The sequence below is a fragment of the Magnolia sinica genome, chromosome 2, assembly GCF_029962835.1.
Source record: "Magnolia sinica isolate HGM2019 chromosome 2, MsV1, whole genome shotgun sequence".
Lineage (NCBI taxonomy): Eukaryota > Viridiplantae > Streptophyta > Magnoliopsida > Magnoliales > Magnoliaceae > Magnolia > Magnolia sinica.
In genome coordinates this window covers 2,589,632-2,661,720 of record NC_080574.1, presented here as the reverse complement: position 1 = coordinate 2,661,720, position 72,089 = coordinate 2,589,632, and the positions used below count along the sequence as shown (strand labels likewise).

Below are 72,089 nucleotides of genomic sequence, written 5' to 3'. Positions count from 1 at the left end.
TGACTTCCAATGATATGACATTTTTCCCGTTACAAGATAGTTCACTATATCCACATACCAAGACAATTTGGAGATCGCAAATAATTGTTCATCAGGGAAAGTGTCCTGGATATGCATCTCCTCAGTGGAATCATCTAACACCAATCTAAGGTGATCGACCATTACATTTTCTACTCATTTTTTATTTTTTATCTCTAATTTAAATTCTTGGAGTAGGAGAATCTATCTCAAAAGTCTCAGCTTTGCATCCCTCTTAGATAATAAATATTTCAAAGTCGAGTGGTCCATGAAAATGACAACTTTGGATCTCAGCAAGGAGGACCTAAACTTATCCAAAGCAAAAACTACTGCAAGTAACTCTTTTTCAGTTGTTGAGTAGTTCACGTGAGCCGAGTTTAGAGTTCTACTCACATAGTGAATAGCGTGGGGCTGTTTATCTTTCCTTTAGCCCAAAACAGCCCTTATGACATAATCGCTTATATCACACATTAGTTCAAAAGGAAGTGTCCAATTTGGTGGACGCATGATAGGTGCAGTGGTAAGGGATGATTTAATTTTTATTAAAGACACTTGCACACTCATCTATCCACTTAAATGGAACATCCTTTTGAAGAAATTAGTCAAAGGTCTAGTAATGACACTAAAGCCCTTGATGAATCTTTTATAAAAACTAGCATGCCCTAGAAGTGATCTAATCTCTAATAGATCGGGGGATAGGTAGATTAGCAATAATGTCGAGTTTTGAGCGGTCTACTTCGATTCCATTTTTGGAGATAACATGACCCAAAACAATTCTCTTTTGAATCATGAAATGACATTTCTCTCAATTTAAGACAAGGTGTTTCTCTTCACACCCAGACAAGACAAGAGATAAATTGTTGAGGCATTCCTCAAAACTACTCCCAAATACAAAGAAATCGTCCATGAAAATCTTAAGAAACTTCCCAACCATATTTAAAAAATACTTAACATACACCGTTAAAAAGTTGCTGGGGCATTACACAATCCAAATGACATCCATTTGAAAGCAAACGTGCTAAATGGACAAGTGAACGTGGTTTTCTCTTAATCTTCCAGGGGTATCTCTATTTGGTTATATCCAGAATAGCCATCAAGAAAACTATACAAGGAGTGACCTGTTACCCTCTCTAAAACTTGATCAATGAATGGTAGAGGGAAATGGTCATTCTTTGTAACCTGGTTCAATTTTCTATAGTCAATGCAAACACACCAACCAGTGGTGACACGTGTTGGTATGAGTTCATTATTAAAATTTTACACGATAGTTATTCCAGATTTCTTTGAGACTACTTGAGTTGGACTCACCCAAACACTATCGGATATTAGGTAAATGATTCCCACATTCAACAATTTGATTACCTCATTTTTTACAACTTCCATCATGTTTAGATTGAAACGCCTTTGAGGTTGTCTAATTGGTTTGGCGTCCTCATCGAGGTGGATCCGATGGGTGCATATGGAAGGGCTTATACCCTTAATGTCAGAAATGATCCAGCCCAAGGCTCCTTTGTAGTCTCTTAAAATATTTAATAATTTAATCTCTTGATCATTGTCTAAAAATGAAGAGATTACCACCGGATAAGTTTTATTTTCACCTAAGTATACATATTTAAGCTCATTTGGTAGTGATTTTAAATCAAGCTTTGGAATATTAGTTGGTGATGGCAGAGTTTGCGAGTTCTTGATAGATAGAATTTGAGCGCGCGGTTTCCATTGGTACATACCAATGTTGTCACTCTCCAAATCTGAAAATCGAATTCACAGGAATCCCGATCGCCGAATCCGGTGCCGACAGCTTCCGTAGCACCCCATTCTTGGCTCCTAGCATCCATACGCCAGATTCCGATCTTAGGATCCTACAAGGAGGATTTTTTTTGTACATTTAACTCGTAATAAGCATAACCACAAGATTATCCAATTCACAAAGGCAATATCATCATCATATATCCATTAATATAATCATTTGAGTACAATGCTGAAAGGGAAATACATAAAATGAAAATTAAGCTCTAGAAGACCGCTGTACACTCCAAACTCAACACTACTGCAACTTAATATCTCTTGCACGCATCTATCGTGTATAAGCTTATAGAAAGCTTAGAGGGTGGTGTAAGTGTGTGCATAAGGTAAGTGTCAAGTATTTAATACAATGCCGTCATCATACAATACTGAAAATACTGGTAATCCATAAATTGTACAATATCAGAATAAGTAGAAATACTGACAAGATCATGAATTAACAGAGTAAACAGAAATACTGAGAAGATCATAAATCATACGATAACAAAGTAAGCGGAAATACGGACAATTATATTAGTCAATCAATATCAGAATACGCAATATAGAACAGCTATGCAAATAAGGAGTCATAAAGAGCCAGATATCATATGCCGAGGATGTGATGCAACATGCAATTCCTGATGAGTCTACAAATAGCATCAGCCGTATCTAGACCATATAAATACAAAAACACAGTAACTTAAAGTGTCATATGCCGCTGATGTAATGCAATATGCGGTGTGAATGGAATGACCATCCTGGAGTGTGAAGTCGGGATGATACTATGTAGTATCGCAGGCTATGGGGTCCATTACAAGGGACTTCTATCCAAACCAGTCTCATACCTAAATTTGGATAGTCAAACTCGATGTGGTAAACTCCTGATCTCAGGTTAGTCGCGCGCCCCAACCAAAATCCTTGCCATTGTGAAGGTACATGTATCAAATAGTTGCGCACCACCAGCCCGAGTGGATAGTGAATGAATGAATGAATGAGTATGCAAATCCTGCTTAATAAGTCCACATATCAGTACAGTTCATCTTTGGGATCATCACGGGGTTTAGTACACTCCAAATGACACTACCCCTCTCCCAGCAGCACAGTCCAAGTGAGCGTAAGAAACCTCACTATCCACTTGGCTAATAGTCTGCCAATATTTATCCAGCACGTCGATAGCAGACCCATTTATGAGCTAGTCAAACTCAGCCTAGCTATGCCTCCTACTCTCGGGCGGGTAAGGCCACACCCCCTCCCAATCGACCATGACATAGTGGGAGACGCGGCCTCCTGGTATTCGGCACTCGGGGGCTCATGTATCCACTCGATCTCAACATTAGGGCATCCTCTGGTACCAAGAGGGTTTAAAAATTTTCATCCAGGGCCATCTATGGTAGCCCAATGCTAGAACAGATTTCCAGTGTACCATCTGGCCATCCACAATAAGCCCGTGGAGGCTAAGGCCCTGATATCGCTAGGGCGTACAGTGATCACAACATACAATGCAAGATGCATGAGTCATACAATCTAGTAATGCATCAATCCTACGCATACCGTGTGCTCATGTGAGACAATCTCCGCCTATCAGGGAGTCTCATAACAACTTGCCCGATGACATATATAATGGTCAATCACATCTCATAACAAACATGCAGATGATGCGTATGGGCATGTATCATAATGTTATGCTGTCACACACTCCTAATCAGTATCAATTACCGGTATCAACAATCGACCTCGATAATGTGGACATTTAACCAACATTGCCTCTAAGGAATGGCCCACATAGAGCCTAACATATAATGGACCTATGGCCTCATACAAGGGCCAAATATACAACACCATGGGCCTTACTCAAGAGCTCAACACGCATCACGATGTGCCTCTCACATGGGCCTAAGATACATCACAGTGAGCTTCATTGCCTGGCCCTCAAATGCACCACAATGGGCCTCATCACATAGGCCTAATATACATCACATTAGGCCTCAAATACGGGCTAAATACACATCACAACGAGCTTCAAATACGGGCCGCATATACATCACATTGAGCCTCAAACATGGGCCGAATGCACATCACAATGGGCCTTAAATACAGGATGCATATGCATCTCATTAGGCCTCGACAATCGGAATCAGTCTTGATAATCAGGATCGACAATCGAAATCGGCCTCGACAATTTGCCTCGATTAACAAAATTGGCCTCGTCAATCGAAATCAGCCTCGACAATTAGAATCGGTATCGAAATCGCCCTCAATAATCGGCCTCGATGATTGAAATCGAAATCGACATCGATAATCAGAATCGGCAAATCGATCACGTCAATCGGATTCAGTCGATAATCTGAATCGACAAATCAGTCACGTCAATCAGGATCGATCGATAATCAGAATCGGTAAATCGGTCACGTAAATTGAAATCGATCGATAATCAGAATCGATAAATCGGTCACGTCAATCGGGATCGATCAATAATCAGAATTGACAAATCGGTCACGTCAATCGGAATCGGCAATCGGTCATAACAATCGGCCCCGACAATCGGAATCGGTATCAGAATCGCCCTCAATAATCGGCCTCGACAATCAGCATCGACAATCGTAATGGGCCTTACATAAGGGTCTCGTATATCACAATAGGCTGCGTCACATGGGCCTAGTACACATCACATGGGTCGCATTACATGGGCCTCCTATACAACACGTTGGGCCTCATGGACGAGCTACAAATTCATCGAGCTAGGCCTCATGGATGGGCCATAAATACATCAAGGCGGGCCTCATGGGCAGCCACAAATATATCAAGGTGGGCCTCTTGGATGAGCCTTAAATACATCTCATTGAAAGGGCCATGAAGGTGCATGCAATGCACTCATATGTACGGCAAAGCTCCTGTGCAGGCATGCATTCAAATAATATTACCAGGGAGTGCTTACTCGACCTCAAGCCTCGCACGTGCCTTCCTACCATAGTTTAGGTCATGCGCGAATTAGGTGTCCATCCCATATACGTCACATATATATTCAACGTAACCCATCACTCATGCATGTATTACTTGCATCCATGCATGTATAACACATAACATGGTGTCATGCACCTTATCACACACTCATCATACATGTATGCACGCATACAACTATTATAGGTACTAACTAGTCATGCATCTCACGTGTACATACACACATGCCATGCATTCAAGTCATTCAACGTGACATGCATACATGCAATCTGTCACCCACAAAAAGGCATGGGCCCACATCACTACTAAATGGTGCTCTATGGACCCACGATGTTGCATGTACCTGATGCAGGGGAGGACGTGAGGTCGAGCACCGTCTTCCTCAAGAGGATAACTATTTCGAATCCACGGAACTTTTCTGGACTCCTCACAGAGACTTCTCGAATCCATAAGGAAAGAAAGCAGAAAATAGAAATAAATTCTAATAAATTCAAAATTGATTGATGAATAATTAAAAATGAGTTCACAACCCTTTAAATAAGGGTACTAAGTAATAGGAAAGAAATTAGAATCAAACTACAACTCAAACTCCTAGAATCCGCGACTTACTATAAATAGTAAACTTACTATTTATAGACGGTCGTGATGTCTACTAGTGCGCAAGGTTTTCGGCCAAAAATAGTAAGTGTCCCATATGGCTTCACCAAACCGTTCTCCTAATTATTCTAAGCTCTTTTCACGTTGGGCGCAACTCCTAAAGCCCGACGGATGAAGAGTTATAATCAAACTAAAACTTATTATTTATAGTAAAAACGAAATTAAAACAGGGAAACGACCATCGATCAAGGGGTTTTTCACAATTTCGGGCTGCGTAACCCAACATAGCAGGGTTGGTTGGCTAAAGTAGCTCGTTCTACCCCAAAATCATATATTTTACGTCAGATAACTCATTTCGGATTGCAAGATATGCTCAATCTAAGGTCCGATGGTCCAGATCACTTCTGTCGTCGACCGGGCCTTTTCTAATCCATCTTGGCCATGAAACTGTCCACGACCCGCTCTACATCAGTCCCCTCCACTTCAAAAGAACTCGTCCTCGAGTTGATGCTTAGGAATGCCCTAGGAAGCTCTATTTATAAGTAGGGAACTCCAATTTTTGTATAAAGTTGGAAAACTTTAGAAACCACCTCAAATATACATAATTTTCCAAAATAAACTTCTCACTACACAGTTTGTTTAAAATAGATTTCCTGCTATGTAGTTTTCCAAAATAGACTTTAGAGTTTCAGAATCATTTTTTCAGGACAATTTCAGGATTCTTCACTTCAAATCTTTGATTCTCTTCCTTCCTCACTTAGTTTTCTTAGATCATTAGCATGTGAATTCTTCAATCTTGGTCTCCTAAGATCCATCCCTTACCTTTGTGATTCTTGAGTATCGAATCCATGCTTTTAACACTCTTTTTCAATCCAAGGACTTAAATTCACCTTGCAACACATACATGAGTAAAATAGAATATTAAGTTGATTCATGTTCATAAAACCAAGATATAAACGGGAGAATTTATACAATATTCGAGTCTTAACACTAGACTGCGGACTCAGAGAAATCGGTCCGGAAGTATCATTAAATTCAGCGACGAGACCTAATGTTCCCCTAGCCTCTTTTCTTTTAGAGGACGTTAGGGCAAAAATGAGATCTGACAGATGGACCCTGTTCGTGGATGGGTCATATACTTTAAAGCGAGGAGGAGTAAGGGTCGTCCTGGTTGTGCTCGACACGACCACCATTCAGTATGCGATCAGGCTCGGCTTTAAAGCATCAAGCAATGAGCCAAAATATGAAGCCATGTTGGCCAGGCTTAGGTTGGCTATTAGCCTGAGAGTCTAACTCATTGACATCCAATGTGATTCCCAACTCGTTGTGAACCAAGTGTCAGCAAAGCATGAGGCAAAGGAAGTAAGGATGATAGCCTATTTGGGCGAAACCCTAAAAATAATGTGAAAATTCAAGAATTGCATCATGAGCCAGATACCGAGGGTAGAGAACTCTTGGGCCGATGCCCTCACAAAATTAGCCTCGGCGAGTAAAGGGAATATCTTGAGGATTATTCCTATAGAGTTCCTAGATAAGCCGAGCATCGATCTAGTCGACCAAGAAACTATTAACCCGGTGCAAGTGACTACAAGTTGGATGGATCCCATCTTTAGATACCTCACGAGTGAAGAGGTCTCACAAGATCGGCTAGAAGCTTGGCGTTTAAGGGTCAGGGTAGTACAATACACGATCATGGGTGACGCATTATACAAAAAAGGGTACTCCCAGTCGTACCTCAGATGTCTTTGACCAGATGAAGTGGAGTACGTGATCCAAGAGATCCATGAAGGAGTTTGTAACGAGCCCCTAGGGACGACGGGTATTCTTTGCTGGAGGTCGGAGGGGTATTACCTCAAAGGGACCTTTCGAACCCCGGTGCTCGGAGTCCATACTCTCCAGCTCAGACTCATCTCTAATTCCAAGTATTCGAACTTTGTCTGAACCATTCGACATTGCGAGATTAAATGAAATTGAAAGAGGGCTCAGGAAGGAGAGAACTCACAAGAAATTTTCCTTCGGGGAGACGTCTCGCAGCGCAAGCTCTTTGAGAAAACGAAGCGCAAGAGGGGAACGTGAATGAAATGTAGGAGCGTTCAAATGAAGGAGAGTGAAGGGACTTATATAGTCATTGCCAATCGGGTGTAATCATGACAAACAGTTGTCTCCGAAGTTGAAACGGCTCTGTTCCGAACCTGGTTGTGTATGTGGTAGCAAGTTATTCGCCTGAATTAATGTCCTCCGAGTCATGTGCTGTAAGCGCTGAACAACATTCAATGCGCGGATGGTTCTTCACCTCTCAACGTCCATGCGGCAGCATCCTACTCATCCGGTCGATTCGAATCCTTAATTGTCACCACGCGTTTACCATCTAACGGCCGATACTTTAAATTCTGCAGCCGTCATGCAACGTGTAGATCTCGAAGCACCATCATCACAATGATTTGTTTCAACTTTGCCAACTTGTCATCATGAGAGAGGCAGCGGTTCATTTTTTCAGATATTTACTCCTTGAGTCCGATCTCGGGCTCAGAGAGTAGGGGGCTTCTATTATGGAAAAATATGAGCCGAACCTGACAGAGGCCGACTTAAGAAACTTGATGAGTAGAGCCTTGGACTGATAGCAGTACATTCGAACTGACCCAATTCCAAGTTCTTTTGTAGAGCTTTGACACCGGCCTGGAACCCGAAAGAAGCCATTACACATCCGACCCGCCGGCCCGGACCAGTAGCTCGTTCATGAGCTCGGAGGGTCGTAAGCGAAGCCCGCCTTGAATGAGAACGTGGCCAAAGGAGTCTCCAATAACGCATGTGTAGAGAGTCATCGGTGCATGATCTCAGGATAACAGCCGACATCAGCGTGCGCGTAGTTCCCGCTTGATGGCAGAGATCGTGCCGAGAATGACGGACATGTCCACTCCAACCTAAAGGTATAAATAGAGGGCATAACGACTGAAACAGGTATACAAGATCTCACATCCTAAGCTCCAACTACACTACTTAGACCTAGATTTCTAGCCTGACTTTGGCATCGGAGGGTCCCCTGCTCTAGCCAGAGTCTCCTTTGTCCTCCTCTTGTGAAGGTTTATACGGCTTGTTGCGAGTGTTTGGAGCGCACCAAGGGTGAACCAGATTTTTGCATCAACACTATAATATTATTTTAAATGACAACTCTATGCTTTTTTTTTAATGACAACCCTACCTTTTTCTTACTTCAAGTGCAAGCTTACGAGACTAATTTCGTCGAGGGAGTAACTATGTAGAGGCTTTGTAGACGTGGTAAAGTTATTTGCACCTTTGAGGATGTATGTGTTATATCCACCCCGTCCATCTATTCCGCCACATCATTGTAGAGCATGAGAAAAAATAGAGGCTAACCCAAAGTTCAAGTGGATCACACCATAAAAAGCTGAGGGGACAATGACACCGATCGTTGAAACCTTCCTAGGGCCCACTATGATATTTATTTGCCATTTGATCTATTTATAAAGTCGTAAAGATATGTATGAAGGGAAAACACAAATATCATCTTGATCTAATACTTATATGGCTTGCAATAAGTTTTCAATTATAGGTGTTCATTCTCCACTGGTTTATGCAGTCGGCTCGAGCTTTGGATCTGCCTCATTCAACACTATAAGCAAGGTGGTGCCTTTGTTATCAGTTTCCTAGATGTGGATTGACTACCGACGCTACCAGTAGCGACATGGCTATTGCATAGTGCTCTGTGGGCTCCACTATGATATATATGTTTTTTCTACATGGTCTATGTAATGATTATTTTTTTTTTGTTTTTTGTTTTTAATAATTCAAAGTTTAAATTTTGATTTTTAAATTAGAATTGTGAAAGAGAACTGTGGATTCTCTATTATCTCCCTCTTATCTCTTACATATCTCTAATCTCTCCGGTATCTCTCTCTTTTATGACAATTTCTCCTTTTTAAAGGAAGAAATGTGAGAGAAAGAGTCATACTTGATTCAAAAGAAACAAAAGAAAAATAAACATGTACGCTAAAAGTGAGAGAGAGAGAGAGAGAGAGAGAGAGAGAGAGAGAGAGGAGGAGGAGGAGGAGGAAACCCTAAGCCAAGCTAATTATGTAGGTGATGGCAATCCATTTTTTTCTCATTTTTCTTGTAATTCAAGTATATACACATAGATCTGTATGATGAACAACTTAGATTAGCAATTTGTCCATCGTGTGCACATATATAATTTATGTAAAAAGATCCAAATTTATGTGCATGGCTTTTGGCTTTTACGCAGGGAATTGGTTCTTGTCATATGGACAATGGTCGATTCGATCCATGGGCCTTTTGAGGTCAAAATATGCAAAGACCTCAGGACCAGGCCTATCTGATCATCCAATAGACTGTACTGATCGACGGTGAATCGATCGTCTACTTTTATTTTTTGTTATGTAAGTTATTTTTATCTGATCTATACAATGGATAATTCAGATTAATTATACGTTCATTGTATTGATGTGTTTAGGATATCCAGAGAAAAGATACAATTCTTTACACAAGTGCTCTTACGACTTGGTGTAGAGAATCATGTTTGACTATCTTAATTGTGTAATTAAATCCACATCGATCATCTGAATTTTAAGGTCTAAACATGTTAGAACTTTAAATTTTATATCAACTTGATCATCTAATGGGCCACAATGGTTAAAGGAAATCCAAGATAATGAATCATTGTATATCATGTCAGCCCATTGGATTTGTAAGATCCGATATAGACAGTTTATCTAATTTCTGGGATCAAACTACACTAATATCCAGAATATCGTATCGATTTGACCATCTAGTCGGCTGCACTTATCAGATATCCACTATTATCAAATCATATAGTTTTGATTGATATGAACCACATGTGGTTTAGATTAGCTTATTAATAGACTCTCACTCTCTTAATTGATCAAGGGAGGGCCAATGATTAGTTTGAATCTATCCAACATGCATAATTGGACTATAAATTTAAATTAATGAAAATCTCCAAATTTAATTTGATTCATCAGAATTAGATCGCATCTAAAGACTTTCGATTGGTGTCAATTCGATCAACATAGTTGAAATTTGTCCAGACACTGACTATTCAAATTCTTATTCGTGTCAATTCGATCGATATATTGTCGATTTAATTAACATACCACCGATTGGAGTTGATTCAATTGACAGTGCATTGATTCGAATGACGGTTTTTCAATTTGATCAACAAACAACTGAAACATATTTGTCTAATTTTGGAATTTGGAATATGGTTTAATGAACCCTTAAAACAATAAAGCAAACTAAATTGTGTGTGTCCATACCATTTTATATACCACTAGTTGGTAGTTGGCCACTTTGATGTAATTAGTGGGTCCCACATTAGTATCTGATGCTTACAAACCATGTGTTAGAGTTGGGTCCGAAGGAGTCCGATTGGACGGCGTGTGATCCCTCATGTGGACCTTACTGTGGAAATTGATCAAAAAAAAGATAGCCCCCACCATGTGAATTAATATAATCAGTAAGTAATTTCATTTATATGATTGTATTGTGGATTTATAATTTCATCTAATCCACATATTATACATAATTATTATTACTGAATATAGATGAGCGATCCTAACATGTTTCCTCTACACTAAAATTAAAGTAGCTTGATTGGTTTTGATATATCTATTATGTTTAATATGATGTTTGTTGTAATGTTCCCTTATTTCGATTAAGTAGAAACTCCTTGATTTAATGATTGTTGAACTCGTGATTTGATTTGATTAATTGAGAATTATTTGTTGTTGATGTTATCAGTTCACATGTAACTTGTATTGACTCTAAGTTGAATATCAATGTGATTTAAGTAATTCATTGTTTACAACTCTATGACTATAATTGTGCATTCATCTCTCGCATGCACACTACGTCCTTGAATTCTCGGAGGATCCCATTAGATGGTGTATCTGATAGATTGTTACTAGATACGGGTCTTGCCAATGCCTATCATATTAGTGGAAACCTACCCAAGGGGTAGATACGGACATTGCCCATGCTTACTAAATTGGTGGAAGCCATGTTGACGATTATCCAACTCAAGTAAGTGGACAATCATCCCACTTGATGTATTCATGTTTTTACGCATTTGCATGACATTATGCACACATTCATTCCCTGCATTTATATCGTTAGATAACTATTTGTATACTTTTATATGTTGTTCTATTTTAAATTTTGATGCGATGAATCATATTAGGAATTCTCATTAAGCCTAGTTAGCTTATCCATTATTGATGAAAAACCACACAGATGTGACTGGCGCTAAACCATTGGTTCAAAAATAAGAAGAAGTAGCAATGACAAAGAAGAGTTCGCGAGACACATGGCTTTACCCGAAATGAGAAGAATTGGTCGCTTTGGACTAAACTTGACTATTCATTTTAGTTCTCACTTAATATTCATGCAATTAATTCTGATTTGTTATATGCTGTTTGAGATGGTGGTATTGATTTGTAATTCTGTGCTTTGGACATAATATTATCATTATTTAATTTAAGTATTAATTTAAAACATATGAATAAGATTCAAATGGATGGATCTTTAGCTGAATTTAAGATAGATGAGCTTAAATGTATGGTGGCTTTTTTGTTATATATATATATATATATATATATATATATATATATATATATATATATATATATAGAACGTGACTGTGCTTGGATGGAATCTAGAATTCATATTAAAAAAGCATATAAATACATACGAGAAAACATACTATATTGATTTAGTACCTTAGTATACAAGTTGCAATATGGATCTTAGGTCTCGGTTGCGCGCTGGGCATAAAAAATTCGGGACATGACGATCCATCTATTTTTTCGGATCATTTCAGAGTTATAATCCAAAAAATAGATAAATCCAAGTATGTGTGATTGAACGCTCACTGTGGAAACTTCCTGAGGCCCTCCGATATTCCCTTCATTCATTCAGGTCTGTGTGGCCTTATCCAAGGGGTTGGATGGCATATAAACATTACGGAAGACCCTGGGAACTTTTTATTGTGTGCGTCCATTGACCACTGTTTTGGGTGGTGTGGTCCACCTGAGATTTCTATCTACTTCATTTTTATGACTATGGTATGAAATAAGCATGCGAAGTGTATGGACGGCGTGGATATACAATGAATACATTGAGGTGGGCCCACGGGAAAGGTTACCCCTAAATCGCTGTTCCTGGGGTCACAACTAAGTAACGTCTATCTCATTCACGGACCACGGGACAGATTTAGTTGAGCTTGCTTGGCGAATGGTTTTGATATTGGACGCGTATACTATGTTGGCACGAGTCTCCGCCATAGAAGCGGCCTTGGAGAAATCCATCTCGTCCATAGATCATGCTAGGGCGGGGCCCAAAAGTGAGACATGTCCAAAACTCAAGTGAGCTGCATGACAGTTAACTGTGAGGATTGAATCTCCATCGTTGAAACATTCATGGGGCAATAGAAATTTGGGAGCCAGCTAATATTTTCAATTCATGCCAATGACTTCATAAGGATGGCATATAAACATTAAGATAGACCCAGGGAGGTTTCAACGGTTGTCATTTTCCTACCCACTTTTTCCCATTGTGGGGACCATTTGAGTTTTGGATATGCCTCTTTTGAATGCCCATGTTACGTGTCAAAACGGATGGAGGAGGTTGATTTCTCACAAACATCACGGTAATCCTCACTTGGCTGGACATGCTTTAGCAGACAATCGCGTCCGGCAGCTTAGCGTTTCCCTGAAGCGAACATGCCAGAATTGCCCTGGTCCCGTATCATGGGATGTGAAAACCATCTACAACGTCAGTTGGTGGGCCTGGGAATGTAACGGTTGGAGAGTTTCGGTCATTCAGGAGCTGTTTGATGTGCGGAATGGGCATGGCCACACGTGAGTTATAAACAAAATACAGGGGGATCACAGGGGGCGCGGATTGGATACTACCCCTCCAGTACCTAGCTAGAGATGGATAGTCCCGTCAAGGGCTATGTGGGGCCCACCATAATATATGTGCTTCATCCACACCGTCCATTCATTTTGATAGATCATTTTAGATATTGTCTTTTAAAAGGAGACAGGTTCAAGGCTCAGACGGACTACACCATAGGAAGCCATGGTGACAATGATGAACACCATTGAAACATTCCTAGGGCCACCGTGATGTTTATCAGCCATCCAACCTGTTCATAATGTCACGTAGAATTGGATGAATGGTGAACATAAATATTAGCTTGATCCAAAACTTCTGTGACTCGCAAAATGTCTTCAACACTAGGTGCTCAATCCCCACTGCTTCCTGTGGTGTGGTTCACTTGAGCCTTAGATCTATCTCCTTTTTAGTTCCATGACTTAAAATTACCTTTAAAAATGAATGGACAGTGTAGATAAAATACATACACCATGATGGCCCCTTAGGCCCCTGACAGGACCGTCCGTCTCTAGCCAGGTCCTGGTGGGGTAGTACCCAATCCGCGCCCGATCATAGGAGCACACGAATTGGTGCTCCTTGAGCCCTGCAGCACGCGCAATCAATCCCACCGATGATGGATCAGCCAAAGATGGCAAAATTGAAAAGAATGGACAATGATCTGATGGTTGAGATCATCCTATCATCATCATTGTCACGCTATAAACTATTCCCATTAGGGAATGTTATGTACGGTTTGATCTTATGGCTGCGTAATTGGTGTAGGATTCCTGGATAATCTTCCAGATTTGGAAGATCCCAGTCCATTATTCACCGGCCTAGTGACCAGTGGCAGCACCGTTAAGGAGAAAATACAAGTCCACATTAAAAAAAAAAAAAAAAAAAGTTAGGATCTTCCAAATGGGAGAGATTTTAAGGAACCAGCCACTAATAGTGGGGTCCATCGGATCAACGGTTCGAATCATTGATCATCGACCCACAGTTGGGAATTACGCGGCTCAACCAGCTGTAGGTTGGGTGATGGAAGGCAAGATAACACCACTTGCGGTACTGTACCATCATTTTCGCAAAGTTCCATGAATCGGTACCGTTAAAACGTTAGGTGCCACCATCAAGATGAGCTCACACAAAAATTACTCCGATCCGCTCATCAGGTAGGCCAAACCGTTAGAATTTATTCACAACCGACGGTCTCATTCAACATATAATTGCTGCCCACCGAGTGATCAGATCGGCCTATTTTTCTAGAACGGTAATCTTAACGGTGGGGCCAATCTTTTCCTCGGTGCTGATTTCCTACAGAAATGGCATGTTAGCGGTTAAGATGGTAAGGTACCACAAGTTCTGGTACCACTGCCTGTAGTTGATAAGGAGTTTAAGGTTTTGTAGGGCCGTCCGTTGCAATGTGTACAACTTGCGTGCCGCCTAGCAAAGGGCCCGTTGATGTTGGTCCGTTTGCTCTCATCGATGTTCAATGATGGTTCGTGTAGCTTCATCAAATTGTCTGAACTTTCCATAAAGGAAAAGGAGTGTGAGCCCATTGAATCACTCTAGATCATGATCCAACCCTAATATCCAGCACCTGCTGTGATCCCATCATTGATTAGAATCATACGGTGGTGAGCTGCAAAGTTGGTGGGCCACATCTCAAACGATTTGATAAAGAACTATCAAACAAAAGTGCATTTTTTTAACCATAACAGAGGAAGATGAAATTAGGACGGTCCAATTGATACGGTCCACCCATGGTGGGCCACTTCCTTAGTTGCCCAAACCCAGAGTGGGGAACTTCGTCACAGCCTGACAGATTGCACATGAAATGGGTCCTATGCCCCGAGTGGGTCCAGCCCAGCAAATGATTTTGTACTCCCGTAGACTCTATCTTTCCATCATCATCTGTGTCCTGTCACGTTATTATTAGAGATAAAAAGAAAAGGCTGATCTAAAATTCTGGTGGGCTACACAGCTGCGTGGGTTTAGAGGTTTTAAGCATGATTTTAATGTCTACCTGCAGTGCCCCGAACACCCAAGCTCTATGGGGTCCACCATGTTGTATATTTCAAATCCACTCCATCCATCAGGTGAGATCACCTACGTTCACCGTACAGAGAGATCAACCTGAGAGGGGAAAAAAACAGATCACCACACCATTGGTAACAATGTAAAAACTCCTAAAACCTCTGAGTTTGTGCAGGATGGCTTACTTAATATTTGGATCAGGTTGATTTTTGTATCTTCCTTTCATCCCAGCAAGAAGATACATATCATGGTAGGCCCAAACATAAACTTATGATTGGCTTCCCATCGGCATCATTCCTTATTACATAGCTCGCTTTAGTTGTGGATTTGGCTGATTTTTTGCCCACAAATGCTAAGCATGGCATCTGATTTGACAGAGGATGTTAAATAAACAAGTTAGTTGGCCCCTGTAACTTTGTTGTTGTATGCCTTGTAAAATAAGAGTTGTAAAAATCTGAGCAATCTTACATGGAAAGCAAGTCATGATCTCCTCGAGGGTGCTAATTTGTAACATGCATGTCAGATCTATGCCATTCGCTAAGTGGGGCCCATCGTTAGCATTCTCTAACCTAATAATTAGAGAATGGGGTATGGATGACTGGATGAGTTAGTGAGGTGCCACGATTGCAAAATTCAAGCCCAAAAAGGCCTTCACATGTAAAAATGGTCCAAATATGCTGATATAAGTTTGTGACAGGTTATTCCTTTCATGGATATGATATATAGTTGGAAAGCCAGCAGCGATCTTTATGCCATGGCCTATTAATTACTACTTTATTGGTGTCTGAAAGACTTCACAAAATTCAAACATTTTATGAATTAAATTTAAGTCTTTAAAGCTAATATTTTTATTTAATTAAAAAAAAAAAAAAAAAAAAAAACTTTTAGATGTTAACAAATAACAATCTCATGGTTCAAAGTCTTTGCTTCGATTATCAACAAGTTGTTTAAGAGTTTGGGTAGAATTAGATGTCTCTTAATATTTTTATTAAGTTCTAATATTTTGGAATAGTTCATTATTTCACAACAGTTGTCTCGTTACTGCTGTGAGGCTGCAGATTCAATCCCAGCTTAACTATAAAAATGAGAAAAAATAGTTGCATGGGCGCAAATTAACCAGGATTGGGCAAGCATACCATTCAGTTTTCAAGTATGATTATTCAGGGCCTCATCCTCTCCATTGGCATGCAAAGTCCATCGGAAATGAACCAATCAATCTCCCAAAAATCTAGTTTGAAGGACGTTACAGACCTTTTTTACCCTCAAAGGTGTTACCTATGAGATCTTGGTCTCGACAATCTAGTAGGGCTGTCAACGGGCTGGGCCTGTGGATCATCAGCCCAGATTTCGAGCTGTTCAGGCCAAGTCTATGTCTGATCCATTGAAAACCCTAGTCATGGTTCCCCCGAACCGTCTTCGGTCAAGGATCATGAAGTCTGTGCTCATGTTACATGTGATAAAACAAGTGGTGATTGAGACTGTTGATCTGGTGGGCCACGGAATGGTTAGGTCTTTGCTTTTGCTTTTTACATACCCCATGAATTTCATTGCTCGGTCTTGTTTTTTTATCTGATCTTGCCCCAGCAGACTACAATGGTTTTAAACTTTTTTCAGTTTCCCACGAACTAGTATATCAATTAAATAAAATTTCATCATTTTTCAAGAAATACCAGTCTTATTCTATCATACCTCGGAAAGATAAAAACTGACAAATGAATTCCTCGATGACCAACAGGTCCTACTAAAATCCTAATTATCACAATAAAGGAATGAAGATACTTGCATGACTGTACCCATGAAGTCACCCGGGAGCATGGCTATTTGCTAAAGAGGATGGACAACTACATGTGGATGAGATCCACTCCGTCCATCAAGTGGGCCGCCCAAATGTTAGGTCTTGATTCCAAACATCGTATTGAACCAAAACTGAGGCGGGGCTCACCATAGAAAACAATATGAAAATTTTGCCTACAACATGTAAATTCATGTGGTGTGGTCTGCCTAAAGCCTTGTTTGAGATTTGAAATACTTGGATTTAAAATCCCTTTTGGAATTCTTTGATTGTGTTTGGCATCCTAAATTCAAAATCTTCTATAATTCAAAAGTAGCTATGCATAATATATTTACATGAGTTTGAATTTAATTACTAAATCAACTTTAATATCAATTCCTTGATTAGTGTGTGCATGTAATGTTGGATACAATAGCTGTAATTAGCCCGTTGAAATATATATTTTAGACAAAAATGATGAAATTTTAAGTCTCGGATGGGCCACAAGCATAGAATCACATCTGAGTGACTAATCAACGATTTTTAACCATTGATTTACATAAATAATGTTTGGACGATGCAAACCATCCTATTTAAATAATTTTAGTGATGTAGTTGATAATTTAATTGTTTTGAAATATCATTAGTGGGTCATGTGCCCAATAAATTATTAGCCTAGTGACACACATATTATACATGTGACTCTTAGAAATATTTTAGATGTAATCCTAGCTTCCCCATAGTTGATTTTGTTTTTCTTGTTTCTCTTTCACACGTTCAGTCGCACGTAAGTGCACTTTTACCGTAACGGGTACTTAAACTCATGACCTTGCCTTGAAACTCTTGTAAGCCTACCACCGAGACATGAATGAGGACCCAGCAAAACATGGCGAATCTTTATACAACTAACATTGGATCAACTCTTCCTTATGGTGTGCCCCACCTGAGATTTTAAACTGACCCGAGTTTTGTTTTCCAAGGTGAAAATGAGACAGCCGACACAATGGACGGCATGGATATCATGTACATGCTTCCCGTGGAACTAAGTTAGATGTAGGCATAACCGCGTATGAAGGAAACTATTTCGGTATGGAGCTTGATTGGACAATCTAAACCATTTGATTTTGCTCTTGGATGCTGACCATTTTAGTTTAATCATTCATTTTATAAATTGATTGGATAATTAGTATCATTCCATCAAGATGACTTTTAGGCCTAGGTCCATCCAATATGAAATCTTTGATTTTGGACGGTCAGGATTGGTACCTGTGTAATGCTGAACTATGATCGGGACCATACACTGCAAAAGTTAGTGGCAAACTACCACAATAGCATCCAGCCTTTTAGAGGGCTTCTTTTAACCATTTTAAGGATTTATTTCATTATCGCTGTAGCCTTTCACTTTTAAGTTGCGTCCTACCGTCCAGTTGAGTCGTGATCCAACTAGGGCCCGTCATACGAGGGGTGGAACACGTGTTAAAGATCCGAGCTATTCATCATGCACGCGAGTCTCCAACAATTTTCAAAATGTTGATACTATACCACAAGGATCTAGCCGAAATACAAACATACGTGGAGTTTTGCTAGCCGCATGTACATCACTCTCTATGAACTTTGCTGAGACTACAGTGCCAACCCACGATTATAAATGTAGCACATGTTTATTTGCCATCCAACCTGTTGATAATTTCACAAAGATCTGGATGAAGGGACCACACAAATATCAGCTTGATCCAATACTTTTGTGGCCCACAGGAAGTTATTAATGGCCAGTCACCACTATTTCCGGTTGTGGGGTCCACCTAAGATTTGAATCTGCTTCATATTTTGGATCATGCCTTATAATGAGCTTTCAAGACGTATGGATGGAGATGTAAGTCACATACCTCACGTTGGGCCCCACTTTCAGGGATCCACCGAAGCCGCAACCCATTTCATGCGCGTGGCAAATGGCGAATGGTAGACTGTCCTCACGCAATTAAGTGCCATTCTCCGCCCTTAGCAGTGGATGGACCCAACCAGCAGAAAGCCAGGCGATCCGTCCACTGTCCGTCTCGCTTCCATTGGTTGACATCTGTCTGGCAGTAATGCTCCTTACGGGAAATGGTACACGGCGCATGACAGAATCGTCTGCAACACCTGTTTTTAGTCAGAGAGTAAAACACCAACTCCAATTGGACTGATCATGTGGTATATATGAAATCCAATCCGTCCATCAGCTGGGAACTCTTGTGTTTACCGTAGATGAAAAGATAAAACCGATGAAATAAATCATAAGGGCTACACCAATGTGAACAATGTCAATTTGCCCCGAAAATCTCTAATTACAAGATGGTGTGGCCCATCGGTGTTTTGAATAAGGTTGATTTTCTGATGAATCATACATAACGATTGGTTTTGATGAAAGATACACTACAGTGGTCCCATACAATCCTATGGTTCCTGTCTCATTCCCTTCGTTCCATATGGCGTGGCCCACCTGATGTGATTTTTGGCTCCAGTGCTTAGCATGGAGCAGCACACATGATGAATGGAGCGGATGTCGAACGGACAATATGGTGGACCCGCAGAGCTCGATTCCAATGTTACGTACATTTCCAGCGAAAATTTTTAATACTCTGGCAGAGTTTGACAGATAATATGCAGACACTTAGAAATTACTTCAAAACTGTATAAGTGGCATTCAAGCCGTTCAAATTAAACCGTTCAGAACACGTGTTCCAATTTACATGTATGGTGTACCACGAGCCCAACATTGAGCTTGTGACGCAGGGATGAACGTGATGAGGATAACTATTCCAAATCCACAGAGCTTCTCTGGACTCCTCACAGAGACTTCTTGAATCCACGAGGAAAGAAAGCAGAAAATAAAAATAAATTCTAAGAAATTCGAAATTGATTAATTGATGAATAAAAACGAGTTCACAACCCTTTCAATAAGAGTACCAAGTAATGAGAAAGAAATCAGAATCAAACTACAACTCAAACTCTTAGAATTTGTGACTTACCATAAATAGTAAACTTACTATTTATAGACGGTCGTAATGTCTACTAGTGCGCAAGGTTTTCGGCCAAAAATAGTAAGTGTTCTATTTGGCTTCACCAAACCATTCTCCTAATTATTCTAAGCTCTTTTCATGTTGGGCGCAACTCCTAAAGCCCGACGGATAAAGAGTTATAATCAAACTAAAACTTACTATTTATAGTAAAAACGAAATTAAAATAGGGAAACGACCGTCGATTCAGGGGTTTTTCGCAATTTCGGGCTGCGTAACCCGGCGTCGTAGGGTTGGTTGGCTTCAGTAGCTCGTTCTACCCCAAAATCATATATTTTACGTCAGATAACTCATTCCAGATTGCAAGATACGCCCGATTTAAGGTTTGATGGTCTGGATCACTTCTATGGTTGACCGGGCCTTTTCTGATCCATCTTGGCCATGTAACTGTCTGCGACCCGCTCTACATCAGCTTGTTTGATAATATGACCATTAGAGTGGTGGACATTTACTTGATGGTTAAAATGAAAAATATCCTATGGTTTTATTTAACCAAACAAGTGCCACAAATCAGAGGTTAGGATTGTTCAGCCATTCTAATTTTGTGACTCAGAAACATTCGGTTCCACAATTTAGCCAGATGATTTTGAGTTACATATGCCACGTATCAAGTGTAATATCCAGCCAGAGTATAACCACAACTCCTCAAGTTGCTGACCCTCTTACGTTTTCGGTTCTGATCGTGCGGTCTAGATTAGGGTGACCATTTTTAACTCTAGCTGTAATTTAAATTAATATCTAGAACCTACACATCATCCTGGCCACCCATGTACAACACTATGGTCCGTTAGTTAAATTTATTTTGTACACCCCTGGCCCACCTGTGATGATATCAGCTTGAGTTTTGGGAGAAGGAATCAAAACTATGGGATCAGCTTGCTGAGTGGTTTGGATCTCGTTCATGTATAGCAAGTTTGCCTACAAGATAGCGAGCAAAAATACTTGTAGATCCACGGTTTGGATCTTCCCATCTCAGGGACATTTGACGTGTTAAACAGCAGGTATGGACTATCGACTGAGGCCCAACTTTCATATTTCCTCTTGTAATTCATTGCCTCCGCTTCTAGTAGGCCCCCACGCACACGGCACACCCCTCCATCATCATCTTTGTACTGGAAACACGTGTCAACTTGGAATGTTGTGGGAAATCTGAGCCAGCAGGAGGTGGTCCACTTGGGAAATGATTTATATTCCTCTCAAAATATGATGAAAATGAGCTGGGCTGAGTAAGATAATACAAATATCTTAAAGTGGCAGGGTCCAGAGGGCCAGCTTATCTGTTTAAAAGTACAGACCCACACAACAAAGCCAACTCAGCCAGGTGATTCCTATACTCTAATGGGGTATTTGGATCTTAAGTTGCTTAAACTAAGTTACTCATTATACAAGTAGCTTATCTTAGTTTCTACTTATGCCGCCTCTCTTTGACAACTTATGAGAAGTAAAAATGTTAATAATATTAATAAAAGTGATTTTCTATATATATATACATATATATATATATCACCCACACACTCCGTAGTGGAATTTCACCATCACCACCAATGGGTATCAAACCCAAGACCTCGGGTTGAAAACTCCTCGGAGTCTACCATTAAAAATATTAATAAAAGTGATTATATATTTTTAAGTGAAAAAGTTATAACTAATCATAAGCTAAACTTATTTACCTGTAGGGGTGTACATGAATCGAGCTAGCTCGGTTAGCTCGACTCAAAAAAGCTTGGTTCTAAGTTGAGTTTGAGTTGATTTTTTGAGGTTGAAAATGAGTTCGAGCAGAGTTCGAGTAGGCCCTAGCTCGACTCGACTTGGATTGAATCCAGCTCGATGCTAGCTAGAATCAAATCTAGCTCGACGCTAGCTCGAATCGAACTCGAATCGAACCAGTTCAGTGACTCGGTTACTTTGCCATTAATGTTGTTCACCAACTGTTTGATAAAATGGCTCAACGAAAGGTGGCAGGTGGCAAGGAAGGTATGTACATGAAACAAATATCCCTTTTCTCTTTGTTTTTTTTTTATTTTTATGCCGTAATAAGCTATTTTAACCTTATTATTATTATTATTTTTTGTATACTGAGGATGCTGTTTCACTTGGGGCTTGTATTGGTCGATGGAATTAGAGAAACGGAGAAGGGTAATAATGTCTTTTGAGTGGTAGATGTGGTGATGGAATGTGATGTGAGGATTTGAGGTTTTGTGGGAGTGATTTCAACAGCTTTCCTATGTCAAGTCAACTTGTTGGAATTTATGCTTTTTATTTTTGTGCATTTTCCCTTTTCCTTTTGAATTGATGGTGAAGAAAAAAGGTATTTGTGCTTTTTATTTTTTGCATTTTCCCTTTTCCTTTTGAATTGATGATGTTATACTAATATATGGGATTTGATTTTTAGGTGGCTCGTTTCTAACTTACATGTAAAATAGTGGGATTTTAAAGTTACGGTTCAGTGTTTGTAGAAATGCCTCAATGGTGAACTCGACTCAGATCTTGGCTCAAACACGGCCCAAGCTGGCCCAAGCTGCTGACCGAACTGAGTCGAGTTGGCCAATCAAGCTCGAGGATTGATCTGAGCCGAGTTCGAGCTGAGGCTGGCTCGACTCAGTTCAACTAGATGTACACCCCAATCTATCTGAAATAAGTCACTTACCTACTATTGTAATTATCTACGGCAATAAATAGAAAAAGTAACTTATTTAGTGGTATCTAAATAGTCCTGGTAGTCAAACCATGAAGGGCCTTGCAAACCATGGGCTTAAAAAGGACAACGTACAACTGGAAAGACCGGGACCAGGATTGCCAGCAGCACGTACAACATCCAAGCTCCATGGAGCCCACCATATTGAATGTGTGACATCCACTCTGTCCATCATGTCAGCACCCTCATGTTCACCTAAAATCCAAAATATCAGAGTAAATCATATGGGCCATGACACTGGGAACAATGTAAATTACACTTAAAATCTCTAAGTTCAGAGAGTGTGGCCTCTAGTTCTAGATCAGGATGAGATACATAAACCATGGTCCCACACAAAACAATGAATGGCGTCCCATCTCTATTATTCCGTGTTGTACCACATCTGAGTTTTCGATTGGGATGATTTTTTGCTCCAACGTCTTGAATCAAAGGACGCAACTGATGAATGGAGTGGATGGCACAAAGACAACACGGTGGGCCCACCGAGTTTTTATTTATTTATTTAATGCACGCAGGTCATAAAACAAGTGATTTATATGATTCCGATTCCATCAGGAAACTATTCACATCACAATCCATTCGAACACGTAGTTATTTAACATTATATGACACTTTCTATAAAGCCTATACCAGATTAAATGTTTCGTTGGATGGTTTCACATGGCCGCATGTTAGATTATTGTGAGTGGGCTATTGCCTAAAATCCTGATGATTGAACATCTGATTCCATGCATGACCAGTTCCGTTCCGTTCCGTTTTCAAGTGGACGTTTGAGATGACCATTTGCTGTTATTTTGGACCGTTAGGATTGCCGAACATGCATCCACGTGGGCCCCACAAGCGACACAGAGTGCATACGTGTGGGCCACAATCTGGGAGATTATTATTTTTTATTTTATTGGTGTTGGATTGGTCGAGCTGTGGGCCCTTGCTGTTAGAATAGGATTTGCTAATTCCAAATACTAATGTACACGGCGGCCCCCTACACAACCCAACTCACCACATGTGCCCACGTGGTACACAGAGAGATCCTAGCCGTTCATCCACCATGTAAATTGCTTGGCTGAAAATCAAGGAATGAACTCAGCAAGTGGGCCAAAATGTTAGAAACAAATGCAAAGTCATGAATAACTTAAACCAAGTCTTTTAACCCCTCCGTTGCTTCTAACCTCGTGGACCACGAGTAGACTGCCATGATCATCCACATCTACAAGATGGACCCAACAATGGACGACTTGGATCTTATATGGCGGCCTGTAGATTGCCTCCCTCTATACACGCGTGGTGGATTAGCCCTCTCCACATGTACACGCAGACCTGGCAAAGCGTGTGAGACGTATACCCAGTACATAAGGTGAACCCAACCGTGAAGACCATGACAAGGAAAAATCAGGCCAAGTCACTCATCAGGTGGGCCACACCTGTACAAAAAAGAGTTAAAAGGCTAAGAAAAGTTTCCCAGCCGTTCACACTCAACGCAGAGTCGTGAGCCACCCGTTGACCGGACCATCCTAACTTCGCATACTTCACACGGGCCAACTTATGAACCGCGCGGATGTGCAACACACTTCACAGGTGGCACGTGTGATGGAAACCTCTTTGAGAGAGAGAGAGAGAGAGAGAGAGAGAGAGAGAGAGAGATGTACTTGGGCTGGCTCATGGCCATGTTTGGTAGGGAAAGGTGGGTGGAACCACACATCTTCAGAGAGTAGCAAAAGTGACTAACCAATATAAATAGTGGAGTTATTTGGTACTCTGGCATCACATGACTCTTGATACCCATGCACAGAAATTGCAGACTCAGCATTTGTATAACTTAAATTAAACCGATTGATTTGTGAAATCCACTGTAACTATCACAGTCTCAAAAATCGGATTTTTCGAATAATCCTAACCTATGATTCCCATACAATTGTTAGTTGAAATAGTAACTTTGGATTTTTTTTAACCGTCCAATAGATGTACACCAATCGAATAGTTGGATGATCAAATAAGCGAGTTTCACAATATCCAAGCTCGGAACCATCATTTAGATGGTTTAGTTTGACTTACTTGTATGCCACGTGTGTAATTTCTAAGTGGCTGCGTATCATCTATCACACTCTGCTGGAGTATCAAAGTTTCTCTCAGTATTATTGTAAATAATCCGATTGCCTATTTGAAGACATCATGAGGTGGATCGCCCTTGATTGTAGCCATTACTACCAACATCCTTCATGTTTAGGTCGTGTAGGATTATTGGGGTCATGTACATCTGATCCAGACCATTCAAGCTGTACCTCGCAAGTCATACCGACCTGTCATTCTTGCCTGTACGGGTGGGGGCACATTAATCGACGGCTGAAACGATTGCTGTATGGCGACAAGGAGCAAAAGTCCATTAATCAGATGGTTAAAACGATCTTAATAACCGGCCAGATTGGACATGAGTTTTGGACGGATCCAATTAGCTGCCACGTCAAGATGCTCTCCCGAAATCGACAACTTAAATGTCTGCAAAGTACGGTTTGATTTTAAACTCCACCCCGTTATACCGTACTATGGTAAAGCATCTCTCCCGGAAACATCGCAGGTGTTGGATTTATCGGGACCACCCAAATACGGTCACAATGACAGACGGCTTTTAGGTTTTAATCGTATTCGTTACTTGCTAGAGTTTATCCCGTTACTATATTTTACACTGACTGCTTTTGATTTCCACCGTTGCTTTAATGGCCACGGATCACATGGATAGGATTGTCTAATAGGCGCCATTTTTAAGCAAGCCGCCTGTAATCGGGCAGAGCCTATTTGTACATCATTGGGCCACGTGTATCGTATGCTGATGGCTTTACCGTAATTTGGTTCTTCTGTACATCTCCCCACAATACATCCGGTTGGATTGCATTTCTACGTCCGGTTCGTAGTCGTTAGATCTGAGCCATGTTTCAATGATCCAATCGCTTTATATGATGGGGCAGGGGGCATTTCCAGGGGGAAAAAAACAGATTAGAAGCATTTAATCAGTTAAATCTTTTCCTTTGAATATGGCCGTGTACTTTAACACTTGTTATCTGGCCATATCCCTCATCAGCCGTGAGTGTCACCAGCTAAAAGGTTTAGATCACTAGAACATGAACCCGAAATAATGACTACATACGGAAGTATAGATTGCAGCAAACCTCGATCATACAATACTAGTTGGACGAAAAACCAATTGTAAGTGAGCATTTCTCCTCTTTAGCTTTCTGAACTTTGTATTCTTCTTATCCCATTGTTAAATGTTAATAAAGGGCGCTCGTATGGTACCGTTGCCACCACTAACTTTTGGTGGTGCCAGGGATGCTGTGCGGTCGAAGTCATATTTGAATACAATCCAGTCCGTTCATTAGAGACATTCTTTTCTGTTAAACGATGAGGCAAAAAACTCAAATGGTCCATACCATAAGGGGGCGTTACGCGCATGGTATTAGATGGGATTAGGTTGGATTAAATTGCATTTGATCCCGTGCCAATTCCACTCAAACAAAAGACTGAAAAAGCTTGGAATTAGATTAGATGGTATTGCATTGGTCCTGTGCCAATTCTACTCAATGATAGCAAGTTGTGTAGGTCCTACTATGAACCATGATGTGTGGGCTATATCCACGCCGTCCACCCATTTTTCATGATCAATTTTAGGGCATGGGCCAAAAAAGCAGGTAGATCTAAAGCTCAAGTAGACCCACCATAGAAAGCAGCGGGGATTAAATATCTACCGTTGAAAACTTCTTTGGGGCCATGTAAGTTTTGGACCTGCCTCATTTTTAGGCTCATGCCATAAAATAAGGTTACGAAACAGATGAACAGTTTGGATATAACACATATATGTTATTCTCAATAATTTCAAATGATGGTGAGTATATTCATTTAATGTACCACTATATTATAGACATAGTGGAATTAAGCTTATCCCTTGGTAAGATGAGACAATTCCTGTCATATATAATAATTATATTTTTTGAATCCCATCCCATCTAATCCTTTCTAATACCATACGCCAAACACCCCCTAAGGAATGGTTGGGAGGGGCTCAAAACCAATAAAATCGTCCCACTGTTTCCGGGGACCACCATATCTTATACATATTATCTAATCCATTCATCACATGCACCCTGTTAGTACGAAGGGCCACGACAAAAAACAGGCCATTCTAAAACCCAGGTGGGTCACATCAAGTGAATTGAGAAGTCTTATGAGCAAATTTACTTAGTTCCCTGTGTAGCGGCACATATAAATTTTAGATTGCATTCGTTTTTAGATCACCCTGATAACTGTAACGTGATGGACGGGGTAGATTTGATTGAAGATTGATGTTGACCTCACGGCAGGCCGGTACCACCACAAGTCGTGGTGGTGCTGGTACAACATGAGCGCAGCACCCCTTTTAATACTTAACTAGAAAAAAAGAAAGAAAACAGTGTGTCTTTCGTCATGTGCACAGAATAGCTAGTACCTGAAGCGATCATGGTTTGAGATTTAGGTCTGACGTTGCTGCAGTGTAAAGTTCCAAAGGTGGCCCAAGACCCTTTAAAAAGGAATTATAGTGTCCTTGAGATGAGGCTATGCATACTATGGCTGGAAATCTCTGTTTGTACTGTTATATTTTGTTTTAAAATAATATTAAAATTTGAATTTTTAAATTTTCTGTAATTTCCCTCCATTTTTGAAAAGTTGTAGTATTTTTGATTTGTGGGTTTTATCCCACATCGGATTTGACACAGTAAAATATCTTGTATATAAGATAGTCTTTTTGTCTAGGGCTTGAGCCCCTTTTAGGGGGCATGTGAATTTAGTCCTGTGAGGGGCTATGCCAATAGCTCTAATATATGCCATTAACTACACACGTGCGTGCGCGCGCCGAGTCCAAGTCCGTGTCCGTGTGCACGTGCGCGACGGGACGGGAAGGGCTGGGTTGGGCTGGGCATGGGCGTGGGCGTGGGCGTGGGTGCGGGTGCAGTGTGTGTGTATGAGTACTCGCAGGACTGTATGTGCGGGTGTGTATGGGTACTCGCACTTGCGCCTTTTCGTTTTAAACTAGAGAGATGCGTCCCTTTCGGTTGGTCGCCTCTGTTGGGTTTAAACCCAACAGACCTAACCTTTTGAAAAGGGTGCTTATGCACCACTTTGGAGTCTATATAAAGACAACCGATTCCAGTTTCATATATACGAAAAATTCTTCTCTTATAAAACGCTCTCTGATATTCGATTTTAAGCATTTTCTACTGAGTTCATCGCTGAGTCAACTCAGCACTTTCGGATTAAACTGCACTTTCGGATTAAACTGCAAGTGGTTCGAGCCCGTGTACAGTGAGTGCACGGCTGGGACCGGGTCATAGTCGTTGTATCCTGGAGGTCGATTGCTCTGGAAACCTGTTACACTTGGGACGCTGTCCAAGGGGAGCAAATTCGATTTCAAGCCGAGTGACTCAGTCACGCCTCGACTCATTCAATAAGTTCTTCTTTCTCAAATTTTATTTTCCTTTTTTGGTTCTCGATTTTTAATAGTCTATTTAATTCAACCAAATATTCCAACATGTACAAGAAAAGCTATGGTTGAGTGATCCAGACCATAGGTTGATTAGGACCCAGTGTGGACCCACCATGCCCCCAAAATGTACCCACCATGCCCCAAAAATGTACGCAATCAAACTATCCTGACCCTTCGACTTTTTTCCTGAAAATAAAAGGGTCAAAGGAGAAATAGAACATAGGTCCAAATGCATTCATTGAGTACAAGGCCGTGCATTGGGGCTTGATCTTCCAGTCGAGATTTTTGGGGCATGGTTTATACATGGCGTGGCAAATTGAAGCATGGAATCCTTTTTGTGGCATCTGTCGAGATTTTATCGACAGTTTGGCTGGCTTTTTCGTCTCCTCTTTTCTTTTCTTAGACAGGCTTCGTGTTAAAACTCCTGTGAATTTGCCACCAAGGCATAAATAAAGACCTTAAATGGAGTTTAGTTAAAATAGCAGTTCATATGTCAAGTCCAACATTCTCTAAGGGGACTTGGATTGCATTGTAGCTCGTTGTGTCGGAGTAGGATGGAATTTGATTGTAACATGTGGCAATGTTTGAGATGGGCCCGGGCATCCGGACACCAAGAAACTACTGGTGTTGGGGTCACCACAAGCCGCCGTTCAAACACCAACGAACTACGTGGAGTTCGTGTCACCAGTAGAGCCGTTTCCTCCCTGAATTTAAAAATGTAGTCTAAGTACATTACATGAGCTGTGAAATACTTTTGGAAAGTTTTGAACCCACGCTATGGGCGAAAGGCAAGCACCTCTTATCATGTCTATAAGTGGGCCTGATCATAACAGCCAATAGATTTGCAGATGGACGAACCGATGGATTTGATTCTCCAATCAATTATCGACTTTAATCCTTTTGTAAGCTTTTTTCGACTGCCATTCTCAATACTATATTTTAAACACTGTCTAAACCGTGCCGGCCACTTTCCAATGTTATGTATGCAAAGTTGGAACAAATGGAGCAGCCTTTTCATGATCTAGACCATTGATCAGATAAGGCCCACCATGGAAGATCTAACAGATAAACTATTGAGAAAGAATACATTAAAGTTCGATGGATTTGATCTTTCAGAGGGGCCTGTCAAATAAACGGTCTGGATCGTCAAGACATGAGCCACACCTGTAAGCAATAATATATGGGAGTAAAAAAAAAAAAGGTGTGTTTCCCATGTGACCGGCAGGCGATGTGCGCAAGTAGAGCAGCCACCACAGCCCCAACAACTCTCAGATGCTTTGCCTTTTCTAGAGTGTGAACGGTCCACATCATCCACATACATGACACATCTCTTCTCCCTTTTGTTCTGCCCATCAGTCCATCACGTGATCCTAGCTGTCTGTTTGGATGATGTCTCAGGGTGACACGTGGACATCCGTAGATAGAAAGAACCCCAGTCCGTAGTGCCACGTCACTTGTTTGGTCATCTCATGCAAGGCCCAATTACTGGAGGATTCAGATGGATGCATGCTACAATTGAGACTGATGGTCCATTGATCCCACAGCCAACGTGATGGGCCTCAATGGAGATGACCCATTGACAAAATCTCACCCAAGTTGAATGATCTCAGCCGTCCAATTCCGATATACTTGCATTCTTCCTTACTCTTTGTTGGGATGTTCTGCTGACCACCTACAGAAGGGTCAGGATTCTTCTGATCTGAGGGATTTGATGGTCATGGGCCCCTTAAAATGAGCCCCATATATCGACTGTTTGGATCACCCAACCATGGCGCCTACTTGTCGGCTCTTGTATCATTTTGAACGTATGCTTGGATAAGCGTTTTCCATGAGAAAATATAATAATTCGGCAATAATTATTTTCTTATTTTCTTATGTCAGAGAATCCAAACTCCAAACTCATAAAAAGTAAAATATTTAATTTTTAGAATCCTTCAATTTCTTTGCTATCGAAATATTGATGATCTTCATTTATGTTATGGATTCTTTGCTAGCCATGCTATCTTATAAACCATTTGTTGAAAGGATGCAATCTATGGTGTGGAAGTCGGCCACTTTATAAAACCATTGCATTTGTTTGGTAGCAATGAGAACCCAAATAGATGATATCAATCTAAGGATGCAATCTATGTTGTGGAAGCCGGCCACATTGCAATACTGTGGTATGGTACCCTATCAAAACCCATTAATATAATCTCTTCTGTAACCAAAGAATCTTGGGATTTATTAAAAAGAAAAGAAGAAAACTCCATGGAATTAGTTTCATGCATTTATAAAGATACACATTATTTAAGGATATGAGAAGGGTTTTTTAATTAATTATGGGACTTCTTGTGATGTTAGCGTGATATTCACTCTGTCCATTGGTTCGGCCAACTCATATTAAGACCTGGTCCTTAAAACAGGTTGATCAAGAACTCAAGTGAGCCACACCAAAGGGCAGAATTTTTATTTTTTTAAAATAATGATAAATAAATAAATAAAAACAACGAGAATGAGATATCACCATAGAAACATTCCTACTAAAGTTTTGGATCAGTCGGATATTTATGTTTTTCCCCTCATTGTGGTGGGACTGGACTATACGGCGTACCTAATGAATAACCCAGATTTTGTACAAAAAGTGGGTGGCCAGGCTCATGGTCCTCAGCTACACAAGTCTCGCCTAGAGGAGTTGCAACTCTCCTTGTAGGGATGTCAATGGGTTGGGCTGGTCCGTGGGATCAGGCACGGCCCACCTCAGCCAGGCTTGAACCGGAATACCAGGCCCTAGTGATGGACCCTGGCTTAAATTTAAACCATTATATAGATCAGGCTTAGCTCGTGCTATGCCTAAGAGCCTTCCATCCTCACCCAGCCCAGCCCAGCCCATTTAGGTTCCAAGGTCACTCATATTTCATGCATGATGGGCACACCTAATGAACAGCCCAGATATTGCACAAAGGTGGGTGGATAGGCTTGGGCTCAGAATGTACATAATCACCATTGGGCAGGTTCGAGCTTTCCATGGGCCTGGTCTGGACTCATGCATTGATGTACATGTGGGCCCATCTCAAGGTAGGATGGATTATTATAAAGAGAGAGATGGATGTCATAATTGGAAACATATGTTTTAGTTAGGTTAGGACACCCTGATCTGAGATTTTTTATTTTTTTATTTTTTATTAGGAAGAGGCCATCAGATCAAAGTTTTGCATCGGCAAATCACGGACCCCACAAGTATCCAATACTTATATCTTGGCACCCTCTTAATTTTAGATCATAGAATAGTACCTCAGTTCGCATGGGACCCACAATGGGCAGAACAATTCAAACGGGAATCTACGGACTATCTAACTCTTCTAGCCCTGAGGAAAGGAATGGCTATTCGCAACCGCACCTCTTCTTCTTTTTTTTTTTACCTCTTTTATCCACACTTTCCTATTTTGGAACCACTCCTAAAAGATGTGTCAAAAACAAAAGTGATGACATTACACTATTGTGAGATCCAGGACATTCATCAGACAGGCATCGTGGTGAACTTGAGCTTGCCGAAAATCATGCTAGTCCATTCATCAGTTGGGCCACCATTGCATGTTAAATATGGATCGTAGGTTAGTCCCTTGCTGAGTGCCCTTTATCTTGATACATTTGTGCCCCACCTGATGAGTAGACAGGCAACATTTTAGAGTTAAGAGCATTGACCATGGGTCCTAACTGATGAAGGGCCCAGATCTTGCACATGCATGCCACATAAGCATGACGGGAGCTATGTTTGGTTCAAGAAGATTGTGTGCCGGCAATAGCACACCTCAGCTACCCACTTCTAAACTTATATTTCATAGCAAAGCACCACACTCTCGGGTGGCAATGGTTTAGGATCAGCCCAAGAAATAGCAGTTTATTAAACAGGCCACGTGTTCTGGCTCAAAATGATACGTTAAACAGTGGACCCACTTGACCCACTTAAAATTCATTAAGCCCAAGCCAGACTCAACTCACTCAATTGTAATTGGGTCGGGCTTAATAAACTAGACATGGGCCTACTCATGGAAAATGAGGCGAAAGCCAAGCCCAGCCCAGTTTGGAGGCGCGTAGTGTGCATTAGTGCTGGTATATATGTCTCTACATTTTTATATTAGTTTGTTTTGAGTTGTGGACCAGGTTGGGTTGGCCCAGCAAATTGATAACCTACCTGGGCAGTCGGATCACAGGTTGGGTAGGTTTCTAACCCATATCTGACTCATCTCCACCATATGTGAGGTTTAGTCAAATTTACCACTGCAATTAGTCAGAGGGAGTGAACACTTTCAAGTTAAGAGTAGTGTATCGCCATTTGAACTGAGGACATTTTGGTCATTTCAATCCTTCAATGCAGTTACCCCGCTCTCACTTTCTTCCTGGTTGCGTGTAGCCTAACAAAGGCTCTGTTGAGGCCCACCATGATGACTTTGAAGAGGATACAATTTGCGTGCAACCCCTATCACATGGAGACCGTGTAACCCAAAGTTCTGTGGACCCTACATCAATGTCCACTTCACACTCCATCCATCAATCGCACCAAATCATGCTAGGATGCGATTACAAAAAAAAAAAAAAAAGGGCAGACGCAAAACTCGGGCCATGCCTTGGGAAACAATGGAGACGGAAATGCTGATCATTGAAACCTTCCTGAGGCCCACCATGATCTTTATATGCCATCAAATCTGCTACGAAGATGATTCCCACCAGGATACAGGGAAAACGTACATATCATCCTCGAGAACTTCTGTGGGCCCCAACAAGGTTTCAACTGTCCAATAAGATTTCCATCACGGGTATAATCCCCACTGTTACTTGTGGTGTGGCCCACTTACGTTTCTATCTGCATCATTCTGGTGTAACTGATGGACAGTGTGACGTGAGCCCCGCCAGGGCTTTGGGTTACAAGCTCTATTAAACAAGGGTTACATGCAACTTGCATCCACTCCACACATCCGTCTTGACATCTCATGCTCAGACATCAGCTCAATAAAACAAGGCAGATCTAAAACTCAGGTGGGCCACAGCATAAAAAAAAAATAGTGACAGATCACCTACTATTGTAACCATTCTAGGTGCTCCTTCCTCTCTGCATTTGCATAAGCCATATCCCCTAGAATACTTAAATGGACCACATTTTCTAGCCCAAGATGAGTTCACTGTTGAACCTACCTCAGAGGTGAGTCAGGCTAGACCGACTTATGGCGACCCTACCATACAGAGGCACTCAACAAATGGAAGTTAGTGAACATGTGAGAAATGAAGTCATTTCATCAGTTGGGCCCACAGTGAAACATGCCCTAACTGAAAATTCAGGCTGGTTTACTTTCCCAGTGGGCCACTTGTACATTCAAACTGAACCTTTGGTTATCCATATGGGAATACAAGCGTTCCTTGTCCATACAAGAGCACCCATCCCACTGGACTCTGTACCACGTCATGAAAGGCCTCCATCTCGCACTCTTGAGGCATCCTTCGAAAACATCTCAAGAGGAGAATGGTAATTGGAAGATCTCTCCCTCGACAACATATGTGATAAGGTGACTTGTCATTCAGGACTGTCCATTTAGTTGGCCCTATTGTGGAATGCAGATAGACTGAAATACATGAATATCAGATGATCCTAGCCATGTCATCAGTGGCCTTCAAAGCTTTACTAGAAAATAGAAAAGGTTGAACAGTTTAACAGTAAATACTGTGAAGTGGACATTGATGGCTAGGATGTTGACAGGTGCAGTTTCTGAAACACAGCATCCATTGTAGGGTCCACTACTTGAAAAGTCCCAATTGATGATTAGAGGGAGGGAAGAAGATGTAAACCTTGAGAGAGCAAGAGTGACATTTGAGATTATATCAGGTTCATTCATCAGGTGGGTCTCACCCCAAACATGCCTCAGCCAAAAAATCAGGCTGGTCCACTCCATAGGAGGGCCACGTGCATGTGTGAAAATGGATAAGAATGATAAATCTACGATATCTGACACACAACACATGTGAACCTCACCAAATGAACAGTTCAGATCTGGCACACACTGGGAAAGGAGAGGAAAACAAAGGTGATAAGTACAAGAGACTTGGACCAGTAGATTCATTGGCATGCAGTTGAGAGTAATACAGATTGCTTAGGTAGTTATTTTGCTTGAATGTAATTCTGTTTGCTTCAAGCTTCAGTGGGTGGTGTGTAAATTTATCTTTGGTACCATGGATGTGTAGCCTTACAGATTCATGCTCGAAATTTCCATGTGGGAAGAAGTTTCTCGTACTGGTTCATGCTGGAGAAATGCTTATGGAGTCAAGGCAGGCACTTCATCCTCTGCAAAGTAAAAAGAAATAATAATTTGAGGAGAATGCATTTTTTTTTGTTCTTTCCTTTTTAGTTGCTGGTATCAAAAGCAAATGAACTACACTAACCTGTCTTTCAATTTCAATAGCAGATACAGCAAGCCTTCTTTTGAGGACTGATCTCTCATGTTCGCATGTCTCCACCTTTGAATCTGTTAGCATTAACCAAAAATAGGATAAAGTACTGTCACACTTCCCAGAGGACTGACCGATCAGGACTGACCGATCACATTACAGACCTTACTACCTATACGTTTATTTGCCTACAGAACTGGAGCCCACCCTCATCAATCTTCCTCATGGCATTTCAATCTTCGGGCTGTTTTGTTCCCCCTTCAATGTCGACCCTGGGGCCTTTTTATAATAATTGGCATCATTATTGTAATAGCTTTAGTTTCTTTTTGTGGTTTTTACCCTTTTAATAAAATTTAAGTCAATCTTCTAAGAAAAAAAAAAAAAAACGGAAAAAAGAAAAAGAGGTCTTGCCACATAGGCTCCTCCCTTTTAGCTCAAAGACAAATAACACCCTTCCCTATGCATTTCCCAAAAAACACCTGCTGCTTTCCAAATATGGTAAAAAAAAAAAAAAAAAAACCACCCTACTGTTGTTTTTTAAGACAGAAAAACTAACCATGGTTAGGTTAGCAAAAATCTTTTAAAACTGACAATATTATCACTACCAAATCCCGAAAACCACCATAACCCTAACCTCACTTCTCTTTCTCCAAAACCCTACCCTCTCCCACACCAGGCGTAAAATAGTCTTTTTCTGTGGTCAACCTTCAACTATAACGGATCTGGCATTGTTCCATTGCATTTTGCTGACGTATTTACCCACAGGTCGTTTTTGACTGGATATGAAAAACAAAAGGTGTTATTTCCATTATTGTAGCCTTAGTTTCTTTATGCAGCTTCTGCCTTTTTAATAAAAAATTTAAGTCATCTCTAAAAAAACAGCTCACTAGGTGAACAGTGAGAATCACTAAGGCTCTCGTATGTTCAGGATGCATGAGGGACCAGATGAATCCAAAATGAGAGTTCCAAGTTGCATACACTAATCTGCTGAAGAAAACTAACGATCATAGACATAGGAATAGCATTGCTAATCAATTTGATAACATGTCCATTGGACTAACAAGGATGAAAGATCAAGTTAACCAACTTGATACCATTGCCAAGGAGATAGCCACGCATCAAAGAAAGCTTTTTCCATGTGCTGCCATCATAATTCAAAAACTTAAAACTTGACTCGATGTCCAGCCAAGTTGCGTTGACGCGAAGCCTCGACTGAATCTTTATCGACTCGGGTTGTTATTTAATAATTAAATTCAAAGTATTTAGATTAGATTAAATATTTAAAGTAGTTATGTTTTGGGTAAATGGCCGTAAACAAATGGACAATACATGGTGTGTTGGTTATAGACTTTTGCTCCTTTTTTTTTTCCTTCTTTTTTCTTTTTAAGAAAAAATACTTGACCTGGCAAGTGATTGCGATCAAGTCACGGCAAGTCATTTCGAGTTGGACCAACTCATCAACCCCACTCAATGGGACTTGTTGATTTGGGAAGTCACACTCACGAGCAAGTTTCCTAGTGATTCAGCTTGATATCTCAGCAAGTCGAGTTGTTTCGGCCTGTTTTTTTTTTATTTATCCCTTTCATTTTGGATTGCCTAGTTTGAGAACTATGCATGAAACTGGATGCTGACTGTTACAAGCAGGGCAGATGCAAACCTGCAAGGTATGTGCAATACTTTTCAACTTGGGAACCCAATCACTGGATATACAGAGTTGGTAAAGATGTGGAACAAACTGTAAATACTAATCTAATGTGCAGTCATAAATTGTAGTACAATATACCGGTAGATATAGGACATGCAATGCACATGGATGGATGGATGGATGGAGGGGGGGAGGAGGGAAACAAATCAACATAATTTCAGTTTAAGATCCATCCATGGTATACAAAAACAGTTACATAGCAGCTGCTACGTAATGGTAATGGCCATAACTGTTACGCGTTATGGGGCTGAAATGGCAGTGATGGTCGTTACAGAAACAATTGCCTGCAACGGCTCGTAACGGCCTGGTAATGGTCCCGTAACAGTCTCGAAACAGGTTTTTTTTTTTTTAATATATAAAAAGGCCATAACGGCCTGTACTGTAACGGTAACAGCAGTGGCCATTAAAGCCACCATTTCTGTTATGGAACACCTTGGATCCATCTAAATTGGGGCCCACAATTTGTACGGTCTAGTTTGTGTTCATTGGATATCCAACCCCAACTAGTTGGGATAAGGGTTTAAATGATGATGATTATGAGTTTTGAGTTCACTGTATTGCCTGAGGACAATTTCTAAGTGCCTGCATATAAACATCATACTCTACCAGAGTTTCAAACTTTCCTCATCTTGAAAAGCAAGAGAGCATGTAGCAGCCAATGGCTTCATCTAATATCTAAATGCCCTCGCTTTTATTCGAAAACCCTTCCATATCCTTTGATAAAGAATTTTTTTTTTATTGATCTGGTTAATTGCACGGAAAATTTTGCCCCTAGCTGCTTGGGTTATATACTTATATCCAGTGGAGATGGACACTATCAGTGGGCCTTGTATAGCAATTGTAAAGAAAATCAGAAGACTTTCAGTGTCTCTGCCAAAATATTGAATGCAACATTGTAAAGAGTTATGCATCTCAACCATTGGCAGGAAGAAATGGTGAATTTTGTCACATGATTCATGGAAATAAATGAAAAGAAAAAGAAATATCTAGCACATCATAAACTTATAGGATCTTGGGTGGTTTGATCCTCACCGTAATAGTAGGTAGACAGAATAGTGATCCTCTCAGTCGGCTGAAAATGAAAGAACCATCAGTTCCAATGTTTTGAATGGACCAAAAACTCAAATCAGTTATTTAACTGTTGAAATTATTAACTTTTTAAACATACATGAAGCAATGAAATAATCAAGTACAGAAACAAAATTCCAAACCCAAGATATACTACAGATAATAATTTCAAATCTACATAGCATATAAACAGGCACTTGATATTAATATTAGGCACGGTTATGAAGTGCCAATCATCCTGAGTCTATAAAACCTGGCATTCTTATAGGTCCATAAATTTGTATAGTTATAAGAATGAGAATATAAATACACGGTCTGCATGTGTGCTGAAAATTTAAATAAATAAATAAATAGTTAAAAATGAATAGCGAGGGGAAGGGGTAGAATAAGGTTTTATTCTAATTGCCAAGATGAGACAGTCCAATATGCATGCAGATTTGGTAATTATTACAAAACATAAACTCTCGCTTCACAATAAGATTTTCTCTGAGGGCCCATTCGGAACAGGGTTGAATCCCAACCAGCTATTTTGGATAAAATATTGAACAAGATTTCAATCCAAGATAATCAGGTGTTTTGTTTATGAAAAAAATGCCTTGAGCAGAACTGGAAGTGCATTCTTCAATCCATCTTGTTTTGTCTCCCAGTTGAAATGAAATTGATTCGGCTTATCCAGTCCAATTCAATCAGAACCACCACATTTAAACAGGCCCCAGAGGGTGCATTTAGAAGTACCCCCAGATCGGGCATTTGGTTGAGTGTGTTGGTGGGATCACTTAGTTATGAACTTATCAAGTGATGAAAAATGACACACGAGTGGGATGGAATGGGCATGTTTCTGCTTTCCCACCCAGGACTTTTTTTTTTCCTTCTCATTTCAATTACTAGATGAAATGAGAGAAGCGTCACTTTGCAGAAAAGCCTACCCCCTGATTTCTGTGGTGCTTCTGAAGGTACCCTAGAGAAATTGTCTAAATCACAAATCACCCATTTGACAGGGAAAGAGAAATGTCTAAGATCACAAGAGAAGCATACCATCACAAAAATCCCCTCTTGACGAGTAGGGAGTTCCTCAAGCTTTCTTAACGTCTCGTCACCTCTGGTAACGCTCCCAAATATTGCATACTGAAAGTAATTAATGCATAAAAGGATGATAAACGAAAAGAAACACATGGGAAGTGGGTTCTGAGATCACCCCTAAAATGAAAAAAATCAACTGCAACTGTACCTGTCCATCCAGGTGAGGTGCATCACCGAGAAGAATTGAAAATGAGGATGCTGCACTGTTTGGATCCGCGTACCTACAGAATAATTCTCATGGGCTTAGAAACCCTAAGCCCTAGATGGAAGCAAGTTCACAATGTAATACAGAATAAATCAAGCTTACACACTTGGCAAACAGAACATAGAATCTTTCAAAAGGGAGAGACAATGTGTACAAGAAGAAAGAAAATACAGGCAGCACGGAATCATCTTTGAATTATCTACAGTGCAACATGGATGTGACTAGGGGTGCAACATGAACGGGTTGGGTCAGGTTGAGGGTCAACCTGAGCCTGACCTGAATTCCAACCTGAGGCCCGACCTGAATTCCTGTATACCCATCAACCCTAAACCGCCCAGCCCAAATAGAAGTGACTATTCCCAAGCTACCCTAACCCAGCACAAATTTGCTCAACCTGAGCCATAGGGTTCGGGTTCACTCAAGCCCAAGTACCAGCCATAGTTGTGATGTGGGTACAAGAGCACGTCATGCTTGATTTGATGTTATAGGCTTTTGACCTTTCCAAGCAAGTTTATATATTTACAATATACCGTGGATATTCAGGAGTAGTGATTGAATGTGCAAGAGCATGCCATGCTGATATGAAGCTTTGCTTTCTACGGACCTTGGCTTCTAGCTTCTAGTTTCATGGAGCAAAGCATGCAAGTTGAGGTGGTTTGGCATGAGAAAACTTCACGGTAGAATCAGTGGTCCTCCCACCTTCAGATCAATGTTCTCCATTTGCTAAGGAGTCCATTGACATGATTTTAAGATTTCAACATGTTAAATTCTGCTCCAGGTTTTACTGCTAACAGCAGCATATTCCTTCCTCAACAAGTTGAGTCACTGATTCAAATCAAGCCACTACAAACACAAATCTTTTTTCTTGAAAGGCTGCACAAACAAAACCTTCATCTAGGCCATTTCATGGATAAATTACTTGACTATATCTTGGATTGTGAGACACTCATATAGAGATATGACAGTTTCAAAGTAGAAATGTGAAGGCAATGAAGAAGTATCATGTGTTAATTCTAATTTCTTTTTAGTGGAAACAGGGATTAAAATTGACAACCAACAGAATTTATTATTAACCAAACACACAGATTGGAAAAGTTTAAACCCAAGAACTGAACCTTTTCTTTAATCTCATGACATGAGATTAATGAATAATGGTATACATATGCCAAGTTTGGATTGATTAAGCTTTTCCAGGAGAAAGAATCTGCCTTGTATTTAGGTTGGAGCAGAGAATGGGAGCCACTCAGATTTTTCCACTCCAAAACCGCTAGTGGGATGCTCTTAGTCAATGATAATGACATACATAAGAGGCTTGTATACAAGTCCACACAAGTCAGGATTGATTACAGCTTTGCAATAGAACCGATTGCCTGGCATTTGGGTTGGAGCAGAGAATGTGAACCAGCCAGCTTTTCCATACCGAACCACGAGTGGGATATTCTTATCCCACTTCGACTTAGACATAGTGCACCTCAAGTGTGCTGAAAATCGGGGAATTCCAAATGGACACTGAAAGTGCATGATTAGCTTAAATTGGTGCAAGCAGCATGAACAAGATATAACATTGAGTATAACCAACAACGACGTCTATAATGGCCATCAAAATATAAACTTTCTAAAAGACTTGTTAATCAAAAGTGCAAGACCAACACAACAATTACCGCCCCATAGAAAGGATGCCCCTGACGTGTTTGACATCACTAAATTCACCAATGACAGTTTTTTCAGCTTCCTCCCTTTGATCTTCATTCATGGGAGCCGTTCTACCACCTACAACATCAGCAACTTGGGCCACGAACCCCCTATCAACCTGCACCAGGTTTTAATCCATATCAACTGAAAGAGAAAATGTTACCGTCACTTATTTATATATAAAAAAAAACAACAAAAAATTTCAGGAATATTTACCCGGAAGAAGTGATTGGTATTGTAGCACCCCAAGCGAACGAGTTTGAAGATGTGCTCCACAGTTTTCGGAGCAACATCAGGGAAAAACCCAAACTCGATATCTCCATAGTTCGTCTGAAATGAAAATACATTACAACATAAAAAAAGTTCTTTAGCTACAAAACATAACTACTCAGGGCATGAAAATACATGATAAATTCAACGACGAAAAAGATATGTTGATTTCTTTCTCTAGGTTTCCTATGGCCCACAAGCTCCAAAAGTCCCCAAAATCTCTCAAAAGTTGCAAAATATATGTTATTCTAATGAGAGTGGGGCTTAAATACCTTTTAAAATAGAAAGCCCTAAAAAAATTTGCAAATATATATATATATAGACACACACACACACACACACACACACACACACACACACATACATATCGATTTTTTCACCAGACGCTACCTGTTTCTATAAAAATAAAATAAAATCGAATCGTACGATTCGATTCAATGTGATTTGCAATTCATATGTGCGATTCAGATCATACATGGGTATGATACAATTCGAATCATGTGAATTTAACAACATTGAGAAGGACAAGTACCCAAACCCAATTCATTTATCATGGGTATGATATGATTCGAATCATGCGATTTTAACAACATTGAGAAGGACAAGTACCCAAACCCAAACCATTTATCACATGGGGTCGGGTCTAGGTTAGATATAGAAATTACAAATAAGTTTCACATAGATAATGTTCCAAACATGCAGTTGGTGGTGGCTACCAATTTTGATGGTAAAGAATAAAAAGGCCTGCAGCCCAAATTCATCATCACCAAATCCTCATCCCAACAATCCAAATTCAATGGAATCGAATGATTAAGGTAGTCCAATTAGTGTGATTTTTGGTATGTTCTCCATCAACAATAAACCCATGATTTGCATAGTCCAGATTGTCATATGTAGTGGATGGGTAACCACCTTTTAGAAAAGGTGGGGAACCATTGTCGTAGTCAAGCCTGACAGAGAAAAAACCCACATGCTTAACTACTTTTTCTGGGGTCAGGGTAAAGTCCGGGTCCAAGTCTAGGTAGGTCTAGTTGATTTTGAGAGGACCTAGACCCAAACCATTTAGTAATTTAGATCAAAATTTTGGACCTAGACCTGCCATGTGGGTCTAAATTTTGGACAATTGGACCTGGACATGCTGATTATCAAGTTAGGCCCAATGACCCGTCGAGTGAACCCAAATTGTTTGCACCTCTGGTAGATTCCTCTATTATAAACATATCTTTTTGCATGTGGGGAATGGGTTTTCAAGCACTCGATAAGGATGATTCTTATCTCGGAAGGTTTTAACGGTGGACGTCATTATCCCCACCATTTCTATGGGGTGGTGCACTTGAGCTTTGGATATGCTTCAATTTTAGGTTCATGCCCTAAAATGATTTGGAAAAATGGATGAACAACGTGGATAAGATACATATATCCAAGGTGGGCCCCATAGAGTTTATTGTAGCGTATTGAGTTACTAAATATGCAATCCGCTTCCTATTTAAAATCATGACTTAGCCTTTCTGTGGAATACATCTAGAAATGTGGCAAACCCATCGTATGCACTACCCAACATGTGAATGTGGTGATGATGGATCCAACCGTTATTTAATGCATTCCCATTTCCTAAGAGGTTGTTTTGATACCTATAAAATCTGTAAGTTGTAATCAGATTACAGGTAATGCAATTACATGGGTTATTTGGATAGGTGATGTAGAGGGTACTGGCCAACGAACCAAAAGCTCCAGGGCTGTTAGGGAAGCACACCAGAATAACCCTTTATCCAGGCCCGCCCAAGCAAACCTACCAAGACCTCCCTGTGGGCTACCCTGCATCTCACAGGTCCCACAGTGGGCCCCATACTATGGCCATTCTGCATCTCACAGAACCCACCTCGTGGGCCACCCCACCCCAGTGTGGAGATGAACTTGCATCATCCACCCATACCGGTAAAGAGACTCGAACACTGGTATCCCACTATGATACCTCTTGAGGCAAGGAGTACCGGCCAACGTACTAAAAGCTCTAGAGCTGTTAGGGAACCATCAGAATAAACCTTTATCCAGGCCCTCCCAAGCAAACCTATCTAGACCTCCCCGTAGGCTTCCCCGCATCTCACAGGAACCACAGTAGGCCCCACCTCGTGGCCATTCTACATCTCACAAACCCCACCTTGTGGGCCACCCCACGCTAGTGTGGAGATGCACCTAGGTTAGAAAACCAGAATTACTTGAACGGTACCGAAGTTTTATTTCGCCAGAGGTGAATTCATCTCAGCTGAGGAGAGTTGATGATGACATCACATTATGGACGCCATTATGCACATATAAGAGGAGGGTCTGAGCCCCAGTGTCTCTATGGCTAGGCGGCTACCCGCTTGAGTCTCAAGGAGGAGCCGAAGACCCCGCATAGCATGAGGGTTGCATGGAGGATGTTTTCGGATTGTTGGATCTCAAGGACTTCACGATCGAACCGTTGGATGTGACTTGATTGTAGATGTCTTCAAAGTTCATCAGATAGTCTTAGTTTCTTAGAATTATAGTGATTTTTGTTTTAAGCATTTAATTTACTTTTTGATATTTTATTTGCATGTTTTATTGGTTTTATGCTTTTACAATATGGTATTTATAATTTACAAAGTAAATGGTTAACAACAAACATGTTTTTCATTAATGGCCTTTTTGTAAAATATCTAACTTTTAGACTATAAAGGCTTGGACGTCCAACCCTAGCCTTTTTTTTATGTGGCGTTAATGAAAAAATTGAAAGTTCTCCTCTTTCTCTTGTTTTTATGGAGAATGTGGTGTGAAACCCCATACGATGTGAAGCCGAATGAAAACTACTTTGATGTGAAGCAATGTCATCCACCCCTTCACTCTTCTAAAGCTCCGAAGGTATTTTATCTCATCTCTTCTCTCTTTTCCTCTCAAATCCTCTTCTCCTTGGGAAAAGAGAGAAGAGATGAGAGCAAATACCTTCTCGAATGAGGAACACCCTAAGCTAAGTTTAAGATCAATCTACCCTATGTTTAACCTTCTCTAATATCAAAATTTGATGCAGGATGGTTTTCTAACCTAGAATGATAGATGAAATCAGATTTTCGGTTTAAAATATGAGCAACAAAAGTATGAAATTTCAGCAACCTCATCATGAACCAAACAATTAATCAAATAAGCAATTACATGTAATCCTAGGCTACCACATACTCATACGAAGAAACTAATACGATGTTTTTTGAAATAGGCCCATTGAAATTAAGAAATTCCATCCGAAACATGAGGGCGGAACTATTTTAAAGGGAATCTCCTGAGTCCTAAAGGGATTCTAGGTTTAGGGAAATTAGGGTTAGCCGGTTAGGGTTTGAAAATTGGACAAATCTGAAATTAGGGTTTATTTGAAAGGAGAATGTAGGGTTTTGGGTTAGGATTTGGTTGAAGAAAGAATAATAAAGAAGGATGTAAGAAAATGGTTGAAGTGAGGACCACAAAACTATAGTCATACAAACATACAAATTCACTTGTATGGCTGGACTTTTTGTTCGGGTATAGGTTGGTATGGTTTGGGTTTAATAAGAAAAGGAGAAGAAAATTTGAGAGGAAAAGAGAGAAGAGATGAGAGAAAATACCTTTGGATCTTGAGAGCAGAGATAGATGAACAAGGCTTTACACCAAAGTAGTTTTCATTCATATTTACAACGAATGGAGTTTCACACCACATTCTCCATAAACACAAGAGAAAGAGAAGAGAACTTCCAGCTTTTTCATAAACATCACATTTTAAAATTAAAAAAATAAAAAATAAATAAAAAAAAGGCTAGTGCTGGACGTCCAAGCATTTATAATCTAAAAGTTAGTTTTTTTTACAAAAAGACCATTAATGAAAAGCATGTTTGTTTTCAACCCCCTACTTTGTAAATTACAAATAACCCCATGTAAAAGCATAAAACTAATAAAACATGCAAATAAAATCTCAAAAAGTAAACTAAATGCTCAAAACAAAAAATCACTATAATCCTAAGAAACTAATATTATCCAATGAACTCTAAAAATGTCAACGATCACGGCAAGCCACGATCAAGTCGCATCCAACGGTCCGATCGTGAAGTCCTTGCAATCCAATGGTCCGAAAACATCCTCCACGCAATTCTCATACTATGTGGGTGTTCGGCTCCTCCTCGGGACTCGAACAGGTAGTCGCTTGGCCACAAGGACACCGGGGCTCGAACTCTCCTCTGCTATGTGCGTAATGGCATTCATAATGTGATGTCCCCATCAATGGGTGCATTTGCTTGTAAAGTGATTACAAGTTGTAATCTAGCTATAATCTAAAACATGGCAAAAGGGCATGTTTAGATTACAGGTAAACAAATTACAACAAAGGATTTTTTATTTTTTATATTATTATTATTATTTTAATGTCGATGTAGGGAGAGTTGCGGCTTCTTCCAATGGTTAGTGATTCAACGAATCGTTTGTGAAATCGTTAAATCTAGGAACTCAAAAACCCACCTCTACCTAAGAAGAAGAAGAAGAGGAGGAGGAAGATGAAGATTGTTCATACTTCAAATCTAGCATCTTTGGACATTCAATATGTCTTCCTCATCAATTCAAATCTTCTGCTTGAATGGCCTTTTTTTATAAATCTCCCCTCTCCGTCTCTAGGGTTAGAAAAATCTAGTCTCTAGGGCATCACATGACTGCTTTTAGAAACCCCTCTTATGAGAGAGCCATTGGTCTACAAGTGGCTGTCGGGACCAATTTATTGTGGGTGATCGAGAACATTGATTTGATGAGGCCCGCAGTTTTTGGAACAAGCCCCAAAATTACCCAGGTAATCCTTTGCCTTCTTTTTAGTTGAGCAAGACAGCTGTTGTGTAATTATATACCGATTATTTCCAGGTCAGTTGATCCAAGGGTTAGGATTTCCCCAATGTAGGGCGATGAGATCAAAACTAGAGGATCATATTGCTGGGATAAACGATGCAGATCTTTTCTCCACAACTCAAGATTTTTTCTAGGCCATTGAATGGTTGTTTAAAAGACGTCCCTAGTCTCTCATTCCCTCATATGTGTACACGTGCCATATAGAGAATGCTAGTGTATTGTATTTATTATGTGTGGTTAGTGGGCGGCCCTTTTAGTGTAAGTGCATGTGCACACTTCCCTATTCTCCTGCAGTGTACTATATGCTTTATCATAATAAAATATTATGTGTTAGGGCAAGCAAGCCTAACACATCATCTCTCCCAAACTCTCCTCCTTCTTCTTCTTCTCTCCCAATATTCTCTTCTCTTCTTCACATTATCCTCATCAAATCCTTCTATACTTGGTATCAGAGCAAAGATCCAGGCATTCTGCATCCAACAGGTTGAGAGGCGACACGTCACCTTGCTGACGTCAGCAGCCGTACGGCTGACGTCAACATTGTACGGACGCATGGACTCTGTTTGAGCTAAAAGTTTAGGAGTTTGATAGATCTTGATTTTACAAGATTTGTTATGATTCTTTCAGAATTTATTGGACCTCATTTCATGGTATTTTGGGCGAAATAGAGAAATTCGAAAATCGGTTCCAGATTCCGTTTTTCTTCTATCTACCTCAAATCGGTAAGCTTTTCTTTGGTTTCTTTGCTCAAGATGGACCGAAATTTTCCTCCCAAGCTATCCATGGTGGATTTTTTACTTAAGATAAATGTTTGAGAGGTTTTTAACCTCAAATGGGTGTGCGGCTGGGCCGTTTTTCACTCGGTCAGGCCCTATTTGACTGCGTTTCATGGTATTTTGGATGATTGATATTTGTTTGAGGTTTATCTCTTGTTATCTTGAAGGATTGAGTGAGATAGAGTTGTTTGAATCAATCTTTCTTGGCATAGGGGGTCTCTTGGCATAGGTTTTTTTCTCTTGGACTCTAATATGGCAGACAAAGGGCCCTCATCTCTTGGCATAGGGTCTCTTGAATCCAACCCCTTGCAGATTACCTCCATTAAGTTGAATGGTAACAATTATCTTCAATGGGCACAATCTGTAAAAGTATTTTTAGGAACTCGTGACAAGTTGTCGTATATTTTGGATGATCCCCCAAGCTCTACAGATATCACCTACAAGTCTTGGACAAAGGAAAATTATCAAGTTATTGCATGATTGTTAAATAGCATGGATTCCTCGATTAGCCACTCGGTGATGTTTTTATCCTCGGCTAAAGGCATTTGGGATACGCTTCATGATATATTCTCAGAATCTCAGAATTTTTCACAGGTACTCTAGCTTATTCAAGAAATTGGTCGGTTTCAACAAAACTCCAGATCCTTAAAAGACTATTATTCGACGCTTCGGGATATGTGGGATGAGTTGGATATGCATCAGCCTCTTCCTTCCAAATATAAAGATGATCATGAACATGATCATGAACATGCTCATAAGCAACGTGATGATACTCGTATCATGCAGTTCCTCGCTGGGTTGAGTTCTAATTATCTTCACATTTGTGATCAGGTTGTTATGTAGGATCCTCTTCCCCCATTGACGACAGTCTATGCCATATGTCAGCGTGCTATGGTCTCTACTCTTCCTTCTCATTCATTTGTGCCACCCGAGCGTTCGACACATTTTGCTGGCGATCAGTCCTCCCTTGGTCTTCGAGTACCATCCTTGAGCTCAGGGCGCATTTCTGGTTTTGGTGGTCGTGGTAGAGGCCGCGAGGGAGATCGCAGTCGCGGCGGCCGTAGTCTTCGTGGTCGTGGTGGACGTGGACGAGGACGTGATGGTTCCCGCATTTGTTCACATGCGGTGGAACTAATCACACTATTGATTATTGCCGGCAGCTACATGGTCGTCCTACGTATGCCGCTGCTTCTGTTGCTTCCACTGTTGCTTCTGTTGCTTTTGAGACACAGTCTTCCACCCCGACAGCTAAGCAGTCTACTTCAGGGGAATCTCTTATCATTTCTCGAGCAGCATATGATGCCCTTATGCGGCTTCACATTCGGGATATTCCTAAGCCTTCTCACACAGCTTCGGCCCAGTCAGGTACTGCCCTTCTTGCGTCATCCTCTCCTACCTCCTGGGTCATCGACTCTGGAGCTTCCTCCCATATGACTGGTAAGTTGCAATTCTTTTTTTCTTATTCTTCTTCTTCTCCCACTTAGTATGTCACAGTAGCAGATGGAACCCAATCTTCCATCTCCGGGATTGGTTCCATCCTTCTCTCTTCTTCCTTATCTTTGTCCTCCGTATTGCATGTGCCTCGTTTTCCATTAAACTTATTGTCCGTTAGCTCTCTTACTAAATCACTCAATTGTTCCATCACCTTCTTTCCTTCTTATTGTTTGTTTCAGGACCTACAGACGAAGAGAGTGAATGGTTAAGGGCATGAGCGAGGAGGCGTTTATCTTCTCGATGATACACCTGTTGCCGCTTCTAGTACCCTTTTTCTAGATTGAGAGTCCATGACTCAATGGCATTGCCGCTTAGGCCACCCATCCATTGCTAGATTGAGACTTTTGTTTCCCTCCTTATCTGTCACTAAACCATTATGTTGTGATATATGTGAATTGTCTAAACATCATCGTGCTACGTTTCCTCCTAGCTCTTCTGGGAGGAAATCTCAACATTTTCTTCTAGTTTACTCGGATGCCTGGGGACTAACTCCGGTTACCTCGACTTTTGGATTTAGATATTTTGTTACCTTTATTGATGATTATTCCCGCATGACTTGGATTTATCTTTTGAAATCTAAAAGTGAAGTGTTTGATGCGTTTTATCATGAAGTGTGCACTCAATTTCATTGTTCCATCAAATCCCTCCATTCTGATAATGGGGGAGAATACATGTCTACTGCCTTTCTGTCCTTCTTGCAGGAACGTGGTATTTTGTCTAGGATGTCATGTGCTCGCATTCCTCAACAAAATGGTATTGCAGAACAAAAGAATCGTCTTCTTCTTGAAGTTGCTCACACCCTTCTACTTGGTATGCATCTACCCAAACATTTTTAGGGTGATGCTCTTTTAACTGCTACTTTTCTTATTAATCGTATACCCTCACGTATTCTGTCTTACAAATCTCCATTTACTATATTGTATCCTCACGATAATCCATTTCCTCTACCACCTAAAGTTTTTGGTTGTACATGCTTTGTTCAAATTTTGGATGGGAGTAATGATAAACTTAGTCCCAGGGCGATTAAATGTGTCTTTATAGGGTATACTCGGAGTCAGAAAGAGTATAAATGCTTTGACCCATTGACTCGCAAGAAATATGTCTCTGCCGATGTCACCTTCTTTGAAGATCTTTCTTTTTTCTCCTCTCCAGGCCGATCCCTCTGTGATCCTCTTGCGCGTCAGGGGGAGTATGACTCTTATCTTCTTTCCACTAGTGATCATGGGAAAACTCCTCTCCCTACTAGTGATCATGGGACAACTCGGACAACTCCTCTCCCCTTTATTCAGCATCTTATTAGTGATATGGGTGAGCCTAAGCCTCTGCGGGTGTATCATCGTCGAGATAAATCTTCACAAGCTCAGCCATTCACCCTTCCGCTTACTTTGGATGTTGGTTCAGGTGATTCTCCTAACTCGAGTTTAGATCTTCCCATTGCTTTGCGCAAAGGGTCACGATCTTGTACTCAACACTCCATTAGTAATTTCGTTTTATATGATCATCTTTCACCGTCTTTTCAGTCGTTTGCAGCTTCCCTTTCATCACAGACTATTCCTAGATCTCTCTCACATGCTCTTCAGAGTCCTGATTGGACAAAAGCGATGATGGAAGAAATGTCTGCTCTTGAGAAGAATCATGCTTGGGATCTTGCGCCACTTCCTTTAGGCCATAAACCTGTTGGTTGTCGATGGGTTTATACAATCAAGTTTCTTCCAAATGGCTCAATTGATCGCTATAAAGCCCGTCTTATTGCTAAAGGTTACACACAGACTCATGGTGTGGATTACTTCGAGACATTATCTCCGGTGGCTAAGCTTAATTCAATTCGCGTTGTGCTCTCCTTGGCCGTTAATTTATCATGGCCTTTGTTTCAGCTTGATGTTAAGAATGCATTTCTCCATTGGGATCTTGCAGAGGAAGTTTACATGCATCAACCTCCTGGCTTTATTGCTTCTCACAACCCTGCACTTGTATGTCGGTTGAAGAAGGCTCTTTATGGACTCAAACAATCTCCACATGCATGGTTCGAAAAATTTAGTCAAGCTCTCTTGGAGTTTGGCTTTGTTCGTAGTCATGCTGATCATTCTCTCTTTATATGTCGTCGATCGACGGGCATCATGGTTCTCATTGTCTATGTGGATGATATTGTTTTGTCCAGTAGTAATTCTGCTGGAATGAGGGAGGTCAAAGATTTTTTGAAGACTAAGTTTGAGATCAAGGATCTTGGTCCTCTTCGCTACTTCCTCGGAATTGAAGTTGCTCGCTCATCATCCAAATTGGTCTTGTCACAACGAAAATATGCCCTCGACCTTCTCATGGAAACCGGCATGTTAGGGTGCAAGCCTGCTACCGCTCCCATGGATACTTCACAGAAGCTTCGACTAGATGATGGTGCTCTCCTTATTGATCCCGAGATGTATTGACGACTGGTAGGCCGGCTTATTTACTTGACTATTACTCGCCCAGATCTCTCATTTGCGGTGGGGGTTGTTAGTCAATTCATGCAAGCTCCTTGTACTTCTCATCTCACGGCTGTCTACCGCATACTTCGGTATTTAAAATCAGCCCCGGGCTTGGCCTCCTCTTTCAATTGCATGGTCATCTTCATCTTTCTGGCTATTCCGATGTTGATTGTGCAAGTAGTACTTTTGATCGCCGCTCTACATCCGGCTTCTGTACCTTCCTAGGTGGCAATCTTATAACCTGGAAGAGCAAAAAGCAGCCAGTTATTGCCCAGTCCTCGGCTGAAGCAGAATATCATTCTATGGCTCATGCGACATGTGAACTTGTGTGGCTTCGCAATCTTCTTGAAGAACTTGGTTATCTTCCTTCGGATCCTATTCCTCTTCACTGTGACAATCAAGCGGTCATCCATATTGCTCGTAACCCAGTTTTCCATGAGCGAACCAAGCATATTGAGATCGACTGTCACTTTATTCAGGAGAAAGTCGCTTCTAAGGAAATCGTCACTCCTTTTGTTCGATCTGGAGATCAACTTGCTGATGTTCTTACAAAGTCCGTAAGTCGAGATGCTCTTCATCGTATTCGTGACAAGTTGTGATCAACATCTATACTCCAACTTGAGGGGGAGTATAGAGAATGCTAGTATATTATATTTATTGTGTGTGGTTAGTGGGCGGCCCTTTTAGTGTAAGTGCATGTGCAAACTTTCCTATTCTCCTACAGTGTACTATATGCTTTATCATAATAAAATATTATGTGTTAGGCCATACCCACTTTCTAGTATTAATTTCTTTCGTTTCCAACCATTAATCAGCACACATGGTCCATCAAAGGGATTAACAGCACACATGATCCATCCGAGAGATTAACAGCAAACGTGGTCCATCTGAGAGATTATCAGCCAACGGCTTAGAGCCAGCATGGTCCACTAAGTAGATCGTTAGATTTTAACTCCATCAAAGGCCTTAATTTAATCCAATGGTTGAGTTATTCCAAGCCTAAAGACAAAAGACCTCAGTGACTATAAATACTATTTTTTTAATAAAGAAAACTGCAATAAGCAGTGGTGGGAATCTTTTTCAAGAAGCTTGTAGAGGAAAAGCATCCGATAGCATCAAAAGTTACGGTTTTGAAAATTCATGTCTTAGTCCTGGCCCATTAACAGTCTAATCATTTTTATTTTTATTTTTTTGCTTTTTAAGCATACCTTAGTCATGGCCATCAATTGAAAAGTTTGGATCCAATGGTTCTAACTGTTGATTGGGTGGCCCATGGCAATCAATGGTGGGGCCCAATAGACCAATGGCCTGGCTCACTAAATTGTGGGCTCCACCTTAACAAGCTAAAAACCAAAACTTAATGTGCATTTCCTGGATAAGGATCCTATAATTTCTCTGTTAGTCCATGTATATCTTTGCATTACCATTGGTTTTGTATTCTATTTGAAATCTTACTCCTTTTCTTTTTGTTTTGTCTTTTTTTTTTTTGGTTGGTCATTAATGTGAATGGGATAGTGCATCTTGACTTGCTAACAATTGCCAAGGAGAGTGGCCATTAACATTCAATAGTTTCTCATCATAAAAGGGAATTTGAATTAGTGGGACTACTCTTTTGGTCCATCAAATGATTGGTTTAGTGTAAGGATTGGCCATAGACTTTATTGAGTTGAGTTTATCCCAATAATCCATTTTAAATGAAGACTTTATATATCATTTGATGATTTTTTTAAGGATTTGCGACTCCAAGCTCTGTGTGCATGAATACCCAATCACAGACAGTAATCAATTTACAGGTTATCCAAACACAGACATCTATTTACCTGTAAACAGATTACAGCTAGGCTTTAAACACTTTACACATGTAATCCAATTACAACTTAAACATTTTACAGGCATCCAAACGACACCCCATCCGGCATCACTCTCAATCCGAGGTGTGCATCGAAAAAGCCATACATTGCACGTTGGGCCCCACCTCTACGGCGTGCCAGCCCGTTCAAAAATCTAACCTTGATCCGGGCCCACGATGTAAAATTATTCAGTACCAAATGCATGTTACGAAGTAAATAAATAAATAAAATTACAACTATTTTACTACAATATAGAAACATGCAAAATTTCGGTCAACTTTCATTGCAATTTCTCATAACATTGGAAATTTGAAAAGAAAATCAAAATTCTAAGAAATCTAATGGAATTTCCTTTTTTTTTTCGAATTTATGGAATTCGAATTCTAGGTTACTGATAGAGGAACGCCAAGAATTGAGAAATTGAAAAGAGCGAATGCGGAGAAGTTGGAGACGAGAAATTGGAGGAAGAAAAAGGACCTGGAAGACTACGCGAGCTGAGCCGAGGACGGGATCTGCAGAGGAGAAGACACGAGGAGCCAACGTGAAGATGAGGAAGGCGACGATCTGAGCCCAAGGTCTCGACATCTTCTTCGACTCTTTTTTGCCGGAGTTCTACTCTCCCTGGCGCTTTTTAGCTTCCGCTCTACCATTCGACGCTACCAACTACCGAGACGGTCTGTAGGTTACGCTTAACCAACATGCTCCAACGTGATGCGTGGGGCCTACCATGGTTCTTTTCATAAAATCCAGTCCGTCCATAATTTTTGAAAAATTAATTTTTACTTGATTTAGGTAAAAAAAAATCCGATCCAAAATTCATGTGGGCTACACCATAAGAAACATTTGGAATGGAGACGTCCACCATTAAAAAACTTCCAGATTGTATCCGGCCCCACCGTATTTTTAAAGTGCATCCAACCCATTCAGAAATTTTCCTTACCAGGATTGCTAGAAAATCAGAACATGCCATTCCAAAACTAATTTGCGCCGGACTACGCGAGTTTAGAGGTTTAAGCATGTTTTCACATAGTGTGGCCCACCTGAGTATTGGAAAATCTAGTTTCTTTTTTTTTTTTCTGGATCCGAGGGTATTTCTCATTATGGACGGATTGGATTTCATGAAAACATCAAGATGATCCACACGTTTCACGTTGTAGGTTAAGCTAACCTACAAAGCTTTGTAATGGAACCGGCCTCAAGAAAAGAAAATTCCTTCCTGCGATGCGACTCGTTCATGCGTGCGGGAGCGGGGCCATCGTGGGCAAATGTACGAATTTGTCCGTTGTGTCTGCCAAATACCAGTAGAAAAGAAAATGATCAACGGTCTATTTTCAACAAAGAAGCAAGGTGCACGGTGCACCCGATGAGTGATCCGGCTCGATTTTTAAACTAGCGCAAACGTTCATGGCGATCTAGATTCGACATGCACGTGTGGCCCACCTGATAAGCGGCCACGATCTTCTGTATGACAGATTGACACAATTCCTCATATCACCACTTTTTTCTCTCTTCCAGCAAATCACCTACAAATTTTCGTTCTGGCATACGGGGAACACATCCATTGAAATCAAACTGTTTTGTGGACCACCACACTTACAGACCCTAACACAAACGTCACGGCGATCAAATCCCAGCTGTTCAATTTTCACGATTGAGCGTGAACCACTTAATTGTATTTTTTCTTTTCTTTTCTTTTCTTTAACTTGGGCTGGGTTGGCCGAATGGCACAGCCTACACGAATCCAGCCCGTTTTGGGTAGTCTGGCCTAGAAGCCCATGGATCTTACTCCGTGCTAAGTTCTAGTCATGATCACTCATTAGGGAGGAGATGGGCCCGGGTCAGAGTCCGATTCTTATGTGCACACATCTGAGGTGGGCCTGAACACAGGTCTTAGTTCATGGGCTGGACTTGGAAATGCGTTGGCCCAAACAGGCGCATTTGAAACCATAGTCTTACTGGCCCAAAACAGAACCGATCATACAATCCTGATCATTTCACCCCTGTTTTGCGAAAAATCAGAACTATGGTAAACACTCCACAGTCAGTCCTTTGTTTGGGTGGCTGTGGAACGTGTGATCAGAGCAAACATTGGAGCAGGCCCAGTTATAAGTTGATGACGAGTCTTGTGTGTGCCAAGCTGGCTATCCCACACAAGGATAGTGCTTTAATTAGCTCAGGCCCATCTTTCAAACCTTCTATATATAAGTTGAGTCAGAATCAGTCTCAACAACGTTTTCTACAAACGCCTGGCACGAGCTTGGGTTTTCACTGATTGAAGACTATGGTCGACTGGGATCAGGACAGATTTTGAGATTGAACACAGATCGGATTGAGGCCCACTCATTGCTATTGTGGGATGGGCTTCGCCCAAATTTTTAGGCATGAAAAATTCACAGGGCCTGGTCCATAGTCTTTCAGATGCAAGCCCACCTGAAAAACGAGACTGAATCAGCCCTCTCTGAACCAAATAGGGAAACAATCCTAGGCCCAAGGAGGAAGATGCAAACACAGATAGTTATTACCAGGTCCGAACATTTAGACCTGAATCGACATGACGGGCCAGACCTAGTGAACAGAATCTTTTAATGTGACTGGTATGATAGGCCAGGTTAATCACATTAGAGTTGAGCCCAACCAACCACATCCCTAACCAGTGAGGCCCTAATTTAGAGGACTTGGCATTAGACTATTAAGGCCATGTTCAGATATTTCTTACAATGCAGGAATCGCTGGTAGATCGGGCCCATATCACCGTATGTTGGAACATGCTTCGAACATTCGATTTTGTTGGTTGTGATTAGAGAGAAATACAGAGGAGGAACATCCTTTTTTATTTGGTCGTTTTTGCTCGAGCCAAGCAAATCTCATTCCGATTTACTGCTGAATCAGTAGTGGAATTGCACCTTTAACTCTCCTCGACTATAACTAGGACACAATCACAGCATAAAAAATGCTTGACATTGCAAGCACCATGTTACTTTGCAAAATGGTCTAGATTGATAGGGTGCTGGTGCGGCCCAATATCAGTCGTGCTTTGTTCTTGTCTTTCATAGGCTTGGGAGACTCTTAGCTGATGTAGGGAAGGACGTGAGGTCAAGCACCGTCTTCCTCGATGGGATAATTGTTCTGAATCTAAAGAACTTCTCTGAACTTCTCACAAAGACTTCTCGAATCCACGATAAAGAAAGCAAGCAAAATACAAATAAATAAAATTTATAATTTGATTGATGAATGAAATAAATGAGTTCACAATCCTTTAAATAGAGATACTAAGCAATGAGAGAGAAATCATAATCAAACTACAACTAAAACTCCTAGAATTCGCTACTTATTATAAATAATAAACTTACTATTTATAGATGGTCATGATATCTAAGGTTTTCGGCCAAAAATAGTAAGTGCCCCATTTGACTTCACCGAGCTGTTCTCCTAATTATTATAATCACTTTTTTTTTTCTAATCACTTTTCACGTTGGACGTAACTCCTAAAGCCCAACGGATGAAGAGTTATAATCAAACTAAAACTTACTATTTATAGTAAAAATAGAATTAAAAAATGGAAAATGACCATCGATCTAATGGTATTTCGCAAATCCGGCTTGCGCAACCTTGCATAGCAGGTTGGGTGACTAAAGTAGCTCGTCCTACCTCAAAATCATATATTTTACGTCTGATCACTCATTTTGAATTGCGAGATACATTCGATTTAAGGTCTGACAGTCCAAATCACTTCTGTCGTCGATCGGGCCTTTTTTGATCCATCTTAGCCATGAAAATGTCCGTGACCCACTCTACATCATTAGTAAATAATAATTGGATTAAGGGTTGGAACCTTTGTATTACAAGCTCTAGAATGTGCAAAAATATTCGATGTGTGTTGCTCGTTGTTTTTTATTATTATCAATTTTTTAATATAGTTTGGTCTTGTTGTAAGTATGAGCGTGCTAAAATTGAATTTATGACTCAATTAAAATAGAATAACTATGACCCCAAGTGTTAAGATAAGCAAATACGCATGACCAAGATTGAATGAGATCGATCACCTATTCAACATTACTTGCTTTCCTTCTGTATGTTTTCCACATTGTGGCAATTGTTGTAGCCATTCGACTACTACATGGTCTTTTAAATACTTTTTTCTAAACTTGTCATATATTTCGATAACTGCTTTAAGGCTTTTTTACTGACTTGATCACATTTTGCTTGGCCAATTAGTCAAGCTCTTAGATGACTATCGCCCCTTTGGTTTGTCATTTGAATAGCCGCTCGGTCAACTTTATGGATGGTTATCGGCCGCTTAGTCAGTTGCTTGGTTTGTTTTTAAGTTACTTTCAATTACTCATTATTCATGATTTTGTTCATTATAATTTCAAAAAAATACTCTAAACATCCTTAAAAACCTTTAGCCTACAGTATTATAAAGCTCACGGCAGTGCTTTGGTAAACATTCAATATCCCTGGTGTACTTTTGAATGGTGGGATTTCACACCACCATTTTCTAATGTGCCGATTGAATGCAAGAATTTTGTAAGATCTGAATGTAGGCATCTTCAAAGCTTGACCTGTTATTGCGGCGGTACCGAATAATTATCAGAGCACTATCAAGGGTACTAATCATGAATCAGTGATATTCTACCTACCATCACCGTCCACCATAAAAATATTATAAAACGCCTAAGGGCCAAATCAAATGAAGACAAGAAAAAAAAAATGTAAAAACTATGTTTTCTTGTGGCGTGTGGTTCTTTTGAGCCCCAATGGCAAGGTGCTGTGGTGGGCCATCCCCCACATGAAATTAGTTATTATGTGAATCCATGGTTTTAAGACTTAGGCAAGTCCCATACAACTCGTCCAATCGGCGTAGATTCATTAGTACCCCAATCCAGTTTGATACAATGAGTCAAGGCCCACCAGTCACACCCAACTCTGGTGGGTCCCGACTAAACTCAGGGCGAATGAGTCTGATCTGAGTGGTCTTTTAATCATGAGTGAACCTATGGACCACATATCATATACTAAACTGGTAAGAATATATACTAAACTTGATCATAGACAAAAATGCTAGAAAGGCTATGAAGGATGGATTTTTCATCCATATCTTCTTATTCATAGATGCAATTTTCCAATTGAGAGAAATGCCCGGCGGATATGTACCATCTATGTCATGATCAAACCGGGTCCATATCAAATGGACTGCCAAAACATCACGCCCTTCCATATCGCCTGTTCTGCCTAGTCACTATTCACGCGAAAACTGTCTATTCCATGTCCCAATCCAAATGGCCCACATGTAACATTTTTCAAATGAAATGACTAAACAATCCAAATGGCCCACATGTAACATTTTTCAAATGAAATATGACTAAACAATCCAAATGGCCCACATCTAACATTTTCAAATGAAAGGTGAGTAAGGAATAGCACCTACCTCTTCACCCCATGTATGATGTAAACATCACATCTCCATTACCTCTTTTACAAGGAAAGATTCTCCACTTACATAGGTATCCATGACAAGAAGATGAGACTTCAACGGCTAGGATTTGGAATAATTTGTCTCATACATCCAAAAAAATGGCCCACCAAAGGTTGAAATTTGTCTAAAGCATGTGCTTAGTCATGTCGTTGTATGAAAGCATACCTTTTGATTAAGAGAAAATTCAGAACTAATCCTCATGGCTTAAAAGATTCTCTCCTTTTATCTTTTCTTTTCTTTTTAAATTAGAAGTGATTGTGTGTTCCAACTGGAATACAGTAGACTGTGTTCCAAAATCTCTCACCGTCTGTTGGGTGGGCCACAATCCCTACATCCGTAGGTTTTTTACTCAGAGACTCGGACTGACTCCTTTGGTTCTGAGTTGGGGCGACTCAGTGAGTCACATGTGTTGGGTACTCTATTCTCAGTACTGTCCATGGGACTTGACTGGTTATGAGTTGACTCGGACGAGTCACATCATCACAAGGGCCGCGATTGGAATATAGGAGCCGGGCACTTCAGTATGTTTGTTATCTCTCACATCACCAATGGACGCCGCGTCGTTGTCATGCTATAATCTAAATTAGAATCTAAGGCTAGGATTGATTGCCTTGGTAGGCAACAATTCACATATTTCTCGCCATCTTTATCGCTTTAAGGTGATAGACGGCTGTGATAGAATCTACAAGGGAAAAAAACAATATATAAAGCATTAATTAGGAAGCGTGGAAGGCGACGTGTGCCTAACATTTTGTAATGACGATAACATGGAAATGGACCCAAACACATCTCTATCTCTTGATTGACCTTTTGCATTAGGCCAATATTTCTAAGATACAATCGACACGGATAATCCCTTGTAAAATGCCTACATTGAATAAATACTTAATTACTTTTGGCTGTCCCTATCAGATCTTCATTTCAACGGCTGTTAGCTGTTGGGACTACCGCATCTGTAGAAGTGCCTCATGCTGTTAGTTTGACGTAGGCGGTTTCTGACCCGAAATTCATCTGTGTTTTATAGCTTAATTGAATCCAACCATGGCCCACGACAAGGAATCAAAACTCAAAACATTGGGTTTTTTATTTTTATTTTACACACGCTTACATTTCACTCGCACCACAGAATTTTTTTTTCACCACATTGAGAATGGAACCTGATAGACGGAAGATGGTCTACCTAGGAAGCGGATTCACGGGTGTAACATACACAAGCCATATAGCTGGTGTATTGATGTCAGCAAGTTCTATGAGTCCCATTATGATGTATGTGTTATACCCAGATTGTCCATCCACGTGGTGAGATTGTTTTAAATATCAAATAAACCAAGCTACAAAAAGAAGTGGGAGATTGAACGTCTAACATCCAAACCCTTTTGGAGTCATAGAAATTTTGAATCAATATGATATTTGTTTTTATTTTTCATCCGAGACTTTTTTACCTTATGAATGTGTTGGATGGAAAATAAACGTTACGATACGCCTACGAATGTTTTAATGGTGAAAATTATTATCCTGTTGCTGTCTGTTGTGCAGTCCATTTAGGCTTTGAATATAATTCATTTTTTGTCTCAATCTATAAAATGATCTCTAAAAATGGATAAACGGTATGGATATGATAAATACATCATTGTGGGGCCCATATAGCTTTGATCTCCTTTGAGTCGTTGGTATAACTTGGAGCTAAAGGAGCGTCAGCGCTCGTCTTCGCACGACACGTGCCCACACTAGCTATATCGTTGGTGTGTGGTACACCAGCCAATCCGCTTCCGTCTAGCTGACGTACACATGTGCTCGGCGTGTAACGTCCCGTCATCTAACCATGTTCAAGGTTCCTACACATCCACACACGGGTGCATATGTCACGTGGCACATGTGCGAGATCTGAGATTTTTCGTCCGGTGACCTTGACTGTTTAGATCTTCATGCATAAAATAACATCCATTCACATCTCAGGTGAGAGTACCGTGAGACACAGCAGATAAAACAAATGAATGGCTACAAAGAAGTATTCACCTCCAGTTATACTATATTAAGGTGGCGTTTGGCTGGGGCATTAGATCAGATTAGGTGGGATAGAATTGCATTTGGTCTCGTGCAGTTCCATCCAGCATTTGAAAAGGATGGAAAGGTTGGAATTTAGTGAGATGGAATCACATTTTGTCCATTGAATTACATCCGGTCCAAGCAGGATTTTTTTGGATTTTGAAATTCATGTGCCCCACATTAATGCGTGCATTTATCCATGCCGTCCATCTATAGACACTGTTTACGGGTGACATTATGGTTATATATATACAAGTGAGCAACATCCATTTTGATTATAATTTCATAGTCTGCCAAACATCATTTTGCTTAATCCCGTATTTTCCATGGCAAAAGTTTTATCCCAAACATGGGATTGGATGGCTACAATGTCATGGTATCTCCAGACATGCAACCATTATGCAATAATAATCTTAATCCCATCTAACAAGATTCAAAACTATTCAATTTCACCTAAATGAAATTATCTGGTTTTTTACTTCACCTTGATCTAACCATTATTTCCAGCCTTATGGAAAGCTCAGATCTTACACAAGTGTTTAACATTTGCACGTGTGCCCGCGTGTGGATGTGAACGGCTCCACGCAAGTGTAGAATTAGATAACCTCGAATTCCTAAGGAGGAAATGTATGATGCGTGGCTCATGTACACTACTACATGCAAGTTTTGAATTCTTATTGGTGGAGCGTACGGCTTGGTAATCCAGACCATTGGTCTGGTACGTCCCACCTACAAAATAACTGAGGTAGTGATCATCACGACCAGTTGTGTCGGGACATTTTTATTCTACTCTGTAGGCCAAAAATCAAAGTTTGGGATGTCCTGTCAATGAGATTTCTGATGCTTAGTTCATCTGCTGCTGCAGACAACAGACACGTGGTCTAGATTACCGAACAATGAGATCCACTTGTCAGAATTGAAAAGGACTCGCATCAGAGATCAGAGGATCGGCTAGTACCGGAATCATGTATAACTCCTCTTTTACCCAACACGTAAAAAAATAGAATTCAAGGTTGTTAGGGCAGTTAACGGGCCAGTCCTACAGTTGGCTCGGCCCGGATTTTGAACTAATACTGGTCGGGCGGTCGGGCCATTTACTGGAAATTTTGATTTGGTAGGCCCGAACCCGGCCCAATGACACCCCTATTGTTGTACCTATATAATCAACTCCAGCAGGTGAGAAACAATTGCTGAAGGAACTTTGTTAAAGTAGTGCCTATTGAGTTAGCTTGGTTAGCTTGCTAAATTCGACTTGAAAAAGCTCGATTCGGCTGGGTTCGAAACTGAGTTCGAGCCAAATTAAGCTGATTTTCTGAACTTGAAAAATTTTCTAACTAAGTTCGAGCTTGCCCAAGCTAAACTCGACTCGGATCGAACCCCAACTTGAATCGAACTTGCATCAAATTAGTTCGGTGACTCAATTACTTTGATATTGATGTTGCTCACAAAGTGTTTGATGAAATGACTCAACGAAGTGCCAGCTAGTGGCAAGAAAGGTATAATAAGAAATAAATACCATTTTTTCTTAATTATGATGTTGCTTACAAGGTGTTTCATGAAATACCTATAAAACCACTGTTGCTATTTTACATACAGTAAGAATTTGAATGTGCAGTTCATGTGTTTGTGAAAATGTTGTACATGTGAACTCAACTCAATCTTACCTCGAACTTGGTTCAAATTGCCTCGAGTTGTTGATAAAACGAAGCCAAGCTGACCCGTCAGGCTCGAGGACCAAGTTGAGCCGAGTTCGAGCTAAGGCCATCTAGTGGCCGAGCCGAGTTGAGTTGTGCCAAGCTTGATTCGAATCAACTTGTGTACACCTTCACTTTTTCTTTAAATATTTTTAGCAAATTATGTTATTAAATAAATTTGGTTAAGCTACATTCCGTTAGATTTTGCAAACAATAATTAAATTAAGTGAGAAATTTCTCATAAATGATGAAATTTTCCTTCCCTTTCATTGAAAAAAAATATATATATTAAAAAGAGATTGAATCCAATACAAAGCTTTGTTTATATAATACTACTCACAAAGCATCTATCAGCAGACGAACGTCATCCAAAGATGTGCATTCTACCCACTCCAAAAAGGCACACTTGTCATTTTAAATTATTAGTGCCCATTGTAGGTACATGTGTAGCCCCACAACAAAAGCAACAACTCGTGTAAAACGAACCTATGTCGGAACTTAATAGGACGTGGGTGTAACATCCAACCCATGCTCCTTGCGTCCACCATAATGTTTATATCACATGTAATCGATTCATAAGTTGAATCCCACCAAGATTATGCTCATTTTAAAATATAAGCATGATTGAAAGCTTTTATGGGCCCTAAAATAGTTTCAATGGTAGGCATCCCATTCTTTCTTCTCTTTAAGGTGTCGACGACTACTTGAATATTGGTTTGGGCTAATTTGGGCTCACGTCATGATAAAAACTGACAAAAATTATGGACAAAGTGGAAGTCATACATGCTTAACAATGGGCCCTAACTTTTGTTGAGTAGGTTCCTTACAAATCTACTATGTTTTTAAAGAAAATGCTTATGTTTTTCAAAACATAGCAAATTAAAACTTTTTAAAAAATTAATTTGTATAATTAATTATATGGATTCTTGCATGGATATGCTCAAGCTATTATAAAAGGAAAACCTAAATCCAAAGGTTGAGATTTATTTGATAAAAAACTTACTGATTTTTTTCTATGTTGATCTTCCAACTCAAGAGTTATCTCCTAAATCTATGAAAAAATATAGAAAATGTGAGCTAAACTATAGATACCCCACCCAGGTTAGCAACTTGGCAAGGCATGGATAATCCTTAGGAATAGAACCAGAACCCCACATCCTACTCCAAACCTCAACTTAGGTTACCCAAAAAGCCCAAAAATCCAAGAAGCCTAAAAGGCCCAAAAAATCCAAAAAGCCTGCATCTAGAGCCCAAAATAAGGCCCACAAGCTGGAGTTCGGAGTCAACGATGGCCGGGCGGTAGTCAGACTACCACCGACGGTAATTCGATTACTGCCCTACCTCGACAAATGTACCCTTCTGAACCACAGCTCCTCCTCCCTCCCAAAGTTAACTCTTCCATAGAATTACTCCCAGAGTGCACCTTATTTACCATCCTACCAAAGCCTAAGGACTAATAAGAGAGTGTCATGTGGCATTACCCTCCCCTCAACTAATCTCAAGTGGCCACATCATCATTCACCCACTAAAACCCTTAGAATTACCAAAATACCATCCTATAAAGCTATAAATAGCATTCACTTCCCTTCATTTCTCATGAACAACCATAATAATCAATCAAGAATCAAGAGAAGGGGAGGGAGAGAAAGAGAGTGAGCAAGTGAGAGTGGAGAGTGTTCGAGCTTTCAAGCCTCTATCCTTTTAGCCTCCTTAGCCATCCCTTAGCTTACCCACTTGCATCGGAGTTAAACCTCTCAACCATCGTACACCAAAAATTCAAGCCGGTGCAAGCCAAAGATCATACAATTATTATTAGTATTCATATTTCAGATTGCATCATCACTTCCCTTCTCAACCCCCCTGCTCTTCTAGACTACCATTGAATGTATGCTATGTGACTTGCCAGAACCTTGGATCGTGTCACATTAGAAACTTATGGTAGCCTAGTTCAAATTTCATCGTCATCATCATCTGTTAAAAAACCCTTCTGGAAATTCTCTGGACGTATACTCTATGACTTGCCAGATTTTCAGACCTTACCACATCAAAAATTCGAGTCTGCCTAGTCCTATCTGATTTATCATTCCATCCCTTAAGAATACTTTACCATACGAAGTAGAGACCGTGCATCCGTGCGAGAAGAGAGGGTGTTTTACACCTTCTCTTTTTGTAACCAAGGTTCTTTACTCATAATCTCAAATCGCAGATCAGGAGTCAATTTAAAGCAAGAGAGTCTTCGAATTTTCTACCTTTATGTATTCTGCAGGTTGTAGGCGACTGCGGGATTTTGAGATAAGTGGCTAGTGGCGACTCCAAGTTTACTTCACATCAAGAATCCAAATCAGTTTGATAACTTCCATCACCATCAGGAAAAAACGCTAAATAGTGAAATCTGCGTGGGCGCCGATTTCCCAGTGTTCACACAAACACATCAGTATTTGGGTGGAGCCAAGACAAATACACACTGTCCATGTAGGTGGACCTTACATGTGTCAATCCTATGATAGAGGGAAGAAGAGAGATAGATTACATTCAAGAGAGAATTCCTAATGGCTCTCTCTGCTCTTTGGGCTCCTCTCCCTCTAAGATAGAATTTATTTATAAAGAAGAATGTAAGATTTTAAGGAGACATCGTTTGTAGAATTCTACCACCCTACAATTTTTTATATGCCCCATTGGATCCTGTGATCCTCTCTTATCCCACTATCCACAAAAATCCAATGACCATGTAGATTAAGTGGTGGATCTCCAAATCTAGAACATCATATCATCATCAAGATCAATCAAAACTCGTTTAAAGGTTAAAACAAATGGTTTAAAATATTTATAAACTTTCTAAGTGTTGGGCACACCAGAAAAAATCACTTGATAAATACTTGATTTCTTAGATATAAGTTATAAGTTCCCTAAAAAATCGATTGATCCTTATCAGTTCATATGAGTCTTAGTAGACTTTGATGGATGCACTCAGCACCACCTACTTTCGTTGGCTACATGATGACCTCATAAGGTGACCAAATGACATAGAATCAATGCAAGACCTTAAACTTTGACACATCCTTAGCTCTACGGATTAATCAGATATTCAAGTGCATCTTCGAGTTGATAATAGTTCATGCATAATAGGCCTCCCAATCTAGAACCTTGACCTCAATGCATCAGTGCAAGTATCTAATAGGTCAAACACTAAGAGCCTAAACCATTATACCGACTTGTCATCATGGCCAATGATGGAGAACTTTCATCTTGAATCATTATCAATCCCTTCACATAAGATGATCACTTTCATCAGCACGATGATACAACAATGCCAAGTTTATCCTGCGACCAATTAGGTGGTCATAATATGGGGTATTAAGATCCATGACACAAATCTTTTTTGATTTGCAATTGTATATATCCAGGATCTCAAGTTTTCAAGAACAAACAGTGGGATCTCTCTCATGTAATCTATGTTACTGTATGTTTTGAAGTACTTTTACGTATTAATCATGGCATAATCATACATCCACCTAAAACCCATAGTCATCATATCTAAAGCTATTATCATCAATATCACATCTACCTCATTAGTGGAAAAGATTCAAATTTGTTTTGTAGGGCATGCTACATCAACATTTTTTTAAAGTACTTGCTAAGGTTAATTTAATCTCTCTAACATGAGAGAACCTACTTAACATGTATGACATCCATTAACTTTACCCACCCCTCATTTTTCCTTGCTTGTAAAACTCAAGCTGATTCAACATCACATGAGCCACCCAAAAACAAAACCTAAACCTCTAAATTCACATGATATGGCCCACTTAAAATCTAGAATCTAGTGATTTTTGGGTAATTCTTTCGTCCGACCTAACGAGGCTCATCAGATGAATGGATTGGACGGTATATAAATTCCACAGTGAGCCCTGCACAAGATTAATGGTCGGCATTCCATCCCAACTATTTCTTATGTTATGATCGGCTTGAATTTTGGATCTTTATGTTTCTTAGATTTAACGGTTAAAATGAGGCCACTTACCTGATGAATGGGCTGGATATTATGAAAGTTCCACCCACATGACTTTCAGTTTGGGAGTAACCCTGGTAGGTGCCTAGTGTAGGACGCGGTTTGGCTGGTGACCCCAACATCAGCCACAAGTTGATGTCAAAGCTTTGTGGGCCCTACGATGATGTATGTGTTTTATCAACTGTCCATCCATTTTTTCAGAAAATTTTACAGCATTAGGCCGAAAATGAGGCAGATCCAAAGCTCAAGTGTACCACAACATAAAAGCAATGGGAAGAATGATGTTCACCGTTGAAACCTTCCTACTGCCCACAATGATATTTATTTGCCATCTAACCTATTCATAAGGTCACATAGACTTGAATGAAAGGAAAACACAAATATCAACTTGATCCAAATCTTTCGTAGCCCCAAGAAGTTGTCAACAGTGAGAGTTCGGTCCCCACTGTTTCATGTAGTGCGATCCACTTGAACTTCCTACTGCCCACAATGATTTTTTTTTTTTCGAATTAGGAACATTGGATATTTACAGTTCTAACCGTCTAATAAATGTTCACCAATTCAAACAGTGACCCATAATTTCAATGGTATAGAGATTTCATGAAAGGTCTACGTCCACGTAGGCATACCACATGTGCCTTTCCGAAATGCACAAAGATATACGTGAAGACAGAGAGAGCATAAGCATTGGAGAGAGGAAGATTTACTTTTGTTATCTATTACAGTATAACAATTGTTATACTTATGGCACAAATCAACTCATATATGAACCAAACTAAACTCTAGAGATTATTATGAGAAGAGAAAAAAAGAGATTAAATGAAATATGAATAAGTTATATCTTATTAAACTGTTAATCATAAAAACATATACTGTTCATCAAGCCATAGCACTACTCAAATGATTTTATACTTTCACGTGATGTTTCATGTAAACCCTAGTTAAATTGTATTGCATCAAGAGCTATTACTTTTTTTTTTTTTCCCTTTGAGCATGATGGATCAGTGTCAATCCATGGTCATTTGGATGCCAGAAAGTTCTTAAGGGTGGGATTACTGTCATCATATTATAACTTGTATCAAATTACAGGCAACAATGTATTTTTTAAAATTTTCTATGCATGGAGAATTTTAGGTGAGCTTTTAAATGTAAACTGCCCATTTTTTACTTCCTGCAAAGTTCTCAATGGACGCAGATTCCGTACTACTGGATGGTGCTCTATGGGCCTCATCATAATGTATGTCTTTTATCCACTCTGTACATCCACTGTTTCAGGTTATTTTAGCGCATGAAGGAAAAAATAAGCAGATCAAAATCTCACGTGGGCCACACCACAAGAAACAGTGATGATTGAGTGCTCACTGTTACCAAAATTTCAGGGGTCACAAAAGTTTTGGATGAAGCTGATATATGTGGTTTCCCTTCATCCAGGTCTGTGTGACCTAATCAACAGGTTAAATAGAAAATAAAATACAGTGGGCTGTAGAAAATTTTTAATGGTAGGCGATCAATCACCACTGTTTTCTTGTAGTGTGGTCCATTTGAGATTTGAATCTGCCTAGTTTTAATCATTATATATTATAATGATCTTAAAAAACAAATAAATCGGTGTGGATTAAACTCATACATTATAATGGAGTCTAAAGAGTACTGTCTAGGTACTGGCAGAGCTAGTAATCAATCCGTGTCCAGTTCTCAAAATCACATGGGACATCGGATTCAGAAGCGTCACCCATCCAAACCAACTTTTATGAATGAACGCATAGGGTTGTAACGCAAGTAGTCGGCCAAAAAGTGGGTGGGCGAGAGTCACGTCTCGTGAAAGACTAGTTTCAAAAGAAAGAAAATTAATTAAGAGGGTTTGAAAACAACGCTTACTTTGTGTATTAGTCATAAACACCTTTTCTCATCCTTTAATAATGCTACACATGGTTCAGTGGCTTCTGCTAACAGCCGTACACGTCAGTCTTCTATTACAAGATGTTCATTACTTTATTTGATCAAAGCACGCGAGAATCTTTCCTTTTAGTTGGACGGCGTTTACTTAGCTTTTAAAGATGTTCGTTTTGTTTTTTTGTTATTTATTTCTTTGAGAAAAACAGCTACTTGCATTGGGATTCCCTGTCATCAATATCACCTAATCTGAAATGTCAATTAAGCCCCTGGCCTCATCAACACGGTACGTTGATGCATGTATTGAATATCTACGCCATCCATCCCTTTTGCTAATGCCCCATAAATGAAGGAAATCCAGATCTTACGTGAACCAGACTACTGAAAATAGAGGCTAACTTCTTGTGAGTCACAACCGTAATTGATTAAGCTAATATATTATGTTTATTCATACATGTCTATCTGCCCTTATCAAATAAATACAGAGGACGTGAAGGTGTGTTGTCGAAAGTTTTTAATGATAGGTATTTAATCAAAAATGATTCCTATGGTGTGGTCCATCCGAGGGTTGGATCTTCTTCATAGCAGAATTTAAGTCTTAAAATGAGCGGGAAAAATGGATAGACGGCATGGATATACAATACATACATCAAGGTGGCCCCACAGTCAGGGCCGTGTTGGGTGATGGCGGAGCTGCGCGTAATCCGCTCTCCTTCAGCTTCTATTTAAAAATTACAGGAATCATCAGATGGTCGTAAACATCTGTACGTGGACCTATCTTCTATAAACCATATGGCTTGAACGATGGTTTTTTGCGAGCAGCCTGTAAAGAATCGGTCGGAACTCCATATTGATGATATGGGGGCGGAAGAGTTCATATACATGTCGACGTGGCTGAGGGAGCGGATTACCAGTTACACGGGTAATACGCAGGTGTTACCCTAACCATGTGGGGCCCAACTTAATGTATTTTTTTTGTATATCCACGCCGTCTGTCTGTTTTCCCATCTCATCTAAGGATGAGATCTCAAACCTTAAAGAGATTTAAATCTCAGGTAGAGATCATACCATTAAAAACAGTGATGAATGATCATTAAAAACTTTTTTTATACACCACAGAGTTTATATTTGTATTTTTTTTTCTTCATCCAGATGTCCTCGACATTATCAAATGCTAGTGCGCACGCCGCCACATGTGCCAACCTGACACATTGTTATTTGGCACATGATCTGAGATCCAATCCATTCATTAGAGGCTTGCCACCATTTAGATGCTTTTACTGAGAGTTATGCCAGTCTAATCGTCAATGGGCCTAAGTTTCCAAAACAGATTTGTGTTTGGTTGAAGTTTTTTAAAAAACATTATTATTATTATTTAATACTCCAACAAGACCTCTGTGTTGAAACTCTTGTCAGCCATGAGTACACACGTGTGGCCTCTAATACATAAAGAGTACTTTGCTGGACATTTATTGGATTGGTTAGAAATGAAAAATATCCCATCATCTTATTTCAAACAACACGTGTCTGACATTTCTAGATGGCATCCCATCATCTAATCAGATTCTCACTAGTGCTTGTTTGCTGGAATATATAAAAGAGGATTTTACTGCAGAACTCCTCGAGAACTCCTGTTTTACAAAAGAAACCTTGATTAATTTAAACTTTATGAAATGAAATAATCAAGATGCCTCCTAAATATATTTTCCTCTATAAAAAGTGGTCCGTCAAGCATTATGGGACCCACGCAGTGTTTGTATGACATCCACTCACACAACAAGTCCGCCCCACCATGATGATTAGTTGATTAAAAAATCAGGTTGTTCTGATCGCCTTGCGGGTCACACATGAAATTGGAGGTTTATAAGTGGTGTACATGGTTTTGGATGATGTGGCACATAGGATGACTGGTTTTGCTTGAATTTTGGACCTTCTAATCATAATGGTAAGGCCCATACATTGGACCGGTTGGATGCCATGCACCCCAAAAACTTAAAACTGCCAAATGATCCTAGCCATTTATCAAGGAGCTTCACTTAGATTGTTACTCTTGGCTCAGGTTAGCAGCATAAAAAGTATGTATTGTTTAATAAGGTGCAAATATAAATCATTAATTTTAAATGAGCCCCATCCCACATGAAACGGTGGTGATTGAGTAGCCACCGTTAAGAATTTCTTGAGGGCCACCGTAATGTTTATTTGACATCCAACCTGTTGATAATCTCAAAAAGACAGTCCATACAAATATCATCTTGATCGAAAACTTTCGTGGCCCGTAATAATTTTTTAACGGTTAACCACTATTGTTTCGTGTGGTATCGTTCACAGGAGACTTGGATCTCCTTCATTTTTAGCATCATGCCCTAAAATGAGCTGTCAAAACGGATGGACGGAGTGGATTTGAGGAATATACATCACGGTGAGCTCCATAGTCAAGGATCCACCCACCTAAGTCGCGCCCCTGTTTTAACGCGTTCTTAATGACTTAGCCTTTTTACACGTGGCAAACATGTTCGACGGGTTAGTAGCTCCACCTTGGCTGAGCCATACAACGAAGTTGATACCAGCTGTCCGTAACCCTTAGAATTTTTTTATTCTTTCAGGAACAAAAGGACAATCAAAGAAATTTATCTGACTTATCTTAGGACCGTCCATTTTCATTCAAATGGTGCAACAGTATAATAGCTTAGGATAGTCCTACTTTCATGGTATGGCCCATCTGATGGTCGGTCTGGATCTCCTGTACGTTGCCACGTGTCAAAAAGTCGAGTCGCTTACCAATCAATAAGGCCAAAAGAAGGTGGCAGATGATCTTGTCCGTCTCGTATTCGTAAGTACCGTATTTTTGTAAAGGTCTATTCTTTTTTCATTCGAACTAAATGGGCCCTCGATCACTCCGCTGGTGACTCTCGCCATTGGCGACACCTGGCGCTTGTTCCTGTCTTCTTGCATTCGGTGCCCGCAATCGCGACCCTCCGAACAGTAAAACAATAACCACGCTCCCATAATCTCTGGTAGGTATACAGCGTGAGTAGTACGTGGAGGGAACCATAATGAGATCCGCACCGTCCATCAGGTCCGCCGCGTTATAATCACCATGAGATCGAAAATCTGGCTCATCGAAAGCTTAGATAGCAACATCGAATCCCACCGCTAGTTTAATATGGGGCTCGTCGTGGTGTTTCTCTGCCATCAAATCCATTCATATGTTGTGTCTCGTCAAGATAAACGAAAGCACAAAATTCAATCTGTTTCAAGTGATACGTGGGCCATAAAACATGAATTTAGAGTTTTAAGGTATGAATTTGTGTTACCCCATGGTGTGTCCCCATATAAGACTTGCCTATTCCAGATTTTTTAGATCAGAGAAAAACAGAATTTGAACGCATGATGGACGGGAAGGATCTTATTTACAGAAATTCATTCGAGGGCAGGTTACACCCCTTATTTAATCGGGGGAGGTACGCTGGCCTTTTCATTAAAATAATGCCGCGCACATGCATCGCATTATTAGCGAAGCTACGATGCCGTTCACCAGTTTCATTCCGTAGCATTTCGAGTCTCCAAAGGAAAAAAATCCTTGCCCGGACGTCACACGTGCCACCTCAGAGTTCAGATCCGTGTGATACATCCGGGCCGCGTATCTCGGAGGGTTTCAGTCCTTCTCATGGTCACTGCAGCGGAAAGAAAAAGGGACGTATCAAAGACAAATACCATCGTGGCAGTGTACTTGGCTACTAGATACCCGTGCAGTAAGAAGTTCTACACGTGTCATTCATTAACTCGAATTAAACCGTCCAGACTACATATTGGCTTATAAATCCTAACCTCTATTCATGGACGCCCGTTCGGTTAATCAAAAACGTCTGATACTTGTCGTTTCAACCGTCCAATATATGTCCACCAGTCCAATGGTTGGCCTAACCCGATGCCTTAACATCCACACCCTCTATCAGTTTTCCAGCTCATGTTAGAGCCCACTTTAAAATGTGGTCCCACAAATGAGGCAGATACAAAACTCAGGTGGACCACTCCACCAAAAAAGTGAGGATTAAACGCCTACCGTTGAAACATTTTTGGGACACTCGAATGTTTATATTCATAAGGTGACTCCCACAAGGATGGAGTAAAAAAATAAATATCAGCCCGGTTCAAAACTTCTGTGGGCCCCAGCGTACAATCCCCACAGTTTCTTATAGCGTGGCTACCTCAGTTTGAGATCTGCCTCATTGTTGGGATCAGATATATAATATGAGTATGAGAAACTGATGAACGGATTGGATGTAACACGGACATAACCGTAGGTCCTATAGAGTTTCGTGTTACACGTGCTCCGTGAGAGTAATTTTACATCTATACTAAGACGCCAGTTCAGCATGGGCATCCATCGCGCTCTGCCCGAGGGAATTTACACTGTTCTGTTCTACACGTGTTTGAATATAGCACGTGTGACCGCGAATAGCGAGAAAGTGTCTCGAGTGCACGACACGCATGTCGAGACTCTCTCTCTCTTTCTTGACAGTCAACGAGACTCGCGACGGTTGTAGTCTTTGGACCTCGCACTGTTTTCTCAATTTCTCGTGCTTAGTATCTATCGTTTTGAGGAGAGATTTATTGTTGCCGTGGACATTTTTGTAATTCAGGCCCATCTTGGCCATTGTTGCAATGTAGAAATTTCGCTGTGCAGAAGAGATATAGCAGATGTACTAGTGAAGAATCTCATCAGCA

The 72,089-nt window shown here is 40.4% G+C and overlaps 1 protein-coding gene and 1 pseudogene across 1 annotated transcript; both read right to left on the bottom strand.

The window, feature by feature from the left end:
* Positions 1–34,395: 34,395 nt before the first annotated feature.
* On the bottom strand, positions 34,396–52,901 carry LOC131231729 (peptidyl-prolyl cis-trans isomerase CYP23). Its single transcript, XM_058228033.1, has 8 exons — positions 52,721–52,901; positions 40,739–40,852; positions 40,492–40,640; positions 38,774–38,846; positions 38,581–38,670; positions 37,510–37,549; positions 34,767–34,849; positions 34,396–34,668 (listed from the first exon to the last, which is right to left on the bottom strand). Exons 1-8 carry the CDS (start codon positions 52,826–52,828, stop codon positions 34,648–34,650), a joined length of 678 nt encoding a protein of 225 aa, XP_058084016.1. The 5' UTR covers positions 52,829–52,901; the 3' UTR covers positions 34,396–34,647.
* A 4,296-nt stretch (positions 52,902–57,197) lies between these two features.
* Positions 57,198–57,315, bottom strand: LOC131238103 (U2 spliceosomal RNA; annotated as a pseudogene).
* Between the last annotated feature and the right edge of the window lie 14,774 nt (positions 57,316–72,089).

Bases quoted from the DNA above. Each gene is read 5' to 3' on its own strand.
- LOC131231729 (XM_058228033.1), bottom strand. From the start codon at position 52,828: ATGTCGAGACCTTGGGCTCAGATCGTCGCCTTCCTCATCTTCACGTTG. The intron at 34,850-37,509 runs GTGAGGATCAAA...TAATGCTAACAG, and splicing joins TCTGTCTACCTACTATTACG to ATTCAAAGGTGGAGACATGC. The intron at 34,669-34,766 runs GTTAGTGTAGTT...TTTACTTTGCAG, and splicing joins CTATTGAAATTGAAAGACAG to AGGATGAAGTGCCTGCCTTG.